At 39.9% G+C, this 72,089-nt stretch overlaps 1 long non-coding RNA gene across 1 annotated transcript; it reads right to left on the reverse strand.

Annotated features, from left to right (window-relative positions):
- Positions 1-52,706: 52,706 nt before the first annotated feature.
- On the reverse strand, positions 52,707-59,567 carry LOC133273434 (uncharacterized). The gene is made up of 3 exons (XR_009744795.1): positions 59,426-59,567; positions 58,654-58,708; positions 52,707-53,385 (listed from the first exon to the last, which is right to left on the reverse strand). It is a non-coding gene; the product is annotated as an uncharacterized LOC133273434 (long non-coding RNA).
- Between the last annotated feature and the right edge of the window lie 12,522 nt (positions 59,568-72,089).

A 72,089-nucleotide genomic window follows, 5' to 3' on the forward strand; every position in this document is an offset into this window, starting at 1 on the left:
CGTTTCTGGGTGCTCACTTTGAGACACCCATTGACCTCTTAGTCTCAGAACACAGTATGCCTCTAATGGCAACCACTGTAGCCATCCTTGAGTTATCGTTCAAGTCACTATCAAGGTTATTTGTACAATATTAAATATTGAACAAAACAATAAAAATAGAAGAAATAAGATAATTTCTGTCTCTCATTTTCATAGCATGTTATCCCTGCAAAGTTCTTCAGTTAAAAATATTGAAGGAGATGGATTTTCTTCCTCTAACTATAATTAAAGTAGAAAAGCTTCAGATACTCAGGAAATACCAGAAAGGAGAAAACAAAAGCTGTGTCTTTTTCCATTACAGGGCACCTATCCAGAGATTTCTGTCATAAACTTCACCAGAATTATAGGTCTCTGAGCAAAATAAAGTTGCCAGAACTCCAGTATTGATCATGGAAAAGGTATTCCTTTCTGGGATAAGCAGAAATATATAAGACTGATAAATACCTTGAGCAATACTGGTTTTACAGCTGCCAAACTGAAGCAAATGTGAGATGTTTATCAGTTATAATGGCATGGTGTTTATGTTTCATAGCAACCACCACTGGAAAATTGCAACACATTATTTAATGTTTACAGCTTCAGGCTCTGTTCATGATAATGAACAGAAAAAAATAATTAAAATTACTGTACACTGTACAGTAGCAGTTTTCTCTTTATGTTACGCCATTGTGTCATGCCCTGCACAATCTTCTTTCCCTTCTTCTATGCCTCCTTTCCTGCCTGAAGCTTATGCGCTCTTCCCCTCTATTCAGCCCTCCTGCCTGTGCAGCTCTGGGCTCCCAGGAGATAAGAACTAAGATACGTTGAAGCAAGTCCAACTGAAGAACACCAAGGTGGTCCGGGGGCTGGATCGCCTGGCAACTGCAAGAGTTGGGGTTCTTTAGCCTGGCAAAGAAAAGTCTGACAAGGAGGGGTCTCTCTGCTGTCTTCAACCTCCTTTGCCCTCCTGCTATTCCAAAAGCTTCTTTTCTTTTTTATATTGATGGCAAAATACAAATTAAAGATTAATAAAGTTCCCAGGATTCCTAGATCATGCAATCCATGTGACTTGCATTTTGCTACTGCCTGTCTTGCATCTGAAACTGTAGTTTTGGATGCAGTGGTATAGCAACAGAATTTTAGGGTTCCTATTATTTACACTTGTAGAAGTATCGGTCTTTTCAAGTCTCCCTGTATCTTTCTTAACTGTTACCTCTCTTCCTGCTTTTATCTTACTGTTGTAATAGATTAACAAGAAGGAAGTCTTTTGTGTAGATTTTGTTATTTTCTTCTTCATCCTGGAAGTGATCAAGGCCAGGTTGGGCAGGGTTTTGAGCAACCTGGTCTTCTGGAAGGTATCCCTGGCCATGGCAAGGGGATTGGAATTAGATGATTTTAAGGTCCCTTCCAACACAAACCATCCTATGATTCTTATATGTAGCTACTGTATCAATTATCAAGGGAGATGGTTCAAGACATGTTTTTAACTCAAATCTGTCTTCTATCTAATTGCAAGAAACAAAACAAGTGCTTTTTTGTACACGTTTTAAGTTTTTAATTCTAAAAACTCTGTTGATGTGGTAAAAGTCGGCATAATATCAGATAAAGGGTAATCTGCAGACTTGGGTTTTTTGGCAGTTCTTCAGAATACCATGAACACTCTCTGCTGTTATTTAGCAATGTCCTTGCGTACAGTACATCTGACAGAAAACTCCTGTAGGCTGTAAAATCTCAGTGAGTGCATCCTCCAAGGTGGTATCCTGAGGTTGCATTTCTCAGTCTCGCTAGCAGAAATCTTTTCAGTAGCAACAAAAGTCAAAACAGAGCCAAACATTTAAGCTGTCTGTCCCGTTTCTCAAAGGCATGTCTCAAAACCATGTTTTCCCTCTACAGCACTCGCTTCCCCAAAAATGACACAAGAAATTTGCTGGTGAGATTGGTGAAGCTTTTAGAAATTTGAAGAGAAAAAGTTTTGAATATAGAGTAGAGATGAAAAGCTTTACTTTAGACAACAGTGTGAAACTGAAGTGTTTCATGATACAGAACAGTGATGGCCTAAAGTAAGTTCCCATCCATAGGTCAAGAAAACTGGGTAGAGACACCATCTTGCACAAGAAATATGTACTACCACAGGGTCACAGGTTGTTCCCATTTCTTCCTGAATCTGGGATATTAGAGGTGATTAGAAAATCAGGAAGGGGAAAACAGCATCATTGAGATTCCTAACAGTTTCTTCAATGTAATAGATTAATTAGCATGGGCCCAAACACTGAGCTATGACCAGATGTCGTGGTTTAAACTCAGTCAGGTAACTTGTTCACTCGCTCCCCCCCTTCTTTCCCTCCCCCTACTCCCGGAGGGATGGAGAGGAGAGTTGAAAAGAATGCAACTCCCACGGGTTGAGATAAGAACAGTTTAGTAACTAAGGTATAACACAAATCACTACTGCTACCACCAATGATAATAATGATAAAGGAAGTAACAAGGGAAGAGAATACATCACCTCACCACCAGCCAACCGATAACTCACCCCCCCCCAGCCCGACCAAGCACCAGCCCATACCTCCTCCAACCCTGCAGTCTCCCACCCCTTCCGGCTCACTCCCAGTTACCTCCTGGCCATGACGTGCTGTGGTATGGAATACCTCTTTGGTCAGTTTGGGTCAGGTGTCCTGTCTCTGCTTCCTCCTGGCTTCCCCTCCTCCCTGGCAGAGCATGAGGCTTACAAAGTCCTTGGCTAAACCAAAACATCATTGTTATCAGCTCTGTTCCCAGGCCGAAAGTCAAAGCACTGCACTGCACCAGCTACCAAGAAGGAGAAACATGACTGCTACTGCTGAACAGAGGGAGCTTTATCAGCGAGCCACAATGATAAGGCGAGAAAAAAAGGGATTCTGTAAAGGCCATATCCATCTTGCCTGGGCATTTTCTTTAATTCCTTCAAAACACAACCTCTTCCTCCAGCTGAGGTAGGAGAAAGTTCCTAACATTTTGCTCAGATAAATGATATCATGGAGAGGATATCAAGCTGTGATTCTCAACAGCGGGTCCAACAATTTCCTAACTATTCTCTTGCTGTGCTATATTGGCACATTTGCGAACCCAAAAGGTTCAGAATAAGGAACTAAAGTGAAGATCAAACGTGATGGAACAAAGGGGAGAGTGCACAGGGGAACACTCAATTGCAGTCACCAACTGGTGTAGTTTGGTGGCTGGCTGCATTTTCTCCTAGAATAGGCTGGGAGGAAAAGCTAGTTTTCAAGGATGGAAGAAAGCTTACTCTTTATTGAAGAGGGAAAGAGAATGGAGAAGTACAACTTGCTGTTCTACCTTTGGTAGAGAATGTTGTAAGGAGCTCTTGCATGGTAAGTGTCCTCATTCAGACTCCACTTACTTGTAGCAATTCCAGAAATCAAGGTAATTTGCTCATTTTCATGAGGATCACCACTGCTCTTGACGAAAAGAATGTTTTAATGGTTATCATCAGGGCTACCTCCTTCACCAGGCTGGATGGTAAAATTGTACAAAAGTGTCCCTTACTAGGAATATCTGGGCTGTTCCTCTTAAGGCTGGAGGTGTGCTGTGAGGAGCAATGGCTGTTGACACTGAAAGATGACTCAATGCAGCATGGCCTTACTGGAGGGACGGAATAAAGTGAGTGTTGTCACTAAATAAAGACAATGAGGCCTCTGCTGAAAACAGAGAAGTGGAATAAATTAAGATATGATGCATTAATATATTATGCATATAATACCTGGACTACAGACACTGGAAAAGATGTAAAATTTAAGAAAAAACACAGTTTTGTGCACAAACCTTCATGGTCATCTTTAAGGCAATGCTATTTACTTTATTCATTGAGGTCAACTGGGGGAAAAATGATGAATATCGTAGCTGATGATCTACAGGAATATAAAACCAGAAAATAAGAGACCTGCACTTTTAAATAAATATACTCATGATCCCTTTCTGGCAGAAGATGCACAGATAAAATTTCTACATATTCTAAAAATACAGTAATTTGAAACAGGAGGTGACTGGTGTGTTTCTTCAAAAATGCATACTTTCAGAAACGTGAATAATGATTGCTGTATCCTGCTTTATGCACCAGGATATAGAAATAGTAACTAGAAATGTAGAATGAATAAGAGCTACAGCCAGTTATTATAAATAGATATTTTAGGCAGCTCTCCTCAGAATTTAGCTCTAGATGGAAAGACATTAAAAGAAGACATAGACAATAATTTTTCAGCCGAGTTCTGGCTATTTCAGAATCAATATTATAGATTTCCTGAAAGAAAGGTTTTCTTCAACAATCCTTCATGACAGAATTGATTCAGGTGTGTGACTGACTCAGTCCATTTGCAACATGTCTCAGCTTCAGTCTAACTGCAGTACCCGTACTTAAACTTATAAATTCCTACCTTAACTTAAAAATTATCTTTTCACATTATGAATCATTCTGTCTCTTATTCAAAGCTGAATGGGCAAAGTTACATCCATACATGGCTAGGTATCAAAAGAACGTTTTCTATTTTCTGCATGGTAATATTGTACATTTAAATAAATCCACTTTGCATATTAAAGTAAATAAAGAATTCATGATCTCTCAAGGGAAAACATATGATGTATCCCTTCTTAGAAGTACTTCTAAAATAGTCTCATAAAATGTGGTAAATTTCAATCTGAAGTTAGAGACAATAGAGAGGAAAAAATATCTGTATGGGCATGTGCAGGAACAGTTTCATTTCAGATCAAGGTACAGATCTTACCCATAGGTGCTCAGGAAATTCAAATCTCCCTAATTTTTATTAGCTGCTAACAGTCTTTATCAGTCTTCCTGTAAGTGTTGTAATGCCTCACAAATGTATGTGAGAACATAAAACTTACAACACCAAAAATTGCATGAAATTATTTTTCAATATGAAATAATGCTTTTGGGATACTTAAATACTATACTATATGGTCACCTGTGCTTTCAGAACCCCAAAAAGATCAAAACAGCTTGTATTTCCCATGTTGAGTGTCTTTTTCCCTTTCTTTCTTTTCGAATTCTATGTAAACAGAGTGAATACAAGACACATGATGAAAAAATGTCTTGTGATTCATAAGATGTATATTCACTCTCATCATTTGATGTGATACATATTTCATACACTTAGTCTTTTGCAGCTTCAAGAATGGCTCCAGATACCACAGCTGGGAAGTTCTTACTGAAATACCAGCAATGTATGACATTTTGTTCCAGTTTAAAGTTCACCCAGCTTTATCTGCCACATCTGATTTTGTTGTTATTCTTTCCACGGGATCACCAGCTACACAAAATGCTGCAAAATTACATATATGTCTAAATTCAGCTTTGGCAGTCAAAACTTATAACCAACTTTTCTCACTTTCTTAGTATGTAGGTTTTGGCACATCACATTAGACTATGGTTACCCTGTAACATTAGCAGAATTGTGCATTGTACTGTGGGAAAAGCCACATCCCAGTCTGGTGGAAATTCCATTAGAGGAAGAACTAGTTCCTTCCAAACCAATTGGGTTTTGCCTTTAATAAACTCTTTGGAAATGGATCAGTATGGTATTCCATGAATTATGGCAGTGTTCAAGGCCAGGTTGGACAGAGCCTTGGGTAACAACATTTTCTAGTGTGAGGAGTCCCTGGCCCTGCCAGGGGAATTGGAAATAGATGATCTTAAGGTTCTTTCCAACCCTAACCATTCTATGATTTCCAATAGGTCTCCATACCCTGAGTTATGTTTAGTTTTTCTTCCCAGAATACTCAGCTTCTGTTTCGGCACTGAGTCTAGTTATACTCTGGGTCCAGATTTTAAACAGCTTTTTAAAGTAGGCTGGTTAGCCCTGCAGTTATGGCTAGCTAGGTCTGCTGAAAGGATGCAATTTTTGCCAACGTTCAAAACCAAACTAGCATATCTACTTAGGTTCTAAGTTGGAGGTGGCTTGTAAAAACCCATTCTCAAATGCAGGGATGGTTTATGTGTGCGTGCCTTGAAGTAATTATGTAGCCTTAATCTAAATGAAATGGTTATCTTTTCAAGAATGCCTAGCATGTAAGAACTCATTGTCTTGCTTCAATGAACATGAATATAGAGGTTAGTGTCAGAGAAAACTCAGAGAAAAAACTGTGAACAAGTGTATTGGCTAAGGTTAAGGGAAAGTGATAGCTGCTGTCTATCTGGACTTCAGGGAGGCTTTTGATATGGAGAAGTTGATGATGTACAGATAAGGAGACAGTGAGGTGGACTGAAAACTGGCTGAATATCTGAGTCCAAAGAATTGATCAGTGAGTGATGCAAAGTCTAGCTGGAGGTACCAGTGGTGTACCCCAAGGGTCAATAGTGGGTCAATCCTATTCAACACCTTCATTAATGATCTGGACGATGGGGCTGTGTACTCCCTGTAAGTTTACTGCTGATGCAAAACTGAGAGAAGTGGCTGATACACCAGAGGGCTGTGCTGCCGTTCACAGGGACTGCAAGAGGCTGAAGAAATGGGCTGACAGGAAACTTACAAAGTTCAAGAAGAAGTGCGAAGTCCTGGGGAGGAACAACCTCATGCACCAGGACATGCTGGGGCCACTCTAATAGAAAGAAGCTCTGCAGAAACGGAGCTGGGTATCCTGGTGGTCATCAGTTGAACACGAGCCAGCAGCAAAGGCTAATGGTATCCTGGGCTGCATTGGAAAGAGTGTTGTCAGTAGGTTGAGGGAAGTGATCCTCTTTATTTAGTAATGGTGAGGCTGCGCTTGGAACACCGTGTCCAGTTCTTGGCTCTCCACTATAAGACAGATATGCACAGACTGGGGAAAGTCCAGTGGAGGGCCACTAAGTGACTAAGATATTACAGGAGCATCTCTCCTGTGAGAGGAGGCTGAGAGATTTGGGACTGTTAGCCTGGGGAAGAGAAGGCTCAGGGCAGATCTCATCAATGTGTATATATGCCTGATGGGGAGAGAAAAGATCACAGAGCCAGATTCTTCTCAGTGGTATCCAGTACCAGTATCAGGACCAGAGGCACTGGGCACAAACTGAAACACAGGAGGCTTTTTCTGAGCATCAGGAAAAATCTTTTTCACCGTGAGAGTGACTGAGCGCTGGTACAGGTTGTCCTGAGAGGCTGTGCAGTCTCCATCCTTGGAGACACATCCTTGGAAATGCATTAAAAAACTATCTGGATATAAGCTTGGCCAATCAGCTCTAAGTGGCCCTGACTGAACAGGAAGATTGAACAAGATGACCTCCAGATGTCGTCTTCCAGCCTCAACAGCTCTGTGATTCTGTTGACTCTTAATTGACTCTTAATTCCTGCAATGCAAAGAGGATCATACCTGCATGCAAAACACTTGGGCAAGTATAATAAAACAAATGTAATTTGAATTTCTGGCACAATTTCTCATGCTGTAAAAATATTTGTTGAGATAAAGCATGCACATGTTCTTAACAGTGTTTTATGATCTCCTCAGATTTTGAGGTCTTCCCAGTCTAGCCTTCCCCCGCAGCTCCCACTGCAAACTTATCTCAAAGAAATGTTGAGTATCCATCATTAACATAGCAAGTTTCCAAGTATTGTGACATGAGTCATGTAAATTCATGCAGTCACTGTCAAAGCATTTAAAACAGAGGCTTATTTTCAGAAGTGAACCCTTAGAGAGGTCAACATTTTAGTGTAAACAAATGACAAAACACTAAGTAGTGACTGCAGTTTTGGAAGAGAAAGGGAACCTGATGTGTGCAGAGGTGGCTTCTGAGCATCTCCGCTGGGTCCTCTATGACATTGTGGTGTTCCAGGGCCAGCATAATTCCCCATCCCAGGTCATATGGCACTTCCTAGCTCTGATCCCACACACAGCAGAACTATGTGCTTTGTCTCAGGGGACAGCTTCTGCCATGGTTTGAAAAACTGGTTTTGAGCTGCCCTGAATTTGGACCAGAACATTTGGTTCGTGTATAGAATTGAAAATTAAGGCAATTAATCCTACTGAAAAGCTTTTAGGGAAAGAGCCATCCTAGAATAGCTGAAGGGCAATGGAATGGGGAGGTCATAAAGCATCTGATTTTGACTATGCTCATTCAGTTCCTGCTCTTAACCTTTTCATGGCACCTTGCAAAATAAGAAACTATAGTCAGCATGGGGAGCAAGATTTCTGCAAGACTTCCTTTTTTTTTAGATTAAAAAAGTGAGGCAATAATGAATTCAGTTCTTTCTGTCCCATTGTGTTCTCCTCCCTCATTATAAGGGACTAAAAGCAATGGAGGATCAACCCCCTCTGTGGTTGAAATGCTCTGCCTTTAAATTAATCATTAGCTGCCACCCAGTGAAAGCCTTCGTCATGGACCCCAGTGCTAACTGGAACACCAGTGACTGACCTAAGGGGGCAACTTCTCAGGCATTAGAAGAGGTGTTTGTTAGAGTAGTATCCTCCTAATGGCAATGATCCAGGGAAGATCACGGACAGCTATCTTTCAGTGGTTTGTCACTGTAGCAGTTATTGTTCAGATGCAACATACTATTTTGACATTATCTCTGAATTGTTCTTTTTGGAGAAGTGGATTCAGGCCTTTCAATCAGAGCCTGATTTATTGCCAGGATTTATCAGAAACACAGCCACAAAGCTTCAGAGAGGGATGAATTACATGTCTTCATCTAGATGGACCCCTTTGGTTCTGCTGCATTCAATGTACTGTCAACAAAAAAAGCATCTGATCGTTTAGAAGAAAAGCTAGCAGTTCCCATCACTGCCAGGAGGACTATCCGTGCCCCATAGCTCTTTCTAGCTACGCTGCTCTTCAGGAACAAGGCTGAAATATGTTGTGTCAGCTGGTGGGAAACACCGCCTTCAGACCTTTGATGAATAGAGGAAAGTCTTGATCACTTGTTTCCATTTTTCGCCCTGGGGTTATTCAACACGCCAAGTCTAAAATTAATGCTCATAATGCTCTTAAAGCAGAATGAAAGCCTAGCACTGAAGGCTTTTATGGGCTGTGATGTCACGCCTAGAGACAAGTTTGTTGATGTGATTGAAAGTGAACTTACTGGGTTTTCCCATTGCTTTTGTTTCCCCAGTACAGTCTGTTCTTGCAATGTTTGGTTCCCAAGGAATACTTCTGAAAGAAAAACAATCATTATCTTTTACATCTATAGACATCTTCTGTTTTGATCTTTTATTTGTCATCTTAACCTTTCTGTTGTGATATCATAATACTCCTTGGCACTAATCCAGTATTGCTCTGGATTGGTCAATGGCCTGGATTGCTCAATGTTGTAACTGCAACTTGGAAACCAGGTTGATTCTTACATTTTCCTATCTTGTTCTTATTTTTGCATCCTTGAAGAGCTCAAAAATTTTGTTTTGGATGTGTTCAGATTTATGATGAACACTTTGATCACAAATTTGTATCGTTTAAAAAATGTTATTTTGCAGTATTACTTCAGATCACAGGTTTTGGAAATTCATGAACTGAAAGACGTTGCCCTACCTTCAGACCGAGCAGCAGCCTCATAAGAGCAAGGACACAGTGAATAGATTTTTTTCGTGGCACCACCTTGGGCTGGAGGAGGACTTAGACTATTCCTACAAAGGGAGAATTTTGCCATGTGTGGATATCGATTCGCAGCTCAGCTGTTACGTCTCACTGTATCTTTTCCCTAATCTGGTTAGGCGAGGTGGATTTGTGTCTCTGAGCCTGCTTGAAGAATGCCTTGGCCTTATTTGCACAAAGGCACTGTCGTAAATCACATCTGTGTTGTGACCTGTGTTGCTGAAAGACATACACATTAACACTGTGGAAATAAATGTGGAATGCGAACAGCTTGTGAAGCATGGTAAGGTTAGCCGGAGCTTGACCAAGTCAAGCATAACCAAAGCAATGCCAGGCTGGTGGGAACAGCACATCACAAACCTAAAGAACTAGCATGCACACACAGAGATGGTTGTTTCACAGTAGAATCTGATCAGTTTGTGTTTTACCTAGGCTGACTAACTGAGGGACTCATCCTGGCTCTGAGTAACTGCTGGCATAGCTTGAGTCTCATGCCTTATTCCTGCAGTGACAGCCAGGTCTTTCTCAGTGGGGAGCAATAATGGGGTGAAATGGTACAAGCAGCTGCCTGTCCAGCGCCTGGCTTCCAGGGTTACCGAATGTCCACATGGATAGGCACTTAAGGAAGGGGTTTCATCTCCTGTGGTCCTGGTGTCCTGGACTACTATGTGGACACTGTGTCTGGACAAGCTGTTCTATTACTATTAAACCCCCTAATTTTAGCTTGTGCCACTTATGTGTTCACAGCACTAACACTGTGCTAATGCAAATTAGCCCATGTGTGGCCAGGCGGCCCCAGGACTGCCACTCTCCAAAAGGGGCTAGTTGAGCTCCTCCAGGGACAGAAGTTTCTGTGCTCTCTTTGCTCTCAAACACATTGAGATCCTTTCCTAACAACTCTCAGGGAAAATCTCTTTTTGCTCACAGGCTGTGCAAAGAGCCAAAAGTTTGCAGTCTGCCAAGTTTTCCCATTCTTATAGCAGCTCAATTCAATTACTACATTTAATGAAACATCCCATGATTATTTTGCGATTTTGGCAATTTAACAAGAATTTTTGTCAGTGAAAACAATCAATGACTCCCACTGCAGATTGGCATAAGTAATTATATCCATATATATATATATAAAACCAAAAAACCTGGGGGTTTAAGTCCCACATAATTGTCATGATTATTTCCCTGGGTATTGTGATTGCTGCAAAGTTTCATAAAATGCTCAGCATTTATACAAGTATCTTCATAATGGGAATCGTGCTTCAAAGCTTTTCTGTTTGTTTTGCTGCCCATTATAGATACTGTGTTATATTTACTGAACATTTGCTGCTTACTCATTTGTAGTTTGGGGTGTGGTGACTCACAGTGGCTGTCTATGCTTCTTTGGAAGTTTGCTGTGAAGAAGGAAACTGTGCTAAAGCACTTGGGTCTTTATTTTGGACCATTAATTGGAAAAGATTTGCAGAGACAGTATGTATGTGCTACTACGTGGAGAAAAAGCAGTAAAAGACAGCATGTATGTTCTAGACCCATGAAGTAATTGTGGTCCACAGAGAATGGAAGTCAACCAGAAGTCTTTCCATTTAGTGCACTGGATTTTGGATCGAGTCTTGTGTATGTAAGTGGCGTCCAAAGGTCTGAGCTGTTCACAAATGGTCCATGTCTGTTGTAGTTACCAGGAAATGCAGAGAACAGGCCATAGTTCGAAGCTTCAGCTTTTCCAAATCCAAGTCACACAGACAAAAATAAAGATGCCATTACCCAACCTGCTTCATTCCTCCAGAGTGCTGAGTTTCCCTGTGATCCAACTCCTCAGCTATTAAAAAGTAACAAAAACTTTTCTGGTTAGAAGTGTATTAGGCACGAACTGGTAAATCTCATCAAAGGGAAAGAGTCATTCTGAAAATGATCATAAATATAGTTGGGCTGCAAATTAAGTATATAGTGGCTTCCTGAACCAGACCTCTGATTTAAATAAACCTACAGAAGCATTGACTTTTGAGATGAAGATAGGTAAGTGTAGGTAGGGGAAACTTATGGGAGCATTCGGATCCTGGCAAAGCTGGTAGCCAAAGAGTGATTTAGGAAGGGTGCAGTGTCTGCCACTGTAGGGATTAGGCTTAATAAATGTATATACTATGATAAATATAGTGAAGACTGCAAAGTGTGCAGGTACTGAGGTAAGAGCAAAAGCACACAGGATAGATTTCTATGTACACTGCGTGAGCTATTGAAACAATTAGTTTGAATGCAACATAATGTCATACTACACTAAAAGGTTAGCATGGGATCAAACTAGATGGTCATTTCCAGCCCTAACTATTCTATGATTCTATGACTCTGTGATGATTGTATGTACAATATTTGAGAGATAATGAGTGCTTTGAACTTGAATTACCCTATCTTCCCCTTAAGAAAAAATCCAGAACCAAACCAACCTAAAACCAAACCAACCAACCAAGCAAACAAAAAAACAAACTGAAGAATTCCAGTCACTGGAGCAAACTAGACTATTGGTAAAATATCCGCAGGGAAACTTTACATGCACAAATAGAAAAGGCCTGCAGAAATCACTGAATGAAAAACAACCAAAAGAATTAAGAATTTGTTGATCTTTTCTTGAGAAATGGTGGTCTAGAGGATATCTGTTTGCTATACTTGAAAATAGTTCTCTATGAGTAGTCCTGGGGTTCCTTTGCAACTCCAGGTGAGCATAATCAATGGCACAGTGTAAACTGCATTCAGCATCTGTAACTTACTGCCAAGAGGTTTAATGTCTGTAATGAAGAGGAGTGAGAAGATGCAAAACCTGTTGTGCCTTGCTTATAAATGCCCTGAAAATGATTAACAATTACTTTCTGCAATGGGAGTCCTATAATCTGACCTGGTTTATCAATCTCAGCTTCAGGAATACAGAAACAATCTTCAGCTTTACTGCACTTTCCATGTCATGACAGAAGAGTTTTACACTCAGATTGTTAACCAGTGTGTCCATTGCTGCTGAGGAACGTGCTAGACATCATGTATCAGCAGTTGGACACACCACAAACTCTTTGATAATTATTCATTGATATCATTTGGTAATTATTCATTATTTAGGGAAGTAATGGAGAATTCTCCAGAAAGGTAGCCAGCTATCTCATTAAATCCTGAAAAGTAGACTTGAAGATAAATTATGAGGTTTCATACTTTGCTCTGGGTGTTCTTCATGTCTAGCAAGCACCCTGATTTTGACAAAACCCAATGAAATAGGATCAGAATGAAACACTTTGACTTCAGACTTGCAAAAATGCCATCAGAAAAGTAGCACTGAAGGAGAATATGATCCTTGTCACAGAAAATCTATTTAAACCTTCTTCCATCAGTAGTGACAACAACAGACAAACAGTGCTTTACTTTCTGGTTAAAATAAAAGGTGACTCACATCGGCAGTGTGGGTGAGTAAAATTTTGCAAGACTGCCTTTCATATTTGACCAGTGTAGTGATTATATTGCAGACCTTTTATGGATGATTTGGAGTATATGTGAGCATAGAATGAATGTGGGGGTGAGAAACAACTTTTTTCCCACATAAAACACTAACCACATAAATCTTAAATCGGCTCTAAAGCCATAGTTCAAAACAAGCCCAGTTTCACTGGGCTGAGCTGTAGGAGACCTTTTTAGTGTGCAGAAAGAGCAGGAAATAGGAGTTTGTGCCCTTTTCAGAGTCACTTTAGGACGCCATAAGTCCTGTGAGAATAGAAGTAGAAAAACTACTCCCTTAATCAGAAAGGTTGTTGCCCATGATCAGGTTGTGCCTGTATACTCCAGCCCAGATGGCACAACAGCACAGTCCAGGTAGATGGAGTCTGTACAAATCAATGTTTGGAGAAATGGAAGTAATTTGAGTCTTCCTACATAACAGGCATAGTTTTCAATATTTTGGAGTCAAATCCAGTCTTGTGTTCTCAGCCTTGGACTTTGACTTCTAGTCAAAGCAATCCCCTGGGGTCTGGATTTTTTTTCCCACGTGTCATACAAAGCGATAGAAGATCTCCATTGGACACTGACTAACTGGAGCAGTATGTGCAACTTAGAGCTTTTCCTGGGAGTCAGGATGTGCCAAAACCACTATGCAGAGGTAAGCTAGGTTCTAACCCAACTCATTCTGCAGCCCATCATGGTGTTCCCTCAAACTCATGCTAAGTTCCTCAGCAGGGCTCCTTTACCTTCTCACTGAGAAGAGTTTATTGCTGGAGGGTGACTCCCTTTGTACAGAATCACCAGATTAAAGTGGGCTTTGCTTCCACTGTCCAGGGCAGATATCAAACCTGTAGAGACAGAGGAGCCTTCTGACATGGATGCTAAGGATGCAGCCTTGTATATGTGACTTTGGTTAAGCAGATGGTGGAGCTAGGCCTGGCACGTGTTGGTATTCCTGGGAGAAAATATCTGACTTGCTGATATCCCCCCCTGTGGTTTTCCTGGTCCTGTGCTCTGTGTACTCTGCCACTGGTTCTACAGAAAAAAAACTGCTTCATGATAAGGCTGTCCTATTTTACATTTCTTGTACACCTCCTGGCTCGATTCCATTCCCCACAACAGATTTTCTTGTTGGGGCTATTGCCTCCCCCCCTTTTCTTTTCCTTTTCTGTGTGGATCTAATCTGAATTTCTCCACAGCTTTAAATACTGAAGGAAGTTCCTAATTTATCTGATCACTGCACTCCTGTTTTCTAGCTTTTGTGAAAGAAGTGTTTGTTTTAGCCAGAGTTGAGTGTGGGGAGAAAGGAGAACAGTGCAGCTGATGCATGAGGCATTAGGTATGGGACAGAGAAAAGGTACACACTGACTTATTCCTGCCAGTAGTTATCTCACTTCATTTGGTTTCTCTATAGGTTCCAGCACCTCCTCTTGCCATATGAGCTGCCCCTCCACTTCTTCATAGGCAGAAGACACAGACAAATAGCTGCCCATTTGGGGAAAAAAACCATTTTTCTTATTATGTGCAACATAATCCAATCCTTAATACATTCATGCCCCATAGCTACTAATTGTGGGGGTACCAGAACAGAATGAAGACAAGGAGGTCTAGAGCACTAGTTTAAACCTCCCCCAAGCCTTGGGGAGGCTTTTCTTTTACTATGACCAGGCATGCAATTGTTCATTTTTTTTTGCAATTGGAATTTCCTAAAATCACAATGACATTTTGAAATAAAGGGCATTTAGCTCCTAAATCTACATTTAAGTAAATCTGGACTATAAATTCCTTGCAAAAATCTGTCCTAAACAGGATTATTAAACAATAGCCAGATTTTGAATTTGCTATTCTAGACATACTAATTCAGAAGTATAATTCAAAGGGTATATTTTTTAAACCTAACTGAATATTTTTGGAAGCTTTCTGGAGATACACCAACAAGAAAGATGCAATTAGTCAGTAGAAGCAAAGGTTTTTATGGATGGCAGCATTTTCAGTAATTCCTTCCTGCTATACAACATATTATTCTGATTAAATCATGTCATCACTGCCAGGGCTTTCCCAGCTATGTTTCTTAATTCCTGAAATCATGTACCTTAAAATATGTTTAAAAAGGAGATAATTATTGTATATTGTCCTTGTGACATTTTTTACGTTGGAATGAGTTGGGGCCCTTGCAGGGATCATCTAGCTAATCCTTCTTTCCAAGCAGGGCACTGCTAGAAGTCACTTGACAGCATCTGGAGTGGATTGCCTGAAGGAAATGGAGGCAATCTTTGAATGTCTGGCTTTTGTCAATACCACAGTACATATTTAATGATGATATGATGCAAGCAAAATCCTGCTTACTTGCTCAGCCTTGTGATCTCAAGCAAAGAACATTTTTCAATGCTACTGCAAAACCAGACTGTTTAATCTGTCATGTAGGCAATTTAAGGATTTCCACTGCCCTTTGTTCCTGCCAGTAACTGGAAGCACTGTCAGGACCACACAGCCATAATGAGTTGTAGGATGTGTGTACCAAAACCAGCAATTCTAAGGTTAGCACACCTCTATTTTGGTATCATTTTATTGTATATGCCAGAACACTAACGCATGCAGAGCAGGTGCTTATTATTTGATAGTTTCCTGTGGTGCCTCTTTTTTTGCTACTTAAAAATGAAGGGATAGGGCTGCTATTCTTGCCAATTCTGGGTCATATCAAACACAACCTTATGTCTACTTTTAGATTTTAAGAGTCAAGACAAAGCATAGTGAAGGGTTCTGGGTTTTTTACTCCCCTTTTTTAAATAAAAGCCTCAATTGAGAGCAGCGAGCAAGGACCCTGGGGCTTACTTTTTTGTGTATTCAAAATTCTGCTCTGGGTAGCATATTAGTACTTTTTAAAGATTGGTTAATTCTGCTGACTTCCATGGGGCTACTTTGAAGTTTGTTGCACTGGTTTGTAAGACCTCATCATAGGTCCTCCTTTGCTTGCAACAAGGCTGCCCCTCTGCAGGGGGTGAGACAGGGTTCAGCTGTCATCCTGGGCTCCATTCACTCCTGTTTTCCCTGCTGTATTTTTGGCAGTCCAGTCAGCTACATACATCCTCCAACTCTTCAGGTGGGGTAAACATTTTAGAGGAATTGCTCCCCCAGGTGCAACTAAGCAATGTCCTGGTGTCCTTCTGACTAGAAAGACGCAGCGGTCGCTCCTTCTCAGCTTCTGCTACCTCTCATCTCTAAACTGCCTATAGGCAAAGCCCGTCAGCCCTTAGGGGGAGAATGTGTAGCTGGGAAGCCATGAAAGTTGGAAGAAGGGATCCACTGACTATGCATTTTTCTTAACAGAAATTTAAGATATACAGAGCCATTATTCAGGATAGTTCATGGAATAAAGGGTTAGATTTCTTCCTGTATGATTTCAGCTTGCCTTCATATAAGCACACCACAGTATTTTAACACCTGACCTAAAAATGGCATGCCAAATACCCTGGGTCTTGGTTTGGAATGCTTCTTCAAGTGTTATTTACCTTTTCCTCTCCAATTGCACTAAGATGCAGTTGTATCGTTGCTCTGGGTTCAGCAATAGCAATCATTTTTTTCCTTCTTAGTAGCGGGTGCAGTGCTGTGGTTTTGACTTTCAGCCTGATAACACTGATGTTTTAAGTTGTAGCTCAGTAATGTTTAGTCTGACCAAGGACTTTCTGAGTCTCATGCTCTGCCCGGGAGGAGGGGAAGCCAGGAGGAAGCAGAGACAGGACACCTGACCCAAACTGACCAAAGAGCTATTCCATACCACAGCATGTCGTGCCCACTATATAAACTGAGGGCAGTTACCCGGAAGGGCTAGATCACTGCTCAGGTCAGGCTGGGTATCGGTCGGCGGGTAGTGAGGGTTTGTATTCTCCTCCTTTGTTATTTCCCTTATCATTGTTATTATTGATGGTAGCAGCAGTGATTTGTGTTATACCTTAGTTGCTGGACTGTTCCTATCTCAACCCATGGGAGTTACATTCTTCTGATTCTCCTCCGCACCCCTCCAGGAGTGGAGGGAGGAAGGGGGGGAGTTAGACAGAGACTGCGTGGTTCTGGGTTGCCGGCTGTGTTTAAACCACGACAATCATTCTATCATCCATTCCATTTATAGCCAGAGTCAGTTCTAAAAAATACAGTAAAAGTTACCAAAGTCCTCCTGTTACAAATTTCTGAGAAGCATCTTCATGCATTTTTCCAAGTTGCTCTTCTATTGGGAGGAACCTCCTCATACATATAAATAAATGCAATAAATACATTTTAGCATATGCCTTTTCGATAGTATGCGAGAGACTCAACGCTAATTGGTGATATGTTGAGAGAGTTGCCCATCAGTCAGATTAAGTAATGTTCCTCTGTCTAGAACTATTGTCTCTTCTACACAAATTGGATCAATTTTCCATTTTGTGATTGTGCAGTCCTGGACCGTGACTGACGCACAAGAAGCATCACTGCAAATCAAATAATCAGCAGAGATCAGTAGTGACAATTGGGCCTATTCTGTGAGCCCAAGACAGTTCTCCAGTGCTGGGGCATGAGGTGTGTAAGTCATCCTGGGCCCCATGCAGGACAGAAAAGTGATCATTTCTGTGGGAAAGGGAGATGAATTTAACATGGATTTAACACCTATTTAAACAGGATGTGGCAGACAGAGTGAAAGTTCTTTGGGAAAGATGAGATAAAACTGATGTGTAAATCTAGCAGGTGAGATGTGTTTCTGTTTAATGAAAACAAGTATGAAACAGGCTCCCTGAGATGTTTGGGGGTTTGTAGAATTAGATAGACATCTTTTAAATTAAACTTACATTCTTGTGTCTTAAGAAAGCTATCATGTTCTGTCTCTACACAGAAATATACATATACTCACATGCACGCTATTTTTTTATACAAATCTGTATGTGCATATACAGACACTGAAATAACCTCGCATGACTAACAACAGATAATTAACAAAAGCTTTGAGCTGATGCACTAAGGAATGCTTGTGTTTTGACTGTTATTGTTCAATATTATCACAGGATGTGGTTTTCAAAAGGCAGTGAAAGATAAGGTTTGTCTGTCCTGAGCTATGGTTCTCCACCTGCCTATCTGCACAGTACTTTACATTCTACTTTTAAAAAGTAATCTTTTCTCCCTGAGTTTCTGAACTAATGTTCACCTCAAAAGCAACATAAATCTACATAAACTGCCATGATATCACTACCCAGCACTGCTGTTTTACATAATTATGTAGGTTGAAACCTAGAAGCAGATCACAGTATCATCCAGAAACTAACATGTGTTCATATCTTATCACTTGTTGAAATACTTCCCCAGACTTCTCCATGGACAGATAATTTTCATTTACTTAAAAAAAAAAACAAACCACCAAAACCAAACCAAAACCAACACCAAAACAGCTTAAAAAAGAAAACAAAAGGTTCAGCAGTTGGAAATGAAAACCAAAAAACCCAGGTGATGCTATTGACTGTGTGGTAACTATTAAAATGCTGTAACTAAGGCTGTGTAAGCTGTCACAGTTGAAATCTAAGTGAAAACTGTGTGCCCTTCAGAAACATGTAATCTGGTTCTGAGAATTACCTGATGAAGATCCATAAGCACAATAGATAGGCAGTCATGAGAGAAGAAGGGATAAATGGGTCTCCCTGCCCTGGCTCAGATTTTCCAGGTTTCTTGGCAAACCCATAAGGTATATTGTAGTTATTACATTTACTATGAGTATTGGTTTTGCACCTAATGGCACATTATCTGGACTTCCAATTAGCTATAACATCTAGGATTAGGCACAAAGAATATATGACATACAGTTAGATAATAGCTTATATATCTTCCAGGATGTGCCCTGGCATGGAAAAATAGTGGACTTGAAAGCACCCTGTGAGAAGGAAAAAAAGTTCAAGTCCCTGTGTCAGAGAAAGAGATGGCTCCCTGTATCTTCTGCAAGGGTGGTTAGTTAACCCCTTCTCTGTGTGGACTCAGGGTCCCTCTGAAGTTTGTACAGTTCCTTCACAAAGGCCTGAAGTTCTGAGATCGTTGGGAAGCTGCTTTCCCCAAATAGTTGTCTCTACAAACAAAGATAGGAGATATTCTTCCCCAGTGGCCTATTAATTGCATTTCAGGTTACTCAGCACCTTCTTTCCTATACAGAAGGGTTTTGGGATTACTGGTTGAAAATTATGCTTTTTGGGAATACTTCTTTTGGCACCTCATTTCACTTCAAAGCAAATAGTCGGAGATGGCAGTTTTCTACTTTCATTCACTCTGCTAACCTCTCCAGCTGACAAGCTTAATTGCTTGCATTGTTAAGAGCAATTGTTCAGTCTGCATCTGTATTGTTCAAATAATGCCTGTATTGTTAGGAGCAATATTGTTCAAAGCAAGAAAACACTGCATTGACCTCATAGGAAATCTGGAAAACACTCTTTTGGATAAAACTGCATTTTTACTTGTGTCCAGTGTTTCTCCCCTGTTCCAAGTTTGGTTTACCATGACGAGTCATCGTGGTGGCGTAAGGAAGAGCCAAAACACATTCCTCTTGCTACAGAAGTTTGTCTGCTAACATCCTCATTTGGACATCCACTGGATACGTGCAGGCTCTGACCCTTGTCTGTAGGGAGCGGCTCGGCAGCCTTGCTCTCTGGCTACCGCACAGTCTTACCCAGTCAGATGTACGGCATCTGCAGCCTGCCCACCCGTCTGCCCACATGCCTACACACAGAAGGAAGGCCTCAAAAAGATAGATTCCCCTGGGTTTCCCCAGGAATGTAATTGTAGAAGATGAATATAGGAAGCTTTGGCTTAAATAGAAGTTGTGAGATGAGGGAAGGCCAAGCCGTGGCTGTGGTTCCAGACCCAAGAGATCTAGCACTAATTTAGCTCCTCTGCTGCTTCCTGAGTAACTTTGAGCAAGTCACATAATATCTCCAGGCTTTGGCTTTCCATCTGTATATTGAGTCAATGCTTCTCCTTTCTTAAGCTTTGTCAAGACCTGGTCTCTGAAAGAGTGGGACTTGAGGTAAGATAGAAGTGAACTCATGTAATTATAGGGAGGTCTTCAAGTTATTTAACTGTGCAATTAAAGGAAAATTTTATTTGAATGTGTTTTAATCAGCTACAAAATGCTGAACACCATACATAAGAGTAAAGAAAGAACTACTTCCTACTCTTGAGAACAATTTGTAGTCCAAAAATACATGTTTGTGGATCTGCTACCCTTGAATTTGTTTGATCCCCTTTTAACATGAGACTTTTTTGGGTGTGTTTGTCTGAGTGTAAAGCAAGGAAGACTAGTGGAGTGATTAGCAGAGACTAGAAAAGCTGAATACACACTTCAGAGATTAAAAAAATGCAATCAGACCAGAATGGCTATTGAAAAATTTTTCAGTGGTTAACTTTCAGGATAATTTTTACCATTTCCCAAATAGCTGCTTACATTGCCAAAATTACTACTATCTGCTACAGTATTATTTCCCACCGATAAATAAAAATTCTACAAAGACAGAACTACATTAATACCTTGGTTAGGGTAAAACCTACTCTGAATTTTTGGCTTACAGACAGGTAAGATACTGTACTTTTCCTAGGAACTGAACTGTTAAAAGATATTGTCCTTACAAACTTCTCTATCATCAGCTTACATCACAAGCAAAGTGAAATATCCTAGAGGTTTTTTCATTTTAATTATGATCAGTTTGTGATACTTTGTAGCATTTAGCTTTTCCCTCCTTTTCCCAACCCCATAAATTGTCATTGACATTTCAGTCAAAAATTGAACTTCACATACCTTTAGGTTTATATTCAGATTTGCTGTATGTTCTGAATAGCCACTCGGAAGGATTTTTCTTTATAATTATTCTGGACCTAATAGAAACCATTCACACAAATTAAATCTGTAGCTCATGTTCTTATACAGGTAGAATTGAAACGTAGGAAATGGAAGAAAGACTGTATAGCATACATGGGAATAGTATTAGAGATGAGAATATGTGATGTAGTTAAACACTTCATTAATCAGGATAACAGCCTCTCAAAGATGCAGTGAGGTGGGATTCATTCTACAGGGTGCCTGCTCCAGTAAGAGATCAATGTAAAACAATCTGCGACACGGAGTCTCAGTCGTGCAAGATGCTAATCTCACCTAGAAATGCCTATGATCAAATGAATCACCTGATTTGAAATCTATGTAATTAGTGCCCATATATTATGTAGGATCAGGTTGACAATGTACTTAAAGCCTAGAATAAATGTTTTGATATTTGCAACAGTCTGGAGATTTTGGAGCACCTACTAGCTTGGAGGAGTTTTTGGAAAACAACATGTTTAGAAATGCCTCTTTCTTCCCTCTGGATTTACACAGAATACTGACCTTGGAAAAGTCTCCAAAATCATCCCTAAATAAGATTCCAGGAGTAAAAAACATAAATACATTATTACGGCTTCCATAAGCTCAGCATCCTGGCACTACGGCTATTTCTTACTGCTTTGATGAGAACAAAACTGGAAAAAACTCACATGCTAACTGGCTATTGCTAAAGCCATCAAAGCCAAGCAATAAGCAACAACATATTTGAACAGTGACATATTCTTCACTTGTCAACAAGTGTGAATGTAGGAGTTGGCGGATTATTCTATCTACAAAGAAACAGAGCATCAGTGGAAGACTAATTCTTGAGGTCACCATCCTTTAATCTAGAGTAGAAGCTGAAGGATATTGTAATTTTAAAAGTCAGATGTAACTAGGTATTACTAGATTTTACTAGGAAGAGCATAAAGTAAGAAAGTAGCTGAATTTTTACATCCTATAATTTGTTCTAAGGTATTTAGTAGCCCAGTCCATTGTGGAAACACTTTAAAATAGGCAGCCTGCCCTGGGCGACTTTAGGATTTTTATAGGTAGGACAGAGCAGATGAACAGAAATCATTATGAAGAAAGGGCTTTATTTCTATCTGGTCTCTTGTGCACTGCACATCTTTTTTTTCCCTGCAGGTTATCCTTTCCTAGACTTCCTCAGTGTTCTCATCTGGACTCTCCTTTAGTGATCCACAGGTTTCTCGAAGTGCAACACCTTAAACTGGACAAAATATTCCAGCTAACTCTTGTCATCCTAAGCATACAAAAAGGTTTTATTTTTTATTACTTTTGCAGATAAGGTTCCTGTTTCTCCATCTGAATGGGATTGGTTTGTTTTCTTCAACAACAGAGCATAGTTGATGCTTTCAGTTTAGGAACTACCAAAACTTCCAGCTGTTTCCTGAAGAGCTGATGCTGAATCCAGCATTTCTCAAGTATGTGCCTCAGGTACTTACAGGATATTCAGGGCAAGCAGAGGAACATCAGATGTGCTTTCAACATCTTTAGACTGAGGAGCTGCCAAAGACTCGTCAATGTGGACCGTTCCTTTAATTACAGATACTTTTTACATAAAATATGTCCTCAGCTGACAAATCCTGTACCAGAAAAGCAAAGGACACAGGTAAGGTCTTGTAGAGAAGCAGCTCTGCTATTATGCACTATCATTCCCTTGGTTAGACAGTAGTTTTACAAAATCAGTTTTCAAAGTTATATTCAGCTTTCATATTTCAAAAAGTAGTAGAGCACCACAAGCCCTCCAGTGTGCAAGTGTTGCATGGTCCCTTAGCTTTTGCAATGCTTAGGGTCTTCCATTTGCAAGGCTCTCGCCTGCCTTTACCTGGCAGCTTTGTAACTTCTCACTTAAGCTCTGTGGCAATGTCTTTTGAAAGCCTTTGAGGCACCATTTTTCCCTTGTTTTCATGCAGCTGTTTTTGTGCCCTTTCCTCTTGTCCTACCAGTTGTTACACAGGAAAAGAGACTGACACCTTTGCTTGATCCTCCTTTCAGGCAGTTTTAGAGAGTGGTAAGATCCCCTCTGGTCCTCCTTTTCTCCAGACTAAACAACTCCAGTTCCCTCAGCCATTCCTCATAAGACTTGCTTTCTAGACCCTTCACCAGCTTTGCTGCTCTTGTTTAGACACCCTCAATGTCTTTCTGATCAGTAGGTCAGAGAGACCTTCCAAAGATTAAATCTCACCAAGATGAAAAATGAGCTTCTCTGCAAATGGTTAATGGCCCCTGAGACACTGAAGATAAATGATACTATTACAGTCTAAACTGAAGCCTACTTAAGTTTCATTGACACATTAGTTATACAGTTTGCAATAGCAAAAATGATCATCACTCCAGGGGAGTAAAGGATTCAGAATAGATTGTATAATCAGTCAAGTCCGGTCACACTGTGCTCCAGTGCAGCTTTCAGAGTGAACTACAGAACAGCTCTTGAATCTGTCGGTGCATAGTGCCATGGCTGACACAGCTCCCATTCACAGAGCCAAGACATAGAAAGAGGAGGGATGTTTTTAAGAAAGACATGCCAGGGACTTTGGAGTTTTATTTGATTGTATGCAATATGCCAGACAACTCTTTTAAACTGTTATGAGCAAATAGGCAGCAAAAGAGCACCAGTATGGGTGAAGGCACAGACTTTCAGTTCAACTACAAGAGTCATGCACTACACTGCTCTTGTTGCACAACTGCTAGTATTATTTACACTGCTTTGCCCTGTTCATTCTCAGCTGTGAGTGGCTTATGATTAAGCAAGTAATAATGTCACATGTCTACATGATGCTTACAGGGAATTTAAACTATTTTCCCATAATCAGAGTTGATCATAGGGAAACTTTTGCAGAAGTGAAGAGCCTAGCACAACAGTGGGAAGTGAAACACTGTTCTTTGCACAAGAAATAAAGGACATGGGTCCTCAAATCAGATCAGGGGAAGGTTCATGTCTGTGTCAAAGAAGAAAATAATCAGACCAGGAGAACAGCATGATACAAAAAGTAGATAGGCAGACACCCCAGGGAAGAGAGAGAAAGAGTATGTGAAACTGTCACTTGCTGACCCCCTCATTAATGCTTACGACTATTTATGGCAACAAGTAATAAATACACAGTGCCATACCTAATGAGGAGTTATTTCACTGCAAAGTGCAAGTGCTATTGTACATAATTCCTTCTAATTCTTGGCCAGGATTAGATAATCAGAGGAAAAAACTGTTGATTATGTCTAAGAAGAGGAACTCTCTGTGGTAGCCTTGCAGTAATGACATATCTTACTTGTGTTACTAAATTATTACTTCGTTTTAATTTATTATTGGGTCACTTTTAGGAGGAATAGGGAACACTGAGGCTAGAGAGGTATTATGTTGATGAATGAGTAATCTGAATAATCACAAATGAGGAAAAAAGTTCATTAATTCAATTGTGAAAGGATTCTTGCTCCTTTTTGGGGGAAATGAATCTGTAGTCCCTTGTAGAGAAGTAGAAGAAAGCTTACTAGCTTTTACTTTAGCCTCCTTTGATCTGTTGGTGCTTCCACTGGAAAACCTTTTTCCTTTTTAAAGATTTTTGAGAAATCCTGTGTGGGAGAAATGGCTATGAAGATGGTGAATTTTTGGTAATGAGGCATCTCAGGGAAGTTGGGCTACATGTGTCAGCCTTATGTGGAAGTTTTAAATATCTTGGAGTGATGCAAATCACATTGGGCACCTATTTCTTTGCAACATAAGGCTGGCAAATATGCTAGGTAAGGCATTCTTTGGATGCGGCAGCCAGAGGCCAGACAATGCCAGAATCATCCATGGGCACTAAAACCTGTACCACTGAACAAAACCAAGAAGTGGAATTCATTTTACAATGACAACATCTAGGTTTAGGCAATCTGGGAGGCAATCTTTCCTGTCCTTTGGATACTGCTTAAGGAGAGTATCAGTCCTCCATAGGCCTTGTGACACATCTACATTATGGGTACTCCTGGGCATTCAAAAGACACTTGACACCAATGTGTGCGTAGTTGAATCAACATCTAGATGGGTCTATAGTTGTTGTTGGAGCTCCCTCTATAGCCAGGGGACAGAAAAAGACCTCACGCTCACCAGGAAGGGACACTAGAAGACAGTGAGGTCTGCTTCTTTTAATTTTAAACATGTAACAAAAAAAGCAGAATTGTAATACAGAATCTTAAAGTTATGTAATATTATTAAAATTATGGAACAAATAAAAAATAATTATTTTAATTTGTAAAAGGAATAATATTTACATTTCCATGATAGAGGTGAGCTGAATGGAAATTTTGTATTTGCACTTAATAACCATAAAACCAAAATCAAGTACAGAAGTGAGTTTCAGAGATTAAGAACCATGGAATAGAATGGAGAAAGACAATACTGACTGCTAATAACTGAAGTATGCTGTCGAATATGGAGAGGGATTGTGAAAATAGGGCTGAAGAGATGTTGGCCAGTTCTGTATGCATATTTATTTTAAATATAATTGTTCCTGAAATTTAAAATAAAATAATCTCATGAATCCCCAAATATGAACAGGTCAATCTTGTAAGCACACAGTGAGCTTAGATTTTTGACCAGAGACAGCCTATGAGAAATTTAGAGTAAATTGAAACAGATAATTGTACGGAAATCAACAGCTGGTTAACAGAAATAGCAAAGATAAAAACTAAGATGTTGTCCTGGGTTCAGCAGTAGCAGTCATTTTTTCTCCTTCTTAGTAGGTGGTGCAGTGCTGTGTTTCTGACTTTTGGCCTGGGAACGGTGCTGATAACACCGATGTTTTTAGTTACTGCTCAAATGTTTTAGTCTGGCCAAGGACTTTGTGAGCCTCATGCTCTGCCAGGGAGGAGGAGAAGCGGGGAGGAAGCAGAGACAGGACACCTGACCTAAACTGACCAAAGAGGTATTCCATACCACAGCACGTCTTGTCCAGGAGGTAACTGAGAGTTATCTGGAAGGGCTGGGACTGCAGGGTTGGAGGAGGTATCGGTTGGTGCTTGGTCTGGCTGGGGGGGGGGGGGGTGAGTTATCGGTCGGCGGGTGGTAAGGTGTATTCTCTTCCCTTGTTATTTCCTTTATCATTACTGTTATTGGTGGTAGCGGTAGTGATTTGTGTTATACCTTAGTTACTAAACTGTTTTTCTCTCAATCCACGGGAGTTGCATTATTTTGATTCTCCTTCCCATCTCTCCAGGAGCAGGGAGAGGCCAAAAAGAGGGGGAGGGAGTGAGAGAGCGACTGTGTGATTTATGGCTGACTTTGTTTAAACCATGACAGATGTATGTCAGGATACATGATGTCAAGAGGCAATAAAACAATAACCATTGCATGTAAGTGACTAATTGTAGAAGAAATATATGGCTGTGGTAAAAAAGACTCCAAGATTTTCGACTGAGCTTAGAAAAGTCAGAGGAGTATCTGTGAACATGCATCACAAAGGCAAGTAAACAGAACACACTCCCTACTTAAAAGTGATGTTTGGAGAGAGAGATAGCAGAGTTGTAATCTTTGAAGATAAATATGAGAAACTGAGGGAGGAAACACAATAAAAAGGGAAGAGAATTAACGTTTTCATACATAATTTATTGTCTTTGTGCAGATAGGTGACTTATAATTTTTACATTCCTCTGCTGTGAGAATAATTGTGGCCTTTCATAGACGTAAACCAATAGTGGCAGTGATAGGTAACACATTCATGTGATATGCTTACTACTTGCTCTAGACGCACTGTATGTTGTTTTCTGCTAGAAAGGATAGATGGGAAGTGGGACACCCCTCCTTGCCTTGACCTGGATGCTGCTCTCTGGGTCAGAGGGAGCTCCGGGTAGGAGGAGATTTCATTGGACTATCTAGGCTTGCACATCTGGAGAAAATGGGGCAGTCAGTGTGAGAGCATGAGGGAGCCAGCAGGAAGGACCTTGCAGCATTTGGACACTGGGAATTTTCTGAGTGGCTTAAGGAACAAATGCACATGTCTTGGAGGTGATGGGAAGAAGACCTTCCCAGTGGACCTCACGCAGGCTGCCTAGTGTTTGTTGCAGCCCAGGGTGCCAGGACAAAGCTGTTGGCCTGAGACAAGACTGGTGAAAAGGACCTGCATGCCAAAGGGCAGTTTTGTTTTCTAACCTCTTGTTTTAATCTGTCACATCTGTTAGAGTTGACTCATTCTGATGTTGAAAATTCCTGCTTTTTTGGTCTGTGTTTTCAGAAATCTTGGCTGTAGAGATCTAAACCTTTGCTATTTTTGGCACCCTCCCTGTAAGTGCAGACAGATGCACCTCAAAGTAGTGGCTGGCTTGTGAGCCTTTTGGAGTCAGCAGGGCCTGGATATGTCCCACTGAGCATTAGGCATAAAGCTGAAGTGATTTAAGGAAGGAATAGCTTTTCCTAACTGCATTTCACTGAAAAAGTGTATGTTTAGTGGAAACTTCTCTCTAGAAAAGCCTCACCAGGATCATGAGAGGTTGGCTGGAGGACCAGAGCAGGGCAGGCTTGTCACTCCCTCTGACCAGCCCATCACCTTCTGTGCCGTTAGTTAAATTCCTAGCATCTGAGCATGTGAATCTGTCTCCCAGACGGCAGAAATTAAAATGCCTTCCCTAAAGTGCACAAGTTTATAGCAGGCTGAAAAAGAAGGTCGGTGATAGGATTTTAATTATTGTGAATTGTATTGCATTGGTGCAACAAGATAAAACCTCTAGGGGTTAGGTGTTAGGATTACTGGAACCAGGACACTGATTTTCATCCAGCATCCTGTATTTCTGCAACATAAATTAGGTATCTCTAATAAGGGGCCATTTTGGTGAATTCTAGCAGAGAGCTACGTTCTCTTTTACAGCAGACAGAAGGCTGTTTACAATGGAGTGGAATCATTTTGGGTATTAAATGATGGTTGCAAAGTTCTCTTCGTTCGTTTGGAAATCATTGCTAAGAAACAAGAGAAAGGAGGTGAACATCTGGAGCTCTACATGTGACGGCAGGACTACTGGGCTCCTCTCTGCAGTTAGGGGAGGCTGAATTTCCTATATATATCCTGCCTAAAGTTAAAAAAGATGGATTGGTATCATGGAACACCATAAATGAGTCTTGGGAAAATGTTTGCTGTTACTCTTTGTTAAGCAGCAACTACAATAACACTGAAAGAAGAAATTGCTATCTAATATTAAAAGCTACTTTGGGGCCACTGTGCAACACGAAGAGAGGTCAGTCTTTTAAGAAAGAAGTGGAGAGAGAGTTTCAAGCTGGAAGTGACTGCTTCTAGACAGGGTGATGTACGAGGCAGGCAGTGCCGTTTATTTTTTGCCCAGTAATTGTGGGACACTCTGATCTGTGATTGTCTCAGCCATTCATGTACTAATCGATGTAAATGTAAAAGATCACAATCAGTGCTGCAAACCAGGCAGATACATTTTGTGTGGTTGCCTCGAGTCAAATCTAAGAGAACATTAGGCTTAATTTTCATCAGATTTTAGTAATACATATTTCATACCTCTGCCTACTTATTTCCATATACAGCATTTACAAGTATGTCTTTATACAGACACCTATATCATACAGGTGCATATTTAGTGTATTTATTGGTTTCTTCCAGTAATCAGTATTGTTCTGTTACTTTTAGAACTGAAGAATAAAAATTAAATGGATTTCTGCCAAAAACTAATTAAAATAACAGGTTAGTCATAAAAAGGGTTTCTTTCTTTGGTGAAAAAAATACAGATTTTGCAGACTTGTGACTTCAGCAAAGAAAGTAAGGTTAGTGTGTGGTGGGTGAGAAGAACAGAGTTTTGCATCATTCACAGAAATCAAAACCAGCTGTGAGCCTAAGAAACCATTGCAAAGAATCCCAGAAGGCACCCATGAACATGATTAACAATAGAACTTTAAAGGTGCACATTTTCAAAGCAATGTAGGAAGTTTTAGCCTCCTGATGCCACCAAATGTGATGAAAGTCATGCGGCTAAAAGACGTGCAATTATGTGAAAATTCAGAAGATTAAGATCATTTGTTCAGGTGACATGAGAACCATGTGATTGAAGTGTATGTAATTCCAAGTTCCAAACAATGGAAATTTATAAAGCTCTCTCTACCAAGAGACTTTAAATACTTAGAGAAGTACAGAGAGCATGGTGGGAGTTCACAGAACACTGCAGTGCATGGATAGATAGATGTACAGATGTGTGAATGCAAGTGAAATAAACTAACCTGAATATTTTTTTTTACCTTTTTCCTACACAGGATTTTTATGCAATTATATTAAGTTCCCACATGTTGAAGTACAGTACTCAACAGAAATTGTTTATCAATGAGTTGTAATAGTGGCTTTTAGAGAGTTTTGATGGGCATATATCACACTTACAGAATCTTATAAATATTTAATCAGATACTTGTGTATAAACTTTAGGACCCCTAAATGCTACCAATATTGCTGAACAAAACAGTCACTGATATAAAAATAAAATAAAGAAGGTGATAGGAAAATAAATATTTTAGGTAACATACACCTCAGCTTTATCCCTCTGAACCGTGGTGTTTGGTCTAAGGTAGCTTAGGCATCTAAGGCACAGCACAGAAGCCTGTCTGTTTAGATGCTCATCTTGGTCATTCACTCCCTTTTACCTCTACATAATTCACCTTCTAAAGGCAGCTCTACATCCTATTGTCGTATTTTAATATTTTTTCTCCAGGACATTTTTTTGATTCTGTTCAAGGATCCTCTTATTCCATCTTTTAAAGTCTCTGGACTTTTCGCCCTTCTTTGTTTTTTTTTTCCTCTCCTCTTCAGTCTTTCTTTGTTGCCAGAAGGAAGAGGAATTAGTGACAAATGGGTGAATCCCAGAAGCGTGGTTCCTTATCTGATGTCTCTTAAATTATGAACTTTTGCATTTCCAAGATTGGCCTACAAAGTTCATGAGAACAGAAGACTCATGAGAAAAGACTGCCTTGCATGATTTTGAGTGTTTTCCCCTTTAGATTTGGCAAAGCATACAATTTGAATAGAGGTCTTTGGCATTTTTACTCACAGATGTTGCCAGAAACCAGAAGCACAAAGGCATACAGAACTGAAGCAAAATGCAAATAAATTAGACAAGGGATTTGATGCTAAAAATAATTTGGTTTGCAGAGTTCAAGTTTTAAGAAAAGGTTCAGGGTCAGAAGCTGGAAAATATCTAATCTGATATGGCTTAAATTTACCCATTGATAACAGTTTTTTTATGTTTTACAATTTAGACCTTGTATTTGACACGGGTCTGAAAGAGAGAGCAAGTTTTATTTATCAAATTCAAGCCTGACTGGAGATCAGCAAGCTCTGTTTTATTCAGTGGGTGCAATTCTTATACCATGGAAGAGATGGTTTCTGCAATAAAGAGGATGCACTGGAAACAAGCAGACAAAGGAGAATTATTATCCAGAAAAAACAAATGAGGAACATGACTTGCTCAGAGTCTCAGTAAGAGCGGGTGGCAGATGCAGGAATCAGCTCACACAAAGACTGTTTTTTGGTCTTTAAGAACAAAGCCTTCTGACCCTCTTTGTTCTGACAGCAACCTTAACTCTAGAATCTGGAAGCTAACTGTAGCCACATGGTCAACAGTATCAAAGCATACTGAGGGTTACAGCTGTGGTGTTGTGGCGGTAAATTCCAATGTTTCTAATAGAAGTTGCCTTTAAGCACTCTCAAAAAGCAGGATGCCTTCTATTTTATAGAGAAATTTAAAGGTGTTTTCTTCATATGATGGAAACTATTGTTTAGTATTCTGCAAAAGTTTTTGTGCATAAAATAGTGACTTTATGTAAATCTAAAAATATTTTGTGTGGGCTTGAATGGCACCTAGTTTATGTTACTAAAAACAATGGCTGATGAAAACTACTTTTTTTTTGAAGTCATAATATATTTTGAAAATGAAATGAAATAAAAGAAAAATGGATGTCTTGATACAGCTCTGCTGTTACTGTACTCCTCTTGAGCACCAAAAAAGTGTTAAATAGTGCACTCTGCTAACACTTGATCTTTAGGTTGTCTTCCAGACAATTGCTTATATTTGACTGAGACATTGAGTTGCTAGATGAACTCAGAAAAGAATTAAAAAAACCCCAACAAAACCCCACAAAATACAAGGATTCCAAATTCCATCTTTTAGTAAATTTATTGGTAAACTGATAATGTGCCAGAGCAGAAACAAACATGAATGATGGAGCACAGGACAATCTTTCAAAAATGAAGTAATAAAAACTTAATGTGCCTGGAAGAAAATGAAGCCCAAACATTTTACATTACATTTAGGAAGCCAGTGGGTTTTAATAAGACTTACAATTTTTACTATAGAGCTTGTTTTCTCAACATATGTAATAGATAATATAATTACAGGAGGAGAAGATAAATACTTTGCATTTAACTGAAAGCAACATTACATTAATTTCGGCAAATAAACCTAGTTACTGTCTGTAAGATACTCAGTACATGGATGTGCATACAAATGCTTAGCATTAGTATAAAATTTAATGCAAATGTAAAGAACCTGGCATTTGAAAGAGCCACAGCAGCTTAAACAAAGAAAAAATGTAAGTAAAATGAAACTTACTCTAGCCTAAACTAGTAGAATTTAATTGAACAAAGACTTAATATCTTGCCTTGGCACTTCAGCTGTTGCTTGCATGAATTTTAAAACTGTGGCATAAAGAATGCAGGCAATGAAATAATTTTATGGATTCAAGGGTGAAGGGTACAAATTCACCTTTAAGATTCCAAGCTGAATGAGATACAAAGGTTCATTTATATGCAACCATGTGCAAATATCAGGTGGTTTAGTACTCTTTAAAAATCCCATTTGCTCCTGGGGGTATTTGTGCATTAGCTATTACTACTTTCATATGCTTTCATTGAAATATGTGTATTTTGTGAAAATCACTTCTTCCAGTTCGTTCCTGTATGGGCCATCTTTTAAGGGCTGATTTGTCCAGTGATATTTTTAGTGTTCTCCTTAGTCCATATTACCTGGTGTATAACTAGAGTGAATACTGATAACATGATAGGATATTGCAAGCAATGAGATACAGTGCTGAGAAACTCAGAAAAAAAAATCCAAGCAATTTCTTTATGTCTCACCAGAACAACCGAGTGACACAATGGGCAGTGCTGCCAACGAGCAAACGAGTGAACGATGGCGTGATTTACTGCGCTTGATGAATTGCTGCCTCTAGTGACCCTTCTGAGGAGCCAGGAAATCAGCAGTTGTGCAGACAAAAGTTGCTAAGTGGCTGGTCTCCGTTAGGGGCTGTTCCTATAAGATAGAGAACATACTGGGAAGAGAATCCATGGAGCAAACAGGCCACTGAGGAGTAACATTCAGGAAAGATTAGTGGGCCATATTTTATATTAAACATCTCCTTGTCTTCACAGAGCTCTATAGGAAAAAATAGATAGATGCCTACTGGGAGCTTCTGCATCAACTGCAGAGGGGAAATAATACTGGGGACATTCAGGAGTCTGCTACAGACCTCCTGATTTCTAGGAAACATAGGAAGAGACTTCTCCAAACACACACTTGTAGGGACCTACCATTATGGGTGTCCTCCACTGTCCAGACAACTGTGATGGGGGCAATGTGGCTTCATACAAAACAATCCAAGGCAAATGCTAGGCTGGCCAGGGGTGTTGCACTGTAGAACTTATTGCCCACAGACTGAGGAAGACTGGTGAAAAATGCAGTCACTGGTGGCATCTTATACTGTGGGGAGTACAAGGCAATGGAGTTCAGGATTTGGAGGAAGGCTGGAAATAAAATTGCAGAGCTAGGGCTCTACGTTTTCAGAGAACAGACTTGGTTATTTAAGGAATTGCTAAGCAAAATCCTCTGGGAAGCAGCCATGCTGGGGCAGGGTGCCCAACCGAGCTGGATGACTCTTTCAAAGTGAACTCACTGAGGGATCAGGAACAAACCATCCTTTTGTGTGGGAAAACTAGAAATTTCAGCACAAGGCCAGATAGACTGAAAGAGTGATTCTTGGACCAAAATCCAGTGAACATATCTGAAGTAAAATAAAAAACAGGCAACAAAGGAAGAATATAAAAGGATCACTAGGGTACTCTAGGGGCAAAATCAGGAAAGTCAAAACCCAGATAAATCTAAAAATAGTGTCATGAAATTGAGCAATGTGGACAAGTCATAAAGGGAAGATGTGGGTCTGCTGATGTATAAGATAATACAGCATTATTTATCTGGAAAAGACTCAGGGAGGTACTCAGGGCTTTTTTACATCTTACTAATCACAGACAGAACCTTCTCCCTGACCCTTGGAAGTATCAGAACAGTTTGGGAAGGAGCCAGCACTGGGAGAATAAGTTACAAACTACTTCATCTGGACATATGTCATGTTCCTGGGACTGACCTAAAGGTGCTGAAAATGTTGGCTGCTGTAGTTGCTTTGGGGGCTGCTGTGATTGCAAGGTTCCTGTGTATTGTCTGTGAAAAACTGTGATGAATAGAAAAAGGGAGCATTACATTCACATTCCAGAATGGCAAAAAAGAGAATCTGGAACACTGTCAGCTGCTGGCTCACCTCAGTCCCTATGAAGATCATGGTGCACGATCTTCTCTTGGAACACATTTCTAAACTCAAACAGGACAAGGAGGTAATCAGAAACAGTCATCCTGATTGCCTTCTGTAGTGAAATGACTGGTTATGAGAAAGAGGGGAAGAAGGTGGATGTGCTTTTAGCAAGGTTTCTGACCCCAGAATGCTCATCTGGTACGCCAAGAATATATGGCCTGGATGATGAGACGATTGGGTGAGTAGAAAATTGGCTGGGCTGCCAGGCTCAGAATGAGTTGCTTAATGGCTCTGTGCCCAATTGGCAGTACAGGCAAAGTACTCCGGGTTTGATAACGGAGCTGATGTTCTTCAGCATTTGTCTCAGTGAGCTGTATAATAGAAAGCCCTGTCCAGCAAATTTGCAGGTGAGGAGCTGCTGATACAACAGAGGAAAAAGTTTCTATCTAGACTGATCTTGAGAAACTTGAGGATTGGGCCAGCATGAGTTTTGACATTAAGAGTACATACCTGCAGCTGGGAGATTGGTAACAGGCTGGGTGAGTAACTGCCTTGCTCAGGGATCTTAGGAATAGCTGAGGACAAATGGTTACAGGCTCACATAGGTAGGAAAGGTCTCTGGAGGTTGTCTTGTTGAGCCCTTTGCCATTAGATCATATTACTCAGAGCCTTGTCCAGTTGTATTTTGAATATCTCTAGCGATGGAGACTTTATCTTATCTACCTTCATGTTGAGTATTTTCCCTTAGATTGTGGGGTAACTTGTCTTGTTTCTGTTATCTATTGTCCTTTCTGCGCCTCTGAGTGGCTCTGTCTTCTCTACACCCTTCTAGTAGGTAGCAATAATATCTCCCACAACCTTCTTTTTCCATACTGACCAAGGCCAGCTCCCTCAGTCTCTTTGAACATCCTGTGCTTCAGGTCCCTGACTATCTTGGTGACTTTCATCCTGCAGTGAGCCAGAAGTCATTATCTTCTTGCACTGGAGTGAGCCCAAAACTGGATGCAGAGTGTGTGGTCTCACAAAAGCTGATTGTCTTTGCTGCATGTGCACACTACTGCATCTTTTTCACAAAGACACCGGGAGCTTTTCTGCAAAGCTGCTTGAAGAGGAGCCAAAACAAGGAAATGAACAAGGAAAAGTGCATAATGGGCTACTGTATACATTAGGAAGGTCTGGTCAGCAGATTGGAGGAATTTCTTGTAACCCTTGGGATGGTTCTGGTGAGACCACATCTGGAATGCTGCAACCAGTTCTAAGTCCCCTTTCTAAGTGGATGTTGAAAAATGGTGAGAGTCTGATGGAGGCCAACTTCTGTGGTCAGGGATTTTGAGCAGATGGCCTTTGCAGAGGGAGCTGGGGAAGCTTGGCTCATCCAGCATGGCAAAGAGGAAGCTAAGAGATAGTCTGGCATCAGTCTACAAATACTTGAATGGCAGTTACAGAAGGAGCTTAACTCCTTACAGGTAGTGGTGGATGATATGAGATAACATCACTAAGTACAGTTTGAGAATTTGGACATTAGAACTGGAAGGGCAGAGAAAAACATGAATAGGTCACCCAGAGAGCTGATGATGTCTCCATTCTTGGAGGTTTTCAAGACTTGGCTAGTCAAAGCTGTGTCAGACCTGATCTAATGCAGGCAATTGTTCTTCTCTGAGTGGGATTTTGAGACCTGCAGAGATTCCTTTCAGATACATTTCTGTGATCCGATGCTGCTAGGCAGGAAGCCCTTAGATGTATAAACTCTGCTGCTCACTAGAAATCATTGTTTCTTTTCAACACTCAAGGAGGCACAGCTGGAATGAGCAACCCTTTCCACTGACAACTGCCAAGAAGAATGGAATTCTTATTTTTAAAATTTGGACTTGGTGGTAGTGATTTACACATTGATTTTGACCTTCCTGTTTTATTTCTATAGTTCTTTTTAGTTAGAAATGAAACCACTTACCTTAGAGTAGATAAAAATGATCGAGGATTAGTAACCATTCTGCTCAAAGAATGTTGAAGACCCTGTTGCTACTATTTGTTCACTCTCTGTCACCACGTTTCACAGAGGATAGTGTTCTAAAATGAAAGACGGTCAGGAGAGTATATTTTCTTGGAAATGCTGGTGAATATTAAGAAGTTGATAGTGAGCACTATTGGTGTAGTAGCAACTAGTGTGAGGACTGAGATTCCTGGTGATTTGACATCTCTTCTGAAGGATGCCAAAGTGTCATAGAATCACAGAATAGTAGGGTTGGAAAGGACCTTAAGACCATCTAGTTCCAACCCGCTTGCCATAGGCAGGGTCACCTTGCTTTAAAAGCAATTTCCCAATGAACCTCATTAGCAATTTAGTAAAATGCAACAACTGACTGTGAGAAAACACAGAAGTTTCAAGCAATGTAGCTGAATTGATTAATTTATTCTTCATACTGCAGATGGAAGTATCATTAGGGAAACAGTCTAGATTTTAATTTATATTAGCTTAGTTATGCTGTTAATACACTTATGTTAACCTATATTCAGTAGATACATGCTCGTTCACCTCAAATATTACTTGATCAAGGATGTATTCTTTTATATGTCACATTTATATATGAATGCATTCTCCTGGCTTTAGGGGCTTGTTTGCAAGAAATGTGCATGTAAGAGAAGAAGGACTCTCTTTTATTTTATTTTTTCTCTTAAACCGTGGTTCTGGTGCTCAGTACAAGTAGCTTCATGCTCAATACCAAGCTTCATGCTTGGTATTCCTTATTTTGAATGAACAGGTGGCATGACCTGCAGGGTCAGAGGGGAACCTGGTGTGGTCAACAACATTAAACATTAAATTCTTTGCCATGAAAAATGGGCATTGGAGTTATGAACTGTATTATTTCTCCAGAGGCAAAAATAAGGCATGGCTGCCTGCTCAGAACCCTGACATAGTAGCAGAATTTTAATTGTTCTCATTACACAACTTTTATTAAATGAATATATTCTAATGAAGTTTTTGCTGGGAAACTGACAGCTGTTTCAAGCTGCAAATGGTTGGAATTTTTTGAAGTGTGATGGTCTATGTTGTTTACTGGCGTCAGACAAAGGACTGAGAGTTTGCAAAACTTTTAGTCCTTTTTTTTCCAAACAGGTTAATTTTTAAATGCTGAAATGGTATTTGGTTCTAAATCAAAAGTAACGTCATATTGCAATAGAAGCAAATAAGAGTTCCTTTGCAAATAGAAAGTTTAACTAAAAAGTTTGAGTACCACGTCATTTGGAATGCAGGTATAAAGTTAATCACTAATATGTTTAGATTGGAGTAATATAGGGATTCAGAAATTTCAAAATGTTTTGCATTAGCCAATCTTGTTGAAGAGGTGACCTGGCAAAGCATAAGACCTCTGTGTCAATTAAAAGTTTTCTGATAGCCAGAAAACCATTACTTCGTGATTCTTCTGGAGCCTAGAAATGGCTCCCACACTGTAAATTATAATTATTTCTTTCTCTTTTTATACTGAAATCCCCAGGTCTTCAACATTTTCCCAATAGTAACAGCAAATGTTTGGGTATGTGTGATAGTGTGTGAACCCCAGTTTATGGATACATATGACCTGCATATTCTGCTTGTGAAGAGCCCTTAATCAGTGGGAATATTTTTGCTTATGAAATTAAGTATGCACATAAGGCGGGAGTGTTTTGGCTTGCTTTCTTCTGCATCATGTTAGACCTTTGACCTGGGAAAATCATAAGGTGTTTTTCAAGGAAATCTAGTTCAAAAAATAATCCTGTTTCAGGGATTATGATTATGTAAAATACAGGCTCTTATAATCCTCTTGGAAAAAAATGTCCTTTACCTAGGTGTTAAGAAGAAGCTGCTTGGAGAGAGCTCAGACTAGATATTGGGTCATCATGGTCCTTTTGTAGCATGGCTATCTGGATTGATGTAAATGGCTGTCTACATCAACCAAAGTATGCAGAAACCAATCCAGGAATGTCTGATGACCTGACTTTTACAGAACATCTAATAAAGACAAATGTTGCAGAGACTAGAGTCTGATCTCTGTCTCAATTAAGGAACTGTGACAAATAGGCTGAGGCTCTGGTTACAATTTTTAGCCCAAGATCTGCATGGCCTCCTTCTTAGTGAAGCCTCAAGGGTGAAACTTTCCTTCCCTTTATGGGATAAGCAGTACCAGCACAGTTGTGAAAGTTCTCTTTTGTTTTATTTTGCAAGTTAGGAATGTACCAACGAGTAATTGCTTTTTGGGTATCCAGACTATTGTCATTAGAGGTTTCTAGAAGTGTTTTCCATTAATCTGAAGAACATTTTGAAGCATGTAAGAAAAATAAGCAACTGTATTTCTGCAACAGGACTTTATCTTAGTTCTACATACATGAATATACCATGTCCCTAATATATTCTAAAGCCCCATCTCCTGTCTTTCCTCTAACTCTCCCTGCTTTAGACTTTTCTCTTTCACTATTGTATATTCAGCTTGAAAAAAGTCAATCGGAAATCTTTTGTGTTAGTGTTTGACTCTTTCTTGTCAGAAACCACATAAGCAACCACCTCAGTTTTTGATTCCAGCATGGGAAAAGACAATACAGAATCATAAAATGGTTGGGGTTGGAAGGGACCTTGAAAGTTTGTCTAGTAAAAACCCCTCTGCACTAAGCAGTGACAACTTTATCTAGATTAGGTTTCTCAGAGTCCCGTCCAACCTGACTTTGAGGTTTCCAAGGATGGGACATCTGCCAAATCTCTGGGCAACCTGTTCCAGTGTCTCACCCTCATAGTAAAAAATTTCTTCTTTATATATGGTCTAAATCTACCCTGTTTTCATTTAAAACCATTATCCCTTGTTCTATTGTTACAGGCTGTGCTAAAAAGTCTGTCCCTGTGTTTATTGTAAGCTCCAAAAGGCCCCAATAAGATCTCTCTTGAGCCTTTTCTTCTCCAGGCTGAAGAACACCAATTTTCTCAGCCTTTCCTCAGAGGAAAGGGGGCCTTTTCTCTCTCTTCAGTTTTGTGTCTCTCCTCTGGACCTGCTCTAACAGGTCTGTGTCTTTCTTTTGCTGAGGACCCCAGAGCTACACACATTACTCCAGGTGAGGTCTCACCAGAAAAGAGTAGAGGGACAGAATCACCTCCCTCGACCTGGTGGTCACACTGGTTTTGATGTGTGACCAGCATCAGCCAGGATATGGTTGGCCTTCTGGACTGTGAGTGCACATTCCCAATTCATATTCAGTTTTCCATCCACCAGTACCCCCAAGTCCTTCTCCACAGGGCTGCTCTCAATCCCTTCATCCGCCAGCCTGTATTGATTTAATCAGGTTGCCCTGATTTAGTGCAGGACCATGTACTTGGCCTTGTTGAACTTCGTGTTTCACATAGGCCCAATTCTTGAGCTTGTCTGGTCCCTTTGGATGTCATCGCTTCCCTCCAGTGTGTTGACTGCACTACCCAGCTTGAGAAAGACTGTGTCTTCTGTCTGTGAATCCCTGTCATCCCAGAGGAAACAAGAGAAGCCCAGTGAACCCACTAAAACAGGCTAAACAGGCTTTTATTCTTTTCCTGGTTAACTGGTTAACCTGCTTGTCATGTTGAAGGCCAAATAAGAAAATCAGTTACAGTACATGTGGTAAGAATGACATTATTTTCTTCCCTAGGTTACAGTATTACTAAACTTACTAATGAAAAAAGCCTGCCGTTTTTGTGAACAAACAGCTACTACCTGTTTTTTGCTTCAGCAAACAACTTCCCTTTCTATTGCTCTATTAGTCTGAACATCTAAACCCACAACACACTCTAAGTCTAACACAATCTACCAAGTCTAACGACTAAGCTGAAGAAATAGAATTCACCAAAACACATAAAGAAGGGTTCAAAACACATACTTGGAGTTTTCATCTTCTTCCTTACAACTTACCCCCCATTTTTTTTGGAAGAAAAATGCATTGTGAAAAAAGATGTAGCTTTGCAAACACACCACGAGGAAGTACTGGGCTTTACCAAGGATACAAAAGAAATAAAAGAATCTTGGCATTAGAGTTCTGTCTTAATTATAGGAAGAGAGCTTTTTTTTTTTAATCTCAGTTAAAATATGGACAAAATTAACAGTTTATGATTTTTTTTTTGTTCCATCTAGGAGTCAAAGCAAGGAAATAAGAGGAAGTTGAACTTCCTTTTCTCTAAGTCAGTAATAAGCTAAAAGTAACAGTATCTTGCTGAATTTTTCTTAGGAAAGCAAGGAATAGAAAGCACCCCTTGCCCCAGTTCCTTACCCACAGGATTTATAGCACTCACGTGTTGGGGCATCTTGGGCCTGCAGTGGTTTGTTGTGATGAGCCACCAGCAACATCCAAAGATGCCATCCCAACAAAAGTAATTGCTGGCAGCTGTGAGTCCTTCAGCATGATTTCAGAGTGGAGTCTCCTGGTTACAGACCCCTACAGGTTCCTGAAATTCTACTAGAAAATGGATTAAAACTGGGAAATCCAGTACTGCAGATTTCTTGGCAGACTGGGAATAATATGCAAAATGCAAGCAGTTCATCACTAGTTCTTTCTGAAAAAATATTTATTTGAATTTGCTTAATATAAAATAGTCCTGGTTTAGAATTTACTATTCAATTTGCTAAGGTTGCCTGAGAAGTAAGTGGCTCTGTTGCAGAGTTGAACTCATATAATCGTAATGTTGTGGACTTCATTTACACTCCAGATCTTGCTCTCTGATCAGCCTTCATGTCAGCTGTTATGACCATGCTACGGCTTAAACAAGCTTTCTGGTATCTTTGTTCTCTAGGTCAGAGATTTCCAGATTTTCTCATTTGGATCCTGCCATCGTGCAGCTAGTAGATATTATCAGTGATGGTGCCAGCAGCAGCAGCTCCTGTCTCTGTCATGGTTCATGTGTGCATGAGAAAAGACTTATAGCTTCACTCTTTCTTCTTTATCCTCCTGACACATACTTTCTCCTTCCTAAACTAAGTTTGCTGAATTTTCTGAAATTTCTCCCTCTCCTGCCACTACTTAGAATCTTGAAAGAAATATGGAAAGCTCTCCTGTAAGTGATACAGAAAGAAAAGAAAGCTGCCGAATATTACTAAGGATGAAAGTAACATCATGGTGGAAGCTGAGAGCAATTTGTATTCTTGTTCTGTTGCCCAGGGAGGTTGTGAATGCTCCATCCCTGGCAGTGTTCAAGGCCAGGCTGGACGAGGCCTTGGGTGATATGGTTTAGTGTGAGGTGTCCCTGCCCATGGCAAGGGGGTTGGAACTAGATGATCTTAAGGTCCTTTCCAACCCTAACTATTCTATGATTCTATGATTTTTTGAGACTATAAATAGAATATTCCAATGAAGAACACAGATGTAGTGTCTGACGGAGATAAAACTTTGAGGATCTTGACAAAACTAAACCCAAGTTCTAATACATTTCCTATTCCAGAGATTACTTGGCAGTCCAAAAAGAAAGTTGGGAAACATATTGCTTAACATACTGTTGAAATAGAATGTTTCATATTAGTGCATTTTGCCTACGACTATGCCAGACTGAAGACACCTCCAGCCTGTCACAGAAACTCATCCCAGCTTGGTGGGTAGTTGGATGGAGAGACGACTTGGGAGACTTTCTTGGGTGCTATAAACACAAGCCAAGAAAATGTGGTTGAACATTTGGCAAATATCTGACAATGGAAATCTAGTGAGTGGAAAGACTTTGTCTGGCCTTCAGCAAACAGACCAGGGCAGAAGAAAGTTATTGCTTTTTATTCAATAGCTTGAACAACAAAAGAACCATGAGAAATTGTGAATTTTCAGGAGAAGGAGTCTTTAATCCTGGAAACACACATCTTCACAGAATACTGCTAAGCCTCAATGCATTATGAGAATTATTTTTATTCACACAATTTATAATTATACAAATGGATTTTGTACAGTAATATCAATGAATACTTATCTGAAGTTGTTGCCTTACTGAAGAGTAGGACTGCCATTGAGGGACCTTGATATGCCAGCTGACAACTATCTCCAGGAATTTAACATAACAAAATGCACAATCCTGTACCTGGAAGGAAATGACCCCAGGCTGGGGATTGGCTGCTAAGGAAGGAATCTGTAGAAGACCTGGTGGGTGGTCTTGGCAGGCAAGAAACTGAATGATAGTCCATAAGATGTCCTTGCAGTGACAAAGGCTCGGCGCATCTTGGACTGCAGTTGCAAACAGTAGCTAATTGATCCAGAAAATGATTAGTCCACTCCAGTCAGTCCGAGTGAGTCCCTGTATGCAGTAGTATGTCCAGTTTTCAGCTCCTCATTAACAAGAGATGTATTAACAAGTTACTGTGGCCAGTGGAGGGCCACCAAGGTGGTTAGGGGGCTGGAGTATGTAAGGAATGAAGAGGGACTGAAGGGTCTGGTTTGTTTAACTCTGAGAAGTGTGGGCTATAATTGTGATCTCTGTCTGCCCAGAGAGAGTGGGTTAAGAGGAAGTCAGACTTTTCCTGGAGGTGCATAATGAAAGGACAAGAGGCAATGGTTACAATTTGCAATAAGGAAAATACTGACATCAGAGTGGGTAAGCAGTGGAACAGCTTCCCCAGAGGTAGTATGAAAACTACATCCTTAGGGGATTTTCAAAACTTTACTTGACCTGATACAGCTGATCTAACTTTGAAGTCAAATTTTCTTTGTGCAGGGAAGCTGACCAAGCTGACCTTCAGCCAGTCCTTTCAGTCTGAATTATTCTATGATATTAAATATTGTAAATACTGATTTACAGAAGAAATATATCAACTCTATTTCATCATGACATTTTACATAGGCATTGGGTGCTAAATAATTTTCTCAGTAATGGATTTTGTTTGTCACCTTCTCCAGGGCCTAGATGATTGCTTAGGTATGATTCCTGGGTATGTAGATATACATGGCTCCTGTTAGAAAAACAATTATCAAAACTCTGGTAATTAATACTCCACATGTTTCTTTGTTGTCCATTTTATTTGGGCAAAAAGATTGCCTGGGTAAAACACTGTTACAGAGCAACTTTTATATATCTGAGTCCTGAATTTGGTAGTACCTCAAGTCCTTTGCAATTTATATGGACTTGCTGAGAGAAATGGATCTGATTCAGACCTCAGTATGCCAATTTAAATGAAAATTGATTTCACAGAAAGCCTGCAGAACTTACCTATGTATGAACAGCTGGATCGCTACAAAGCCCGTTGTTTCCAGGTGAAGACTGCGATGCAGCCCTAAGATGTTTCAGAATTAGATACTTTGGAACTCTGATTAAAACCAAGGAGCTACTATGAGAGATTAAATAACTTTAAGGATGTTTCTAAAGTATGATTCAATTCCTGAGTACTTGGGAAAGTATACTGTAGCAAAAGGAATGAAAGTAAAAGCATCAGCATTTCAAATTGTTTCACTCTAATTAAAGAGAAATTCTGGGAAAAAAAACAGAGGCTGGTTTCATGTTTAAAGTGTATATAAAACTGCATATACTTCTGTACAGGTATCTTCATTCATGGAACTGAGAACAACTCTGTGAATGAAATGCTGAATGGGCCTTTGTAGGGGGTTAGCAGTCTTTTTTATTGGCATTTGTTCTAGGCTAGGACTCAGGGGCATTTTACGGGCTGGCATGAGGCATGGCAGACCAGATTTATTTGATGTAGGAGCTATAATGCTAAGCAGAATTTTAAGACTAACAAAATACTTTTAAGACTAACAAGAAAAGTTCTACAATTATGTTAATTGTGGCCAAACACAACCTCTTCTTTACTGCAGGGACATGAAAAACTGGCTCCAAAAAGTGGATGCTTTATTTCAGTCAACTTTAAAAATCAATCAACCCAACAAATGAACCCCTGCTGTTGTATATTTTGGTCCACTCTAAAAATCTGTGGGAAGATTGCAATAAACATCCTTTTTAATGAGAATATAGCACAGCATGTGAAACTATTTAAATTTCAAAATTTACCAGAGACCAGTCCCTGGCAGCAGTTCTATTATTTCCCAGAAGTCCACTCCAAGTGGTAAGTAGTCCTGGGCCACTGCTCTTTCATGTGAAATCCTGGGTTACTTTTCAAGAATGAGAAGTCCTACAGGTTTCCAGGTTGGTAAGAGTCTGAGTCACAACCCAGACTGTGCCCTGCTATCGAGTATCAGGCTCTGGGTTCGAGAAGTCTGGAATAGATTGGAAAGGTCTATATATCTGGTAAGCATGGCCCTGAACTTGCTCTTCAAGACTAGCTTTTCCAGCCCTGCCACTCATAATCCTGTAAGTACAGACTGAGGTCTGGGCAATGTGCAGCTGATGGGGTGGATGGGATCACAGCACAGGGAAATGTCCTTTGCTCACTGTGTGAAATGTGTCAGAGAGCAGGTGGGAAGGAGGGAAGGAGAGCCACAGCTACTGCAGCTCCAGGCGCTGCTTGACAGTCTGGCACATAGATGATCTCTGAACCTGATTGGCTAGGCTTTGCCATGGGCTAAGCTCTGCAAAGGACACCTGTGAAGTGCACAGATTTTCTAGGCTAATTGATGAATTATAAAACTCCTACAATCCTGTAATACTGTTTTGTAGCCCAGCTAGATATACATATCCTGACTCCCAGCCAGCTGGGAGCCTGGTTTCCCTGGTTATTTCTTCAGGGATGCATAATAAATAGAGCATACAATATCTACAGATCAAGTTTGCAGGACAGCAAGGGAAGTTTGGCTGTACTGCAATAGCTGATCTACATGGAACATAAACTTCTCTGACTCTTACATCTTCTATGCCATACAGTACCTTTGTCTTGAGTTCGTGCACTTTCTAATGGATCATAATGCTCCTTAGCTAAGAGCAACTGGGCCTGATCTGAGATCTCTCACAGCCAAACGCCTTTTCTCTAATATAAAAATGTGTTTTTCTGCTTTTTCTCCATTACCTCTGTCTGCCTTCTAACATAATGTGTTCTCTGTGTTTTAAGTACTGCCACTAGAACTTTCAGTTCAGTGTTCTGTAGATGGGGATTGTACCTACAATTACACCTACAGAACAGGACTGTGCTCCTGAGTACCAGTTACATTCAGGTTTATGTAAGGAAAGTTTATTCTAATTACCTCAGCAGCTGTCCCCAGACACTTTTCCTGTATCAGCTGCCAGTGAAAAGAACACTGTGTCATTGCATCTGACTGGGGACAGGGGCAGGGGAAATGAGGACTTCTGTGCTGCAGAGGTGCACTCCATACTTACAGACACTACGAGATGGCTAGGAAAATATCCTCTTAGTATACTGAACTTGAAGGCTGCCTCAGGTAGAGGCAGGTGCCCACAAATCATAACAGCAGTTCCTTGACACACATGCTGATGCTCTATAATATTACATGGACCAAAGATCTGTAGAGCCGAAGCTGTTGCTTGCTTGCAGAGCAGTATATAACTGCTGGGTTGGCTTCATGCCATGCTGGCATAAAATCAGAGCATGAATGCCCTTTACAGAACTGCTGTTAGGGTCTTGGCAGAGCTTTACTTCTTGCTGATGAAGACAGAAGATAAGGGGATGAGTTATTGCTGAAAACTCTGTATGTACAATGTAAGTGACAGATTTACTACTCCTGAAATGAATGGAAATGTTCTTAGGGGAGCCTCACTGTAGTATAGACACCTTCTAAGACTGATGAATGCGGATGAACAGGGATGAGGTGGGTGTGGAAAAGCAGCTAGGAGGAGTCAGGGAGGTCCAGGTGTGCCAGTGTCTTCCAGGGAGGGCTGAGCAATGCTCTTCTGGGTGCCTCTGAGGCCGACTGTTAATAGAAATTGACAAAACCAGCGCTGCTGCTCCAGCCATATTGTTCAACAGAGTGAAACTTTTCATTACACTCTCTGAATAAGAAAGCACTCTGTTTTCCCAAAGTGTCACATGATTATCTGCACACACTTTCCCGGCACACAACAATGACAGGTGTTTCTGGTTTATGTGCCGCTTGCGCTTAAGGGCTTCTGGCATGGATTCACCTACAAGGAGAAGCTGGCGGGATGCCACCACTTTGAGGCACTGTGAACTCCAGCTTCTTGGCTCTCTTCCCTTCCTCGGCTGAAAAAAAAAAAGAGTACGTGGTGACACCTCTTTGCAAAATTAACTTCATTAAATATCTTCTACTTCTCAGAGATCCCCAAGTTGTGCCTGTGAAGACAGGACACCTATTTCTGCTTTGTGGGGAATTCTGTAGGACCTCATGGCAGGATTTTATGTAAGGCATTTGAAGTAACTTTTGTTTAAAACCTCTGTTCAGGCTGTATTTCCAAGGAAGATAGAGCCAGCTCATTTTACTTTGGATTTCAACATTTTTTGCACACTCTCATTTCCATGCTCCTTGCTTCTATTATTATTATTATTGTTGTGTCATATTCGAAAGTTTTATTTTTGGAAACAGATTTAGATTCTTAAACATAGAGCCATTTTAGGTGTTCTGCAATGTCTGAAGCACATATCTGTGGGTCTGGCGCATACAACGCAGAACCTGAAGAAAGATGCCTCCTGATGTGGTGCTGGGGTATGTCACATGGACAAGACTCTCTAAAGCATCTATGATACCATTAGGCAGCTACTGAAATCCTATCTGAAATCTCCTGTAGGGGACATGAAAGATGAGAACCTTGACCAGGGAGCACACATGGGCTGAATGGCAGTTGTAGCTTCCTTTTTTAGTGGAACATGGAAGAAATGGGGAAAGAAATAGAACAAAGCAAGTTTAAACATATAAACAAACATGGTTTTGCAAGCTGCCTGTGATTAAGACAGACATTCCCATTCTGGAAACCAACAGCATTTCCAACAGCTTACTGTTCTTGTGTCCGTACTTGTCATGCAGATGAAAGATTAAGAGGGCACAGGCCAGTAAGGACTATCCATTACTGACACCCCACAGGCTGCAATCCCAAATCACTGGCAAAAGCATTCGGTACATCCATATAAAATAGCAGTGACGAAAGTAAGAAAACAAAGAGAGAACTTTCTTCCATCCAGAATAAAAATAGCTGGAAAAGCCATCTCTGGCCTCAGAAGGCAATACCCTATTTAGGAGAACAAAGAAGGTAGTCATGATAATGGGAAAAACAACTTATAAGTTGTTTATGCTATGCCAGGCTGTTGTTAAAGGATAATTCTCCAGAGGCTGAGGGGATACAAAAATAGTGTTGAAATTGTTAAATTCTCCAGTATTTTCTTAGTGGCTTCCAAGCTGAATTCAAAGTTTCTTTTCTTATTTGTTTTTACTTACCATCAGTTGGATGTTCTACAAAATACGGAAGCTCAGAAGGGAAGGATCCTATTCTGAGGAACTGAGAGACAAAAATACATGAATGTGTGAAGGAGCAGAGTGAAAAATCCAAAATAAAGGATCATTCCATTGGATGTTCGTAATAAAATTTGTTGTGGTGGGTGGTGTTTTACCATCGCTCAATTCATTTGAAAGCAGATAGGTGTTCTGGTTTTTGACTGCAAGTTAAAGATAGTTATGTTTCTCCAGGTAGATTGGGCCATATCAGCTCTTGCACTGTAGTAGAGCTCTGCAGCATCAAACATCTAAAGAGTCAAAATAAAATAATCAAATTATTGTTCAGCCTTCAGCAGCTCATTCATTAAGAAACTTTCTTCTACATCTAACTTTTAAAAGCTCTTGCATATCCTCAAGGTTATAGGCAATTATCATCATCTGGGATGCACCCTCTTGGGTGCAAGTAATCATAAACTATGCACTAAAGCTTCCCCCTTTCAGTGGTGTGAAGTGAAGGCCATTTATACCTCAGCTGCATCCCAGACAGCAGTGGGATCAGCTTGGTGCAAGTACTAGCAAGGAATTATTAGAAATTAAATGCCTTGCCTCCCTGCTGACTCTTTGATTTCTCATCACCTCTTTGCATGCTGTCAGTTCACATAACTCTTTTTGTCTGCTCCAGTTGTAGGTATCGCAGCCAACAGAAGCTGATATAGCATGAGGCCTGCCACTACCCTTTCAGGAGGCAAGAAGGGTCCGAGTAACTTGAAATGCATTTTCTTCCTTAATTATTCCTCTAATGTGGTTTTGCTCCTCTTCAGATTCCATTTTGGTAAAGGCTTTCCCAGAGAGAAATATTTATGACTTTTGCCCCAGCCCATACTTTCTTTTCTTCAAGGCTCTTGATAAGTGCTAGAATCCAACTGTCCCTTCTTTTCTTTTCAAACCTGTAGCAAGCTAGTGAAAAAAATCTGTATGTACCATATGTCTCTTCAGCTCTCACTGTCTTCTGTCACTATTTGAATGCAATGTGTATAGTTGTCTTTTAATCAGATATAAACTAATCAGAGCTTCAATAACTGTTTATCCTCAGAAGCTTTCTCTGATCTTTTTCATATGTTTGAGGGTTTTGTTTTTGTTTTGCAGAGCAAGGGGTGGGGTAGGGGGGTTTGGGGGACTGATTCCCAAGAGTGTGAATATGGTGTTAGCAATCTGCAAGGGGGCTTTGACACAGCTCGGCATCTGAGCACTGTGCTGTTGAGTCCAGGACATGTCAGAAAGACTGCTGTCATTTACATCAGACCTGCATTTTAAACAGCAGCTCTTATTCTGCCTCAGTTAAGTGTCTGCCTCCACAAGCATAGTGTATTTTCCAGTACCACTTCCAATCATATTAGCATCAGCCAGTTTTACCTGCTTGTGATCCCTCATCTATCTATTTCTACTGTTGCCCCTCTCCTTAAAGAGCAATGTGAAAGCTGACTTCCCATTTTTAACATGTTTATGAATGTAATGAAGTTCTGCTTCATGGCAAGATGCTACAGCAACCACAACAAAAACTAGCTGTTAGCTGTGTGAGTAGTTGTAGCAGTTTAACCTTGGGTCGCAGCTCAGTACCATGCAGCTACTCCCTCACTTCCTGCAAGGGGATGGGGACAAAATTAGAAGGATAAAAGTGACAAAACTTGTTGGTTGTGATAAAGACATTTAATAAGTAAAAACCCCCAAAAGCTCCCACCCCTAAAAAAAACAAAGAAAAGTTATGCAAAAAAACAAATCCACAATTGCTCACAGCCAGCCAACTGATGCCCAGTCAGTCCTCCATCAATAGTGTCCGTTTTTATTGCTGAGTGTGATGTCATGTAGTATAGAGCAACTTTTTGGTCAGTTGGTGTCAGCTGGCTCAGCTGTGTCCCCACCCAACTTCTTGTGCACCCCCAGCCTACTTGCTGGTGGGGTGGCATGAGGAGCAGAAAAGACCCTGACTTTGTGTGGGCTCTGCTCAGCAATAATTAAACCTCCCTGTTTTATAAACACTGTTTTCATCACAAATCTAAACCAGCACCATACAAGCTACTATGATGAAAATTAACTCTATCAATCTCAGCCAACTACACTGGAACTACATTTTATCTCAAAGGTAAAATAATAATTAAATGAACGGTGAAGGTAATAATAACAATAATAATAATTTTCTGGCAGAATATGAGGTGTGAAGAGATCACCCATATCTCATTATTGTGACCTTGAACCACAAGGGAATAAAGTGAGCAGATTGCTTAGTTGTTTTCTATTTTGTTTATCTTCTCCGGTTCTTTGGTTGGTATACCTTTGGCCAGCATGATATGTATTACACATTCTCTCTGTATATGCATATTTAATAGAAAATATTATACATATAGTAGTATTTAACAAATGTTCTTATCGTAACACATGACTCAAGACTTACCAGAACAGGTCACAGATTTATAACTAGTGTGGTCATAATTTGTTTAAGTGCCTTGAAAATGCAAAATGGATCTCTCCACCAAAAAAGTTCAATTCTTAATTTGTTCACTTTTCAAAGTGCATTCAGTTCTGCACTTCAGGGCTCCACCACAAACGAAAAAGTCTCCTTCAGTAAATGGAAACCTTTTGGTGAATGAATCAGAGACCACAATCAGGGCTGAAACTGCAAATAAGTAAATTTCATTGCAGATTTAACTGGGTCCATATGTTTGGTGCAAACAGCTTCTAAAGAGGGCTTCTTACTGATGAAGAAGAACAGCCAGCAGGAAATGGTGGCATGCTGAATTAAATTTGAGCACTCTAATCAAGACAAGGCATAGACATAAATTCTGCTCCTTTGATGTATCGCTTCCCAGTGTCATTAACTAACAAGTATTTGTTTGCACTATTTCTTTGAGGCAACAGGTTGGGTTGGATGACATTTTTTCTGTGCTATTGGCTAAAAGGATAAGCAAAGATTTTCTAAAGTAATTTCAAGTGAATAAATAACTAAACAAGCCTGTTAGCATTGCCACTGAGGGTTGAGGAGAAAGAAACCCTATTTGATGCTGCTGATTATACAGTGTCTTTTATTGTGCCCAAAGAAAGAAATACTGTGAATGCTAAGAATAGTAGATCCTAGGAAAAATATTTATACTGTGGGAAAAAAATAACGTGATGTCTGTGATGCTGAATTTAACCTGTGCTTTATCAAAGGACCCACGATTTCTTGAGATGTTAAAAATGCATCCTTTTCTCATTGTAGTCACTGCATGATGGGGATACATGAATAGTTAAAGGAAGTTGGCAAATGGATGGCTTCACACAGCCAAACACAACTTAATTGTTCCTCTGTAGCTATTCATTTCTAAGAAAGATAGTTGTTAATTATGTAAAGTTGTGTCCCTTTCTTCCTGCTTCATCAAAGGACAAGACAGCAGTGCAACATATTTACACATTTTTTTTTGTTCCTTTTTATGGAAACTCTTCAATTATTAATCAAAAAATAGACTGAACAAAGCCTCCTGCCATTTAAATAAAAATATTTTTGAAACTCTTTCATGCTCATTTTCATAACCTGGTCAGTCTCCTGGTAGCATTAAAAAAAAAAAAAAAATCTACTTTTTCTGTGAGTCTATGATGTCTAACAATATTGCTGCCTATTTTAGGGCATTGTATGAGATTTATAGACATAACTTTCAGTATCTGACACTAAAGCAAAGCTTTAAAGACTGGATGATAACCACTAGATGATATTCCACCTAGTAGCCCTTTGTTAGTTACAGCCTGTAAGGTGCTCCCATCCAGTTCCCACTTTCCTTTTGGATAGGATGGGAGCAGCTGAAGGGCAGTCTTCCTTGAAAAGATGAATAGCCCTTGTATGTCTGTCTCTTTAGACACTGGAGGCTTGCCTTTCCCTGTGTATACATGCATGCATAATGACCAACCTCCCAAGAGCCAAAGCAGAACTAGAAGACTGTCCCAGGTTGTCCCATTTTTTTAGGACATTCATCACATATTTTTTCCAGACAGAATCAGGGAATACAGAGCATCTAAGTAATCTTTCCAATCAAACTATAGTTTTCTTTTACATTCAGACTCAAAGCCCAGGTGATGGCAGCAACTGTCTGGGGGAATCTACAATATATACATATTTGGTATTGCTCAGAAGACTGCCCAAGGATCCTGCCTTCTTGCTCTGCCCCATCAATGGTTCTGGTTGCTCTGCTTATTCTCAAAGAAAAGGACTTCCCTCAGGAGGAAGGTAAACCAGCAAAGTCCAAATTACAGAGGACAGCTGGAGCAGGAAAAAGTTCCTTCACTGGATTAGTTCAGCAAAGAACTTCAGTTAAAATTTGAAAATTCTGTGCCATCACTTCATCTTCCACTCAGTTCATTGCAATATGGTCTTGCATGTCATGCAGACTCAGTGCAGCTTTTCCTAGGGTTTAGTTATAAAAGAGAACTGATAAAGAATGCATTATTGCAGGGTACTGTACTTGAATTTTGCAGACTAAGCCATGGGTGAAAGTGTGCAGATCTTGACAAAAGAAACAAAATGTTCCTCTGATAGTAGTAGCATTCCAGATTCAGAACCAAATATTAAAGAATTGTGTACTCAATTATTTAGTATTTTATACAATATTACAAAAGCAATTCGAGTTTTTAGAGCCAAATATCTTAAGTGTCCTAAACTTTGTGGGAAAGGAAACTACTTGTGTAAACAATTAGTTGCATGTGTTATATACATGTATTTGTCTACCTCGTATAGGTGGTCTTTCTATGAGATGAACTGTCACTGCTGTCCATCACAGTGCATACAAATTTAGGACCTCCCTTGAGATGATCTCTTTCAAATATAAACTGACTACTGGGAAGAATCACAGCTTTAGAAAGAGAAGATGGAAAGAAGAAATGAGCAATTGTCCAAGAACCTTCTCTGCAGCACAAAATGATGCCAAGACTGTTCCAGTAATATTGCACCAGAATTCGAATCATTGCAACAATGAAGACTATGTTTCCAAAAGCAGCACATGGTTCTGGTGTTAGACTCAAGAAAGCGTACCCTTTCTCAGCCAGGAGAGACCAAATAACAGCTCAATTGTAAGGCTGAATTTATCCACTCTTTGTGAAACTTCAAGCACTGTGACTGCAGAGGAGTTTTAATTCTGGCCTGAGGTGATATGGAGAGCTTTCAAGTGGTTACATGATTATCTGACTCTTGAGAGAACATTGTTCAGGAAATCAAATTGGTAAGCCCATCAGATGAAACTTTTGAAAACTTTTTCATACGTATGCTTCTTGTTGGAGTAGAAAGCCATGGGTATGGGTGGATTCAAAGCCCAAAAGCAATAATTGGGAACCACTGTTTATAAAAAACATCAAAGAACTTTGGATCAAACTCATTGTGACAGCAGGCATTCCCTTGGTATTTTAATACTTCCATTCCCGGCTTTACCAAAGCAGGCAGTGAACTGAAAGACAAAAGTAAAGCAAATGTTTTCATGATCTTGAAGGGGATCTGAAGATGAGTGTAATTACCAAAGAGAATCAGTTCTGACATGAATAGGCATATGCAAGAAAAAAAGAAGATGTAAGGGGAACTGATACATGATCAGTAGAAAGTGAAGGATAATAAAAGTGAAGTGCCTATGCTGCAGGTCAGACTCCCAAGGCAATGACCACTCCACATCTGTTCCTGTTTGTGTCTGGAAGTAATTCTGAAAAGTAAAGACATACGGGACCGTATGCTGTGCAAGCCCAAAGGTGTCTGTGGAATGGTTTAATGTGATTCTCTCCCACAAAAAAAGACAAAAAAACAAAAGAACCCTCAAACCAACAGTATTTATTTTAATCATTTTTACAACCTCATCTGAGGTGGAAAATCAATTATTTACGTATAATACATGCAGTGCTCAGAATAGCTGTGTAGTAGTAAGCACAAATGTATTTCATGACAATGATACTGCCAGTTATTTATTTATTTATGAAGGTCCCAAGAAAGGCATTCATTGTTGAAAATTCTTGGCGTGAAATAAAGAACATATAGATAATTATGATGGCATTTTTTCAGCAGAAACATTACATATCTTTTCCACAATTCACAAGACTTTTTAAAAACCACATAATGAGTTTCCTTTGCTTTCTAGCTATTCAGCAAAAATGTGGTTGTCTATTCAGTTCTAGATAGCCACCTTCTTGGAAACCTGCTGTGGAAATCTAAAAGAGGATGTAATCGATATCCCCATATTCTGAATCCTCAGCCCTTACTGAGAAATGCCCTTGCTAATACACTGTTTATACATTTAAGGCATGTTTTGAAGCCGATTCTCTTTTGGAGTTGCAGTAGGAAGAAAAAAATCTTTGAGTCTTAATTACTTTAAGGCCTATTTAGCTTTTCCATTTTCAAATAGATGCTTACCAACCACAGTCATGGTTGCTTGTCAGGAAAGAATTATTGCCATATATTATTATGAAATTAAGATCCATTTACAAGGCACCACTACAGTAGCACAAAGGGATGAGCATATACTGAAAGGCAGTGAGATGGCATTTGCTTCAGACTGTATGCAGCACCTCTCTTTCCTTCTTTGTCACATTTCTGGCACTACCCGTCTATTTACATCAGATTATTCCCTGCTGTTAGTGAGGGGGAGGAATGAGAGACAGGAGCTTGTGCAGCACCCCCTGCAGACTCTGAAAAATCAGAAATGGAAAAGGTTAGTCAGCTGATTAGCCACATCAAATGCTTGTGTTGAATTATGAATGCGAAGTTTATTACCAACACATGTAATGTCACAAGGAAATAGGCAGTGGGTCGTGCACCATGGAAGGGCAAGCTGTCATGTACGAGCATCACAGACCATCTGACCAAACATGAGAGTCAGGTTGGTGGATTGAGAGCTAGCCCAGGTTTTTGATTGCTGAAGGACACACTGATGGCTAGGGTAACTAGTGGGTGCCTCAAGCAGAAACAACAGAGTAGAGGTAGTGTGCATATAATCCCAGTGAGCTCTATATTTATTGACCCTTCAAAAGATTCGCAGGACATGCCTAATAAGACTAGGCCAAACGCTACATATGTACAGGGAAATAACCAGGACTAACCTTCCCCTGCTTCCTTTCATATATTTTTACCTTTGTATTTTCCTTTTTCCTTTCTTTTTTTTTTTTTTTAAGGAGGCAAAGAAAGGAAGGTGGTGGTCAAAGCCAAGGCTTGATCCGAAGAGACCTTCCTCCCTATCTGGTATTTGGATTTTGAATCTTGCACAGTTAAAGTCACTTTAATCAGTGTTCTCTAAGTCACCTGAAGGTAATACACATAACAGAAATCTCTTGGTTATGTCTATGCCTAAGGGCTGGAGGAACCTTGGCTCCAGAGCTGCCAAAGGCAAATCACTTAAACATTTTGTTTCTCTGCTTGAGAAACAAGGATGATAATAGTGTTTCTGTGGAAAAGAAGTGGCTACAGGGCTCTGTTCTTGCTTCTGTAGATTCCGTAAATTTATTTCCCTTCTGTTCCTCTGCAGTCTCATCAGCTTCAGCTGGAATCACAATCTTTGCCTCTTCCCCCCCCCCCCCCCCCCCCCCCAGGCCTCCTGCTCAGTCCTGCTGTGCTCCTTTCTCAGCCCCTGTGCCTGCTCTCCTCCCCTTGGGGCCGGGATTTCTCATGTCAGCAGTGTATATATTTCTTGTTTCTTTCCCTGCTTTGTTCCCATATACTCTGTGTATTTAATTTTGCTTCCTGCTCTCCTTCAACTACCTTTGGGGACCCCCAGGGTTGTCACTCACGGAAAAACAGATTGCACTGAGAATAGAGCACAGCCTGGGATAGGGCAGCAAAGGAAAGACATATCTGATGAGGTAAACGCTGGCCCAGAGTCCTGAAGAAACCTCAGAGCAGCATTAACATTTCCAGGCAGCTGGCTCAGCAGTGATGTATTCTCCTACTGGGTAAGCAGCAATTGTTGTCAGTGCTCTCGGAGCGCCGCACTCCACAGGAATGAAGGGAGTAGCAAGCTAGAAGCGCTAAGAAAAACATGTGCTCACTTTGCTTGTGGTCAGGACAAGATGCAATAAGCACAGCTCAGAAAATCTCCTCTGCAGCACCTTCTCCTGGTCCACCTAGAAAGAAAAGGCAGCCAGCAGCTCAGAAAAGACTGACCACCCCTTTGTTCTTATGGAGGCAAAGAAGATAATTGTTGCTGTCAGGCCTGTATTGCCACCAACATCGTTGCCGGTGGTGAATGTTCAACTCTATTTGTGATATACATAACTCTTTAAACATTGCCATGATGAACAACAGCTGAAGTCATGTTTACATTCTGACAGAAACAACCTGCAGCCACTTGTGATTTATAGCCACGCACAAAAATAATAGTGTAGAGAAACTGGATCTGATTTTTCTCACTTGATCTGTTGAATTCAGCAGTGCTACGGTGCTGTAAAGGAAAGGATAGCTAAGCTTATAGTGTTTCACCAGGTTTAATTGAGGAAAGTCTGTATTTAAAGGGCAACAGGTCAGCCCGTGTTTTGGACTCTTGAGACTTCACAGGGGCAAATAAGGATGCAAAACTCTCCTTCCTTGCACACTGTGACCTTTCCACATGCTTTCTCTCTGACCTCATGTCCAGGCGTACAATGGCAAATGAGCGAAAACAGCTTCCCAGTGTCCTACCTTTCCCAGCTAAAAGACCATTAGCACTGTTTTCAGCCATATGTTAATGGGGAGCAGACAGTCCCTGTCGTACTTTACAAAACATGCACTGTACAAGAGCATGACAACAAGAGGCTGCAACTAATTTTTATCTCTTACTGCCAAGAAGTAAAATCATTGAACCTTTGGGGGGGGGGGGGGGGGGGGGGGGAGCATGGAGAGCATTAATCTGCTGCTGAAGAGTCATACAAGAAGGAGCAGAGAAAGCTTGAGGATGTCTGGCCTGTTGTGAGTCAAAGCTGGAACAGGATGGTGATGGGTATCGTGTAAGGTTGCAGTACACATACAGAAGCATGGCTGATGTCTTATACTGCTTAAAGCTATTGCCTAATATTGTAGTGTTCTAAACTTTTTCATCCCATGGAGCTTTTGTTCCATTGTGGAATATTTTGTACTGTTTGTCATATTTCCTAAAGTTCAGTTCTTTTGCTGCTGTGCAGGAAATGACAAGTACCTTCTGTGCTGCCTCATAATCCTCCCAGTAACTTTCAAATGCAGCATCTTTTCAAAGCAGCATTAATACAGGATGAGAAGTAGCACTCTAACAGGGAAAAGGTTAAGTGTATTTGAACTTATTTGTCTGATATTCCTTTTCCTTGCTTGAGATTTTTGTACAAGCTTCTACATTCTCATTAATTGCAGCCAACCATAAAACCCTACAGGTGATCCAAAAGCTTGAAAGGTAGGATTTTCAGGGATAGAGTTTAATTGCTTATAAAACCTCCATGCACACACTGAACTCAGGGATGATTCCTGCAGGCTCACCATCAAAAACCCTTTTGATTCGTATTTGCCAATTCTCCTGGTAAAATCACATGTTCCTTTTAATTACTTCATTAGAAGACCAAACAAGAACTTACAAGAGAAGTGAATGTATATTCTCCATGCTGTTTAAGTATGAGTCACTAGTAGTGGAAAAGGACACAGAACAGAATGTGAACACCAGGCATGTAATTACTTATCTTATGGAAAACCACCAGTGATGTCTCACTGCTTCTACTTTCATAACATTTGTTTAACTTTTCTGTCTTTGTGGACAAACTATTCTCACACAGCTGTCAGCATCTGTGAAAGTTTTCTTTAAAGGCCTAGTGAATGTTATGGAAATGTTTTATTTTTGTATTTTTTTGTTCCTTTCTTCTTTTATTTTTTCCCCAAATACCTTTTTCTCTTAAGAAGCAAACAAATTTATGAAATGAGATTATGAACCAGACCATATAGTGCTGCAAGAAGATATAAGTTCATGATCTAAAGGAATGCTGAGGCAAACTATTTTGACCCTGTTTTCTGACCCAGAGTTCTCAAAAACTATGTTCAGAGATGCCAGGAATGATCTGGCAGCTGCAAAGGCTGACATCAAAATGATTTGCTGCTGGTGTAGAAAAAATATAGAAGTGAGATGTGGCCATCGTCTTTGGAGTGAATAGGTTCATAATTGGGAAGAAACCATTACATGGATGTAGCAGAAAATATGGGGATCGAGTTTTGGATTCCACAAGTATTCCTACAGTAAATCCTACCCTACGGGATAGGTAAAATCCAGAATATATTATTGTTTAGTGCTCTCTGGACTTTATTACAAGCTTGTGTAAGTTAAAGTTACTACACCGAAAGATCAAACTGCCCCAAATGAGTACAGCTCATCTGAGCTTACAAAACCTCATTACGTGCAGGTCGAAACCACCTACAGCAAATCATTGATTTTGGAAAACTGAGTAGATACACTTTGTTCTTTTTTCTTATTTTTAGTATGTTATTGCCCAGCAAAGAGAAATGCCACTTTTATGCCAATTCTAGTAATCTGTATATCTGTGACACTGTACTATACTGAGCCAGTCATAACCCTAAAATCTGCTCAAAAACACCTTTACATTTCTGGAGTTTCTTGTGACACTCGGATTTTTTTTTGCAGGCTCCAGGCACACCTAAGTGCAGTCATCTCTCAGACAAAAAAGAAAAAGAAAGAGAAAAAGGAAAGAAAAAAGAAAAACAAAAATGAAAAGGAAATGAAAAAGAAAAAAAAAGAAAAAGAAGAAAAAGAACAGGAAAGGAGTTTAGAATGATTTGCTCTTCTTTTGCCCCTTTTAACGTGTTTTACCTGCAGTTGCCCTGTGATTTAGGCACAGAACTCTATGCCCAGTCTCACACAGTTGCTTCTCACTTCTTGCTTGCCAACTTGTATCTTTTATCCAGGGCTTATCTGTAGAGATATCTCCAGATAAGCCCTTGATAAACAGAGGAGTATCTCCATCTGAAGGTTTATCTGGCTTATCTTCTGCTCCTGTGGCCATAGCATCCGCATGAGAGAGGTTTAAGGATCCTCATACAGTCACTTGCTGTGTCTGCCATGTCTGGAGGCAGTAGCTTTCAGATGAAGGGTAATAGCTAGCTATTTAGGGCTTGATGAGCATATATGCTTTCCTCCCAGGGCTTTGCTGACCTGCACTGCCTAGCCATAGAGGCTTTCTCTGGGATACTGCTTCAAATGCACAAGGCCCAAGAACTGTTGATATTTGTTCAACTTTGTGCATGGTTTATAGATTAGTTTGCGGCTGAATCTTGAATGGCACAATTGGAAAATGCCTAATGCCCTTTATTGGAGCAAATAATGGTGGGAGAGGATGAAGAAGGGATATTTCAAACAGCACTTTTACTTAGGGAGACACAAAAAAGTGTTCCAAAGACTGAAAAAAAAAAACCCAGAAAAAAAAAAGAGAAGAGACTCAAAGCTGTGCTCAGGATGCTGCTGAAGCTGAAATACAAGAGAAACTTTAAAAAGCCAGAGATGACAGGTTATAAGGAAATAGGGTATAGAAGCAGAGAGACAGAGAAAGAAGAATTCAACTCCCATTTCAGTTAGAAAAATGTGGTTGGCAAAAGTTCTGCTCTCCAGACTGAAAATGGAGGTCCCATCAGTTTTCACAGTAAACATTAACCAACAAGCACTGCTCACAGTAAGGGTAGAAACCTTGAACAGAGATGGATGAAAGATTTGCTATACTCATTTTGAGTGTCTGGAAACCTGACAGAGGCCTCTATCCAACTCTAAGTGATCCCAGTGGCAACCCTTCTCCCCAACTGCTATCACTGGGATCCAGTCTGAGCCTGCAGAGCAGAACTGGTGCGACTGAGATGGAAAGTTACAGTCACATAAAAATTCCTGTAATCTACAGCATTTTTGGTTGAAGTTTGAACCCTTCCACTCACATACGCACTGCACACCAGCCAGACAGGATATTCAGACTTACCGACTTTCTCAATATTTCTTGAAACCTCTGGAATGTTTTGGGCAAGGTCCAGGAACTGGAAAAATATCACCGTGGAGTTTCTTGAGAAAAAAAATACCACCACAACATACTGGGATTTGTCTGAAAGAGCACTAATTTAGGGTGACTGAGAAACCCAAAAGTTGCTGAATGGGCAGAACAGCTGGGTGAGGTGCCAGGCGGTGGGACTTGTGCTGGAAATCAAAGCCATGCAGCTAAGGTAGAAGCTGCCGAGCTCAGGCTAAGCGGTGCCTCGGGTTTGAAGTCTGGTAACAGCCACACACAGTGCCATCTAGTGGGTCTGAGACCGCTTTTGGTCATGCCTGGGCTCTCCAACTAGCTCTAAGGTCGGCTGCCTGAACCTGGCACTGGTGACTGTAGCTGAAGGGGCTGGTACATTGATTTCCTCGTTGGCACTGTGGAACGCAGCTGCAGCAATTCCTTCGCACTGATCTGGGACAGCTAGGGTGGAGACATTTCTCTTATGCCTGTCTGCTGTCTCTTGCTCCTGTAATCAGAGTTAGACTGATCATCATGATGGGTTCAGGAAAGAATTTTTCCCTAGGTCTGATTAGGAAGGTTCTTCGCATTATTATTGAAAGTACAAATACTCTAATGTGGGGAGATGCCAAGACTATTTTCTACAGCTCTTTTTGTAGTAAAGGTCTGGAAATAATTAGAAGATGTTGGGAAATACTCAGAGGGTTTTGCAGTGTGGGAAAGAGTAGAGTTCTTTTATCCAGTAGGATGTCACCTGGTTGTGGACAGGAGATGGACTCGATGATTCATGTAAGCTCTTCTAGTTCTTTGTTCCTCCTTGGGAGTTTGTTCCACTCTTCTTTTTCTTCCAAGGAAAGAAAAGTACAGGATTTCACCCCTAGGGTTGATTGCATGCTGCTTTCTCTCTTTGTTTATCAACAAGAATAACTGCTGTCCATGAGATAATTCACCCATGTGAGTTTGCTGGGAGATGCAAAGCCTGGCCTCACTCGCTGTTCCGTGTACTTAGAGATAGCTTTCAAACTGTCAAGGAAGGCTCGTTTGAGCTAAATAGTGGTCTGCCTCTTGAGAGTAGTGGGGTGAACTATTCATGTTCCCTGAAATAAAGTTGTCTGACACATCAGAACATGGTTTCCTTAATATATGTGCAAGCAGATGGAACAACAAACAATGGCACATCAAAGGTACCCAGGAGAGACAAATGCTGAAAGAAACAAGTGAAAACCTCAAATTAGTGATAGATTTATTATATATTTTTAGCTTCGGTGTGACCTCAACTTTACCTTCCAGAGTTCTAACCTGTATCTGCAGTTACTTTTGTAAATTGTAAAGGAACCAAACAAAAACTGTCATTGTGTACACTTGTGCTTAGATAATGCTGTCGATTTTCTACCTTCGCACACATACATTTTGTTCTTACTATAACTGCAAATAGAGAAACATCATTTTTCAAAGAAAGGATACAGACTTATCTAACTCAGAATATCCAGTATGACTTGCTTCCCATTCTTTTGGGTTTAGCTTCCAGTTTTGGTAAAGTGACATTGTGAATGACATTAATTGGAATTGTTTTTATGAAGAACATTGAATAAAAACCATAATAAGTGCTGGAGAAAGAGAGGAACAATTGTGATTAAAATAAATAAGCAATATTTGTTTCTTATCGAGCTTTTTTTCTCTTGTACACACATGAACAGATTTTTTTCATTTAGCAAAAAAAGGCATATAAATCCCAAAATATACATATGTAATACTTGAAGCACTCTAAAATAACAAAAATAACACACCTAGCTCTTTGAATTTTCATGACAGTGGTTCCCTATACACCAGTAGCAACTCTGTAAGTCCTAAAATAAGAGTAAATTACTCCAGTAAAGACTTCAAATGCAAAAGGTTAAGAAGACATGATGACCTTATAACAAGGATTTTAACTAAGTCTGAATTCCAGAGTCTCAGCTGTGGAAAGAACAAAGGGATGTTAATAGCAAAAAGGACTGAGTATGCATGACTCTGATAATCAGTAAGTGAGCAGATACTTAAATAATGCAGCACAGTAAAGCTATGAACACATATTAGCCATTTAGTGCTTTGGGTCCTGAGACAGGAAAACAGCCTTTGTCTATTTCTAAGCATGTGACTGGCCTCTTTGAAGTAAACGGAAAAAAGTTTATTGGGGTCACAGCCTCAGAATGGGGATTGTCCATTTATTCACTTGAGTACCTCTTGCATAGAGATAGCTTGCGACTCTCTATGTTGTGTGCATACACAGCTGTGGGGTGTTTTTTTCAGCCTTTTTCATTCCTTCAGGCTCCCTTAGCACGCCTATTTTCTTCACTGCTCAGTCTCACATTCTGCTTTCATAAAGAAGAGCTATCCTCATCTCCTCTCACCTCTTCCCTGAATTACTGTGGAACTATCTCCACATAGGCAAATACACCCATGAGTGATCTAGATAGCCAGCTGCTCTGTGGCTTTCATATCTACCTCCACATAGGGAATTATGATGATTGGTGGTTAAGTGCTGGTGTAAACATGTTCCCATGGACAGAAAGGTTTGGTACAGACAGAGCTAGACCTGCTCTCCTGGCTGTCACCAGTAAGCTGTAGTGATTCCAACTAAAGCAGGATTCCTAAAATGTGGTCATCTTCATGAGCAGAACTGGTCTGAAACTGTTCCAACATCACTAGTAGTACATACAGCACTGTCTGGAAATCTCTGCCTGGAAAGACACGTACATTTACTGGAGAAAACCATGATCCTTGAATATCACATATCTTTGCTCATGAGCCATCAGGCACATCTTTCATTTAGGCAGGCACAGAATCAATACTTATTCCTGTAATAGATATCTGACTAATAGGTTAGAAATGTCTGGTGTGAGTCATTCACTACTATCTTTGCTCCTGTTGCTTGGTGGTCCACAGAACTGTGAAATACCTACCAGAAGGGAAAAAAATAAAAAAAATACAAGGAATGTAAATACCCACACTCCGTGTCTGTGTAGGAAATCTTAGGTCAATGTACATGTCTGAAAGCCTGTATGTCCTTTTTCTACAACACAGACCAAATGTGTTTCATTGTTTTCAGTCTCAAGCACACTCCAGAGGTATGAATTTATTTATTCATTATTTATTTAACTTCTTGTTTTCACTTGACTTCTTTCCATGTAATTTTCTTCTCTTTGCCTTTTGCTATGCACAGCTTTTTCTGAAAGAACATTTTGTACCCAATTTCTAGGTAGGTTATTTTCATGTGCATAGTGACTGCTGGGGCTGGGGCTGGCAGCACCAGCTCATGGAATCTGTGGATTCTCTCACACTGCTTTTTGCAAATTTGGAGGGGATACTTTTAGGCTAAAAAGCAGAAAAATTACATCCAACTTCTATTGAATATGAGTCAGGTTGCCAGCTCGTGTTTGCTGTGCTGCAAATACATTTGGAAGAGAATCATTTATTTTATTGCTAGAAGCAAACAGTTACTTTGAATCATTTATCTTTCTTTTTACTTTTTTCTTTTCCTGGTGTCCATGCTACATCCCGAGCTATTTCTTGTTCAGACAGGTGTCCACTTCCTCTTTTCTTCTTCTCAACAAAGCAACCCTGATAAAACAAGAACCAGGTAACGGCTGATTTCCGTCACCAGCAGCACATGCAAAAGGAACCCCTTGTGTATCCCTGAAAGCATTTCCTTAGAAAGAGCAGGGTGCGCTGAACTGCGCAAGGACCCAGCTTGGGTTCTGGTACCATTCCTAGGAGTATGGTCTAGCTGCACAGCTGTGACTAGGCTGATCCCCAATGGGAACAGGGAATGTGACCACAGATGTTATTTCACTGATGATTAGTTTACCAAAAGGTGGTCTCTGAAATATTCCAGAGGCTGAGATTTAGTGTTTCTCACTCTTTGATAGGAGAGCTAGACTTATGTTATCTAGACACCATTTCATATTGAAATTACTTGTATAAATACTGCTGTAAATTTGGAGGAACATGAAATCATAAAATAGTTTGGGTTGAATAGGTCTAGTCCAACCATCCTGCAATGATGAGGGACATCTTCAATCACCAGCTCTGTGATTTCTAGTAAAGCATATCTGGATGCAGAGCATCCAGTAAGTAACAGCTGTGTTTGACAATGCTTAGCAAAGTGGTTTACAGCTTTCAGAGCAGTCTAAGATTTTGTAGGGACAAGAAGGAACAGTAGCAGCATAACTGCACTTAATCTTGCTCTGCAGTATCTTCAAACTCACGCCTACACCAGTCAGCTTTATATCAATTCCCAGGCATGTCGATGGGATATGCCAAGTGTTATCTGTGTACATGTTGAATGATCGGCAGTTAAAATGGTGGGAAATATTCCTGGGAAATTATTTAGATGCATCTTCTTCCACAGAAATGGTCTTTGGTCACTTTTCTAGCAAAAGTAGCCCAAACAGCAAACTTACCAGAGAAGTCTTCTCCCTGTCCTTTTCTCTTCTACACCTTGGTCCTTTCTTCACTAGGGGGATGTCCTTTCCAAGCTAGGCCCTTCATGTTTGCATTGCTTTTTCTAATTTCGGAACTCAGATTTGTTGACTTCGGTAATTTCCCTACCTTTTTTTTTCTCCCCACAGAATTGTTGGAGTTCACATTCAGTATATATCAGGGCTCAGCACTCTTGGTTAAATCCACTTTTTCATGCTTTCTTATCACTTGTGCCACAGCCAAACAAATGGGCTAGAGCTAATGCTTACCTGATTGCATTATTTCTAGACAGAGATGGTAACCTCTTTAACATTAGAACATAGGATAAAGAGGACCCTGAGAGACCCTGTTTTGTGTAAGAAACCTACCCAGACTATAAAATACATGAACATAAAATACATGAACATACATATTCGTATGTTTCATATATTAGAGTATAAAATCAAAGGAAGAATTTGATCTAGATACTGTCTACCAAGGATCACTTCCCTCTACTGGAGCCTGGCAGCATCAGCACTGCTAAACTGAGACAGGCTGATGGAGTTAAAGGTAATGTATGAAGCAAAAGCAGAAACAGCTTTTTTTGTGCCTAGTTTATTTAGTATGAGCTCATAGGTGAAAGTGCTTGGTACTTTGAGTCATATTAAAAATAATTGCTATTGTTATGAGAAATGTATTTTCTCATTCAATTAAAAAAAAACAAACTGTAAGTATTTGATCCTGTGTACAAGGATAGGGTTGACTTTTAATGAACTCTATAGGCTCTGTTGCTAGGTTTTATGCTTAGACTTGTAACTTTTGATCTTTTCCTGGCATGGCAACCATGCCAAACAGCTTATAGAACTACAATCACAAAATATGGGAGCTTTAAATTTTATGTCCCTGGGTATACTTTCCAAAGCAGGATGCCTGAGCTGGTACAGAATGTACTCTATATTTGTTCCCCATCATTAACAGATTTACTCAAATTGGATTTGAAATGTGGAGGGTGTTTTATTTCCAGAAAACACCAGTATTTTTATGAGACATTTCTGGTAATTTATGGCCTTGTCCTGTAATTCCAACTGACTGTTAAATAATGTAGTGGAGAAATGTATGATTGAAAGCATAAAATATAAAGGCCTAGTAGGTTATCTAATCTGTATCTTTTCCAGTACATTGAGTTCTCTGGTAGGTACTGGATAAACAAAATCCTTCCCTCATGAGTGCCTTTAATTCTGTAAGGTGTACTTTTGAGCAAAAGATTTTCCTAAAAACACTAAGTGGGCATCACAGAACAGAGAAATGGAGTATTTATTCTACAAAGTTCTCAGAACTGAAGCTGTGTCTTTACAGCTATGTGTTTTGTTTGCTCAGTGTCTTGTTTGCCTCATGATGTTACTGAGATGAGAAATGCAAAAATACCTGTAATGTATGCCACCATTTATCAATGAACCTCCCCCTCCCACCCAAGCTCTATATTCATCAATGAATCGTTGTGACTTGCCTGCTAGATAAGTGGAAATGTTTAGCACAGTCGAATGCCCAAATCCTGCTATCTTTCTGAATTACCTTATCATTTGCTGATGGCTCACAACCAGAGTGGGCATGAATGGGACTTAGGAAATCACCTGTACTTGAAGGGAATTGCTGTGAAGGTGAGAAATCAGTGCCAGATCATGCTCTCATGAAAGAGCAATTGTGGCAGTTATCCAAAGACTACTGAAAGAAGGGACCTGAGGAAATAAGATATGTAAATATTCAGCAGATGAACAATGCCTTAGCTGAATTATGAAAACCATGGAAAAGTTTTATAATCTCTGGGAAGGTAAAGTTGTTTTTTTAATAATTAATCTCCATCTGTCTTCCTGTTTACATACTTATTTCCTACATTAGAATGTCAAAGGCATTAAGGTAATTTGGCAGAAAATATATATAAATAAGGAATAAAAACACATACTACAGTTTAGGGGCAACCTACGTGGTGGCTCTTTGTCAACATGTTGTGGCCTCCTCTCAAGAGAAAATAATGAGAGAAAATGTTAAGACAATTAATTTTCATTCTGTGCCCCTTTCTTCAGTCCCTCCTCTAATTCTATTTCTTCTACTGCCTTTCCTTGTCTTACCATAATTTTATTAGATATTAAGGTCTAAATTAATTTGGTTAAAGGGGCTGCTGCTTCAAACTAGTGAATTGTTTTCAACTTTTTTGGAAGATAGCTATGATGCATACAGTAAGTAATTGAATGATAATTTTGAATAGAAAAATTCCAAACCTAGAGAAGTATCATTACCTCATCTGTATTATGTACAACATTTGTAAATGATCCTTAAGTACTTTGTAACTGTCTTATTCATAAATGAAATATCTCTCTTGTTATTCAAGCCACTCATGTAAATATTGAATATTATTTATAACAATGTATACTAAATAACATCTAATAATAGCACACACTAATTTTTTATTAAAATTATATAATAAATTAAAATATTTTGTATGATGATAAGATTTGACCTACTTACATAGAACTTTTTTTTGATCACACTCACTAAGTGCATTTGGTTTGATAGTGCTAATTGATAATTGCTATTTCAATTTAAGTTTTCAACTGCCTTTTCACCTAACCTACAGTGACTTCATTTTGACTAGTGATGTGCAAACTTATTCTGGCTGTGAGAGATTACTTATAGACTGTGCATCAAAATACTTGCATAAGCAACTGTATTTTGGCTGAGCTTGTAGTTTATTATAGTCATGACCCTAAGCGATGATCTAAGTTCAGTTTGCAAACAACCACTCCAGACTGTATTTCCACTGTTTATGAGGATGTCAAATGAGGCACTATCACACGCTTACTAAATCCAGAGATATCATGTCATGTCATATCACATCATCATATCATCACATCATCTCAATCATATCGTATCATATCGTACTGTGTCGTATTGTATCTATCAGTTGCTTCCTGTTTACCCTGTAAGGCAGGTATGCTACCCTACAAGCTAGTTATGCTGTCAAAGAAAGAAATTTGATTGAGCTGACAAACTTTGTTGGCTGGCACCCTACCAGGTATCAGTGGAACCTGCCAAGATTTATTTCAGCAGCCTCTCCCATCAGAGCTATGAAAATTGGCATGGCACAGAAAAGCAGATGGTGTGCTTACTCTAAGGAATTATTTATAATGACATTTTATGATAAATCTATGCTGTCTGTTTCTTATCACTTTAGGAGTTTTCATACTGACATTCTTGCACCAGGTGAGACCCATGACTGTGGAAGCATTAATTATTTCCTTTGAAAAATTGTGAAAAGAAGTTGAAGTTATGCAAGACTGCTGAAAGGACCTTGTGATCCCTTTCTTTGACAGGAGAAATGCAGGGAAAAACCCAAAGAGCTGGAGACCAGTCATCATCAATTTTCTTTCTGGGTACTAACACTTGGAAAATAAGAAGGTGATGAATGTGAAGCATCAAGTCATGGTGACCAATCCACAGGCCCTGGCCACAGTCTCTGCTGATGTGCAGTGCCAAACGTGCCAGGGGAGGTCAATGAGTTAGTGACTGAGAAATCATGGAGGGGACAGGCATCCTATGAGCAATGACTGTGTCTGCCCGCAGGAGAGGGTTGCTGGTGCGAGAAGATACACAGTGCCACTTGCCAGATCTGCCAGGCTGGAGCACCTATGGGACCACACTCCAGCCTTCTTCCAACCACCTCTTTCAGCGGAGGCAAGCTTGTAGAGGCAGGAAAAAAAATATGATGTGCAGAAAGTGTCTGGGAGCCCTCCAGACTTTACAGTACAGGTGCAGTGGAGGATACTGAATTCACAGCAAGTGATACACAGGCATAGGTGGGCTGCATTTTGTAACTGTTATATCTCACATTGGACCCCTTACGTAAATTGTAACTAATTTGAGCTGGAAACAGAAGACATGGTGTCTCAGTTATTTAAGCCTTGAATCAACGGTAGAGCCAAAATGGATTTATTAATAAAAAAAATATTTTAAATCCATGTAATTTCATTTTGGGAAGGGATAACTTAGAATAGGAGATAAGCTGTAAGTGTGATATTACTTGGCTTTTTTAACAGTTTTCACACTGTTTCATGATTTTTCCTTCAGGAATGAAAGAAGCGTAGTCAATAGGAAATAATTAAAAGGTGTTGCAAAATTGGCTGCAAGAAACGCACAGATAGTAGCTGTCTTAGGTCCAGTGTCAAAATGGAAGGACATACGGACTGAGGTTTCCTATGCCCAAAGTTCTTCACATTTCATTACTTACTGAAAAGTTTTGCTCTTGAATAAGAGATGTACTTATTAAAACCAGAAAGTATGCCAAAATGAGAGAGGCTAAAGAACTCTGCAGAACAGGGTGAGAACTCAGAATTAACCAATGATATTAGAGGTGTTTTCTGAAAAAAGATGCTGTTCACTAGGGATCAATGAAAAGAATTTAATTAGGTTCATCTTATCTAAACTTTATCTAATGTTTTAGGATCCAGCATAATCCAGTCAAAGAGAGTCAACATCCCCAAAATCCTTGAGAAGTTGGAAAATTAGCAAAAAAGACTTTGCTGGTTTGGTTAGAAAATACTAAATTTAGAGAATAACTATTGAGTTATGACAAGAGATGTGAGGGGAACTCTAAAGAGAAAGATTTGAGTTGGTATTAGTGAGAGAAAAGGAATCAACAGTGATATACTGTTGAATACGGCATAAGGAGGTTGTGGTAGCTTTCAGGTTTAAAAAGAGAATAGATGCACTGTATTGTTGACCCCTCTTTACAGAAGAAGACTGAATGATTTGTTGAGGTCCCCATAGACCCTATGTTCTGTGGCTTCTACTTCTCAGAACTCCCTCATTCTTCCCAAGGCAATGATAAGCGTTGAATATGCAATCAATCAACATGCCCAGGAAAGTGTAAAGTTGCCCAACCCAAATACAAAATCTCAGCTGATGGATAATGCTTATTTTCTCATGCCTACACCCTTACACATGTGACCTTACCAAAACAAATTTCTTTTGTTATTTCATGAGGGCAAATGAATCATACTTTGTTTCAGTAATAACCGTGCAGGTCCTACTATCACTTTTAAGATGTTGACAAAATGGTTGAGATTGGAAGGGACATCTGGAATTCACTTTTTCCAACTTGGCTGCTCAGGCAGGGCTACCCAGTGTCAGCTGCTCAGGATCACGTCCAGATGGCATGCTACTTTTACCCTAAGCCCTCTGAAGATATGTCAGCTGGAATCAAACCATGTATCACATATAATTACCAAGATGTACTTTGTAGACTCAGGAACTGTGCCATTTACACTGAAAATAGACAAGGTGTCCTGGGTTCAGCAGTAGCAGTCATTTTTCTCCTTGGTAGCTGGTGCAGTGCAGTGTTTTAACTTTCGGGCTGATGTTTTGGTTTGGCCAAGCACTTTGTGAGCCTCATGCTCTGCCAGGGAGGAGGGGAAGCTGGGAGGTAGCAGAGACAGGACACCTGATCCAAGCTGACCAAAGAGGTATTCCATACCACAGCACGTCATGCCCAGGATGTAACTGGGAGTTACCCGGAAGGGGGATGGTAGACTGCAGGGCTGGAGGAGGTATTGGTCGGTGCTTGGTTAGGCTGGGGGGGGGAGAGTTATGGGTCGGCTGGTGGTGAGGTGATGTATGCTCTTCCTTTATGATTCCCTTTATCATTATTATCATTGGTGGTAGCAGTAGTGATGTGTGTTATACCTTAGTTACTAAACTGTTCTTATCTCAACCCGTGGGAGTTGCATTCTTTTCGATTCTCCTCTCCATCCCTCTGGGAGTAGGGGGAGGGAAAGGAAGGGAGATGAGTGAGTGAACGAGCTGTCTGGCTGGGTTTAAACCACAACACAAGGTTATTTAGGGATAAATGAGATTTCATTTTCCTGACAATCAGCTAATTTCTGTAAGCATTCCCAGACTGGTAAATATTATTGATAAGGCTTCCAGTAACAATTCAGTTATTGCACTCAAATATCAATGTAAAGCATATCAATATCTTCGCTTTTTCACCAACAATTAAAAAAAGTCATAATTTCATTTGCAGTAATGAGTAGTGTAGTTTGCTTCCCTGCAGAAGCCATTCTTTATTCAGGGAAGCAACTACTCCCACGTTTAAAGATTTTCACATATGTTAAAAACATTAAAGAGTTTGAATTATTCCCCTGTTTGGTGTTTCCTGGATCTCTCTTGAGCTAGCAAGTTGGCCATTTCCTAGGCTGACAGCTTCCTGTCTTGGTACTGCATTTCAGCTCAAATTTCTCACACTCAGGGAAGGACTGGTGTACTATCTTTTGATACGTCCCCACTTGTCTGTTTTCAAATTGAAGATCTCTGAAGTGTCCAGCTAAGGTTCATGCCAAAATGCACTGCAAGAAGCCCAGGAGATATATAGGCAGCATCTAGACATGGAACAGATCTTACAACCTTTAGAAATGTCTGTGCCAGAGTAAGACATTTTGGGATATCTTATAGCAATAAATTTCTGTCTTCTGACTCAATGACTGCCTTTCAGACATCTAGTGCACACCTCACACAGCATACCTGGCTTCACATACCCGAACATGTAGGGTCTTACATGCCCTAGAGGGCTCTTCTGCAGCTCAGCTGGAGTGATGGAAATTGGTTAATTTGATTAATCAAATTAATCAGCAGTCTTGAAATACTCATAGCAGATAGAGTCTGATGCAGCCATTGATATAGTCACCAAGAGTTCTGTGGTTCCAGCAGAAGAAATAGTACCAGACAACACATTCACTTCAGTTTATTCTGTGACTTGGGCTTGTTCCTTTTTTTCACATTGGTTTATTTATCTGTAATTTATTTTTTTTTTTATTATTTTGGTTTTTTACTTTTCTGGTTGTCTTCGTTGTGCTTAGTGCTGCTTCTGTAACCGCACTGATCTGAAAAGATGTCAAGTTGCCATACCAATTACAACCACCACAAAAATGAGATCCTACAGGAAAAAAGAGCATTGTCAACAGTCCATCCTTAGAAATGAAGATAACTGAGAAGCAAGATAATTGAAACCACAAAAATAAAGTGCCTTTTGAGGAAAGAACATGAGAACATCAACTTCTTCCGATGAGCCGTTGTGATAAAGTATTTTGTCATAAGTGAATTTTGAACACTGAAGAGCTATTTGTCCAAATGCAAATGAAATCTATATGTAGTAATTAATAAAAATAAATGAACACATATTCAATAAAAAAGCATAACATATTCCTACACAATGTAGGTAATTTGTTGTTGAGGCCACAAAACTAGTTATGCGGCAACAGTTAACTGGGGTAAAATTAGTGTTACTGTCTCATATGTAGTTTCTCTATCAGCTCTCTAGCTTTTGACATCTGCCTAGACATGTTGTAGCAGAAATACTGCTATATTTAATAACCTACTTCTTTACATCATTTTTTTCAAAGATATAAGAAATCTTGGATGGGATTGCAAGAGTTTCTGGAATGAAATCTCAACCACCAGGAGTACTGGCTTTTTTGAGTATGAGCCAGCTCTCCATGAGCTCAGCATTTCTGGATTTTTTTTTTTTTATGTCTTTTTTTTTTTTTTGTGACTTATTTATCCGTATGGTAGCATTTTAACTTTAAAACTCTATTAGAATGCATGTGTTCAACAGACTTCTTCAGAGCTTGATGCTAGGAACAACACAAGAGTCATAGATTTTACTCCTTGGACTTAGTAACAAAAATGATCACTGAGAATGAGTGCAAGCAATATAACACAGCCTGAAAAGATGTCCATATATATAAATTCCCATTCGTCTAAAACTGGTTGTCATTTCTCCAGGCAGAGGATAGGACAGCATTATCCCTGCAATATCGTCAGACCATGACTTGGACCTGCTCTGTGCCCGAGGGCTGCCTACTCCACCCTCATTAAACCATACTGAAATTTCCTTTGCCTCAGCTACCCATTGGTTAAATGATAGTGATGGCACCTAAGGGTCTGGTCACACAAAAATTTGAGGGACACTGTGACACAATACCAAATAGGCTCAGTAAAATGTGTAAGTATCTCTGAGAAAAACCTGCTTTCTAAATTATGTCCTATAAACTTTAAATGCCAAGCTTTTGAAAGAATCAGTAAGTATAGGGCAAATGCAATACTTTCTGATCACTGATGGTTTTTTAGCAGAGTTTCAGGTCCTTTCCAACCCTAACTACTCTATGATTCTATGATTCATCATATCAGTCAGTATCAAACATCTTAGAAATTTTAATGGGAAGACTATTTTGGTATATAAGCTTATATTTTTCACTATAAAATGAGGATTTGTGCTTTTAAAAAAGTTAGCAAAATTTTGGCAAAAACCAATTATTTATTGGATATGGAACTGCTCAGGGACAGGGGAATAAAATTATGTTTTCCCACTTTAAATGTAGAAGAATACACATAAAAAAATTGGTGGCACTGAAGAGACATTAGAGCTTTGGCTAGCAAAGAGAAAAAAGTACTTTGCTAAATCTGAATGTAGGGGTTCAGAGCCATGTGTTTAGGTTCTAGCACATTCCAATTTCACACATTACAGAATTTTATTGAAGGTTGCTTAAAATATTCTGTGACTTTTTTCAGTTAAGGTCCAGTTTTTGAGTGCTTGCTGATGGAAGTAATAAGATTGATAAATTAACTAAAATATGAAGGAGTAGATCCTGAGAACTGAGAGCAAATATAAGACTTTAAGATAGGACAAAAAGAAACAGGTTAATTTTCTAAATTTCTTCTCAAGAAAGGTGTTTATGCAGTTGATTTATGAACACTGACATGATCTTACAATACAACAAGATTGCAAGAAAAAGCTACTATAGCTCCACTGCTACCAAGTCACACCCAAGTAAATGATCCTTTGTCTAATTCATTTGTATAGCATCTAAGGAAGAGGACCATAGGATGGTTTTTAATAAACTTTTCAACAGCCTCACACAAGAATGACA

Source organism: Pezoporus flaviventris, unplaced genomic scaffold, assembly GCF_033815535.1.
Source record: "Pezoporus flaviventris isolate CSIRO_AGI_PZ_B2104156 unplaced genomic scaffold, CSIRO_AGI_Pfla_v1 ptg000031l, whole genome shotgun sequence".
NCBI classification, from domain to species: domain Eukaryota; kingdom Metazoa; phylum Chordata; class Aves; order Psittaciformes; family Psittacidae; genus Pezoporus; species Pezoporus flaviventris.